The sequence below is a fragment of the Melozone crissalis genome, unplaced genomic scaffold, assembly GCF_028551555.1.
Source record: "Melozone crissalis strain CALT ecotype California unplaced genomic scaffold, PUWL_Pcris_2 ptg000038l_1, whole genome shotgun sequence".
Classification (NCBI taxonomy): Eukaryota; Metazoa; Chordata; class Aves; order Passeriformes; family Passerellidae; genus Melozone; species Melozone crissalis.
Genome location: NW_026535816.1, coordinates 8,879,873 through 8,941,251, shown reverse-complemented (window position 1 = coordinate 8,941,251; position 61,379 = coordinate 8,879,873). Strand labels below are relative to the sequence as shown.

Genomic DNA, 61,379 nt, shown 5'->3' with positions numbered 1-61,379 from the left:
CTGCAGAGCTGCAACGTCTGCCCTGTCACGGACATCTTTTGTGAAAATCCTTTCTTTAGGATTTTTCCCCCTTCTGAGAAACTGTGGCCTCAGCAACAAAATGTAAACAATGGTTATCTGCTGCTGTGGAATACAACAGGTGGATCCGTGATTGGTCTCGGGTGGATGTTTGGATTTACTGACCACTCACGGCAGAGCTGGCTCTCACTCTCTGCTGAGACACAGACTTTTGTTATTCATTCTTTTCTATTGTTAGCTTAGAATTTTTCCTTCTATTCTTTTTAGCATAGTAATAATGTAATAAATATCATAAAATAATAAATCAAGCCTTCTGAACATGAGGTCAACATTCTCGCCTCTCTCTCACCCTGAAAACGCTTGTGACCACTGTGACACTGCCCCTCTGCAGGGCTGCAACATCTGCCCCTCTGCAGGGCTAGAAAATCTGCCCCTCTACAGGGCTGGAATATTTGCCCCTCTGCAGAGCTGCTCCTCTGCACACCCTGGGCATGCAAGCACCACCAGGCAGGGGCTGCTGGTGCCCAAATCCCCCTGTTGTAAAGAAGTAAAGAAGTTGTTTCTCTGTAAGATAAAATATTCAACACATAAACTGTTTTGTTCAATTGTACCTAAAAAAGTTCTCCCTGCAAAGGCGACTCTGATATTGGTGAGGGAGAGGGGAATGATGCATCTGACTCCATTGATGTCAGAAGGCTAATTAATTACTTTATTATACTATGTTATTCTGTACATCTAAAACTGAACCTGCCAAGCACTCAACCCTGCACACAACATTCTGAATCTCCTGACTGTCACCCAACAGTCCAGATACACACTACACACACACCTGGCCCTGACAGGCCAAGGAAACAAAACACCATCACTGTGGACAAACAATCTCCATGTTGCATTCTGCTTTGGCACAAACACAGGCACAGCAAGTGATAAGAATTGTGTTTTCCCTTTCTCTGAGGTTCAGAGAATGTGAATCCCAGAAATATTCTGGGGAAGAGCTGTGCCTTGCTTTTCTTTGTGGAGAGAAATGTGGGGCTACAAGGCCCCCTTGGTTGGCCCAGCAGCATCCCTGCTCTGCCAGCCCCACAATATTCCAAGGGAAGTGTTTCCCCCTGGCTGGCTGCACTGCTCACATTTCTTTCTCTCCTTTTTGCAAGCACACTCACTCAGCTAACACCACCTTCCCCAGTTTCTCTCACTTTTCTTTCCAGTTGTTCTGCCCAGTGCTCCTCAGCATCTTAGCCTTGTCTTTCCAGGGCAAGGGGATTTTCTGTCCCCTTCCCCTGCTGCTCCTTTCTGGGGCAAATCCCATCCTCTCTGCCAGAAATGGCTTTGTCCCATTTTTTAATTAGTGGGAAGCTGTTAATCAGCCTTGCTTCCTGAGGCACACACCCACCCAGCCCCTGCCCCCCTCCAGTGTCCTGCAAGCTGCTTCTCCATGCAGATGGGCTCTCCAGAGGGGTCTGTTCTGCTCGAGGGGGAGCATCTCTGCTGCCACCACGATGTTTTCTGAAAAAGCCCTTTGCCAGGATTTTTCTCCTGAGAGGATGAGAAGCCTCAGAGGAAAAGAAAAACAATAATTATCTGCTGCTGAGGAATGCAACAGGTGCATCTTTGATTGGTCCATGTGGTTGTTTCTAATTAATGGCCAATCACAGTCCGGCTGTCTCGGACTCTCTGAGAGTCACAAGCTTTTGTTATTCATTCTTTTCTATTCCTTGCTAACCTTCTGATGAAATCCTTGCTTCTATTCTTTTAGTGTAGTTATAATATATCATTTACTTTTAATATGATATAATATATATAATAAAATAATAAATCAGCCTTGTGAAACATGGAGTCAAGATTCTCATCTCTTCCCCCATCCTGGGACCCCTGTGAGCACCACCACACTGTGCCCTGCCCTGGTCTGGTCTGTCTCTGGGGCAGGTTTGGGTGCTGGGCTTGGCTGTGCAGCAAACCTGAGCCCACCCTGGGCTCCCCTGCAAGAGAGGAGTTTGAGAAACAAACAGAGGGAAGCAGAACGGAGAGAATGAGACCAGTGATGGTGTGATCAGCAGTTAATTATCCACAGGGATTTTTGAACAGGTAATACTGATGCCTCAGGGTTCAGCTTTTATATTTTTCACATTCTGTGCTGCTTTAGTGTGTGGGTCTGAGCTTCACATTCAGGGATGGTGAGCTCTGTGCACAGAGCAGGGAGACAAAACAATTCCTGCTCCAGCCGGGCACCAAGGACAAATGATCCCAATCTCAGCCCCAGAGCACAAACACCGTGGGCTGCAGAGAGAAAAACAAGCAGGGTGGGACTGCCTGGGCTAAAGCTGGAATGGGACAATGAACTGCAAGGTGCAAATGGAGCAGAACTGATCCCAGGGAGAGAGCCCGGGAGCGCTCGTGCATTTTGGGGCCATTTTGGGTCATCTTGGGTGCAGCCCTGGCTGGGCTCTGGTGCTGCCCAAGGTGGATGCATGGAGGAGATGCTTTGAATCAATCCCTGCTTTGTTCTGTAGCTCTGTCCAGCCCCTGCTCTGGGGCAGCCTGCACAAGGGATCACTGCCAGCTCTCACATTTTTCCCCAGTCCCCAGCCAGGGTCTGAAACTCGGATTCCTGTGTGAACCCACCTGTCCCACAGTTTTGGGCTGGAGTGTCTGTGGGAAGGGACACACACAGCCCTGGCCCCTGGCTGGGCTGCATCCAGGACTTCAAAGATGTCACATTTGCTTGCCAGGCCAAAAAAAAAAAAAGAAGTCTGGAGCCCATATTTTCCAACATTTCAAGTCTGCAGTGTACTTGAGAAGTCTGAAGTCTTTGACAGGGTTTCATACTTGCAGAGGGGGATTTTATTTTGAACATCCTTTAAATACTTTGTGGGTAGGAGTATTCCCAGTTTTGGAGTGGTGCATGTATTCTGATAAATAAAATCATCCTACAGTGTGGACCTTTGCATTGGCAATCAATTCAGCTTCATCAGTGACTCACACAGCCTGCCACACAGGCTTTGTTCAGACATTTAATGAAAGGTTACATTTATATCACCAAATATTTACATTGTAGATATTTTAGCATCAATGGACACATATTTTGCAATATGTAATTTATTAAAGAATAAGAGTTTTGCATCCTGTGATGTGCTGCAGTCTTCATAAGTGTGTCTCAAACCTCAAAAGCTTTTGGCACCATCATATATTGCTCATTTCAAAAGACAGAAAACTGTAATAGTTTTCTGTTAATAGTTGAAAGAAACACTTTTCCTAATCAAGTTAGCGTTTATTCAAACCCTAACTTCCCAACCCAAATGATGTGATTTGCCCAAATTCTCCTATCAGGTACACTTTTTATTCCCAGAATAGCTGTAAGGAATAGCTCTGTGTTTGCAGCCTTGCAGACCAAGCTGGCCAAGAAGAGAGGTTGGTGTGCCTGCCATGTGAGGAGAAGAGGCAGAGTTCTGTCTCTGCAGCCTAAACTTTGTATTTGAATGACTTGAATACAAATAAATTCAAATAAAACTCAAATACAAAGTCTTGTAATTTCCTAGTTACTGCTCACAGCAATCAGAGCTTTGGCAGAAGATCTTTTCTGTTTGTGCTTGGTTTTTAAATATCCCTGTTCAGCAGAGTTCCACAAGAACACATTGCAAAACACTGCAGAACCCTAAAGGGAAATATTTTAGTGACTTTTAATGGGACCCAGAAATGCTTAGGGGCAGGAAAACCCCTCCTGGGTAATGGCAGAAAGCTCTGGGTGCAATGGATGGCACACAAAGAGCTCAGCCTGCTGGTAAAACAGAACCAGCCACACTCAGAGCAGCAGCAAAACCTGGTGGGAGAGCAGAGCCAGAGGCCAGGGGAAGGCTGCAGCACCCTGGGGACACGGCAGGGTTCTCATCCCTGCTGGTGCCCGTGGCTGAAGGCACCTCAGACACATCCCTGGGAATCCACACCAAACACATCCCTGGGAATCAAACCGAACATATCCCTGGGAATCCAAACCAAACACATCCCTGGGAATCAAACCGAACATATCCCTGGGAATCCACACCAAACACATCCCTGGGAATCCACACCAAAAACATCCATGGAATTCCAAACCAAACACATCCCTGGGAATCACACCAAACACATCCCTGGGAATCCACACCAAACACATCCCTGGGAATCAAACCTAAAATATCCCTGGGAATCCAAACCAAACACATCCCTGGGAATCAAACCGAACATATCCCTGGGAATCCACACCAAACACATCCCTGGGAATCCAAAAAAAACCCCACATCCATGTGAACTCAAACCAAACATATCCATGAAAATCCAAACCAAACACATCCATGAAAACCAAAACCAAAACCCCTACATCCATTAGAATCCAAAACAAACACATCCCTGTGAATCCAAACCAAACACATCCATGTGGATTTAAAAAAAAACCCCATCCATGTGAATTCAAACCAAACACATCCATGAAATTCCAAACCAAAAATGCCTATGAAAATCCAAAAAAACCCCCACATCCATGAAAATCCAAACCAAACACATACCTGAGAATCCAAACCAACCATATCCATGAAATTCCAAACCAAAAATGCCTATGAAAATCCAAAAAAAACCCCACATCCATGAAAATCCAAACCAAACACATACCTGAGAATCCAAACCAACCATATCCATGAAATTCCAAACCAAAAATGCCTATGAAAATCCAAAAAAAACCCCACATCCATGAAAATCCAAACCAAACACATACCTGAGAATCCAAACCAAGCATATCCATGAAATTCCAAACCAAATACATCCCTGAAAATCCAAACCATATTCATGTGAATCCAAACCAAACACATCCCTGTGAATCCAAACCAAATTAATCCCTGAGATTCCAAACCAAACACATCCATGAAAATAAAAAAAAACCCCACATCTGTGTGAATTAAAACCAAACACATTCCTGTGAATCCAAACCAAACACATCCCTGAGAATCCAAACCGAACACATCCATGAAAATCTAAACCAAGCACATCCCTGGGAATTCAAACTCCTCTGCCAGCCTTCATCCCAAGTTTCTCCTGATTCTGTCCAGCATGGCTTTTGCTAGGCTTATTCTCTATTGATTTATTGAGTGCTCTTTAATCCTCCAACTAAATTCAGGAGACACTGTGCTTTTCAAAGGCAGAATTAGGCTCTGTGATTAAGGAAAAATTGTCCTATTTAAAGGAGAGAAAAACAAGAGCTGCAAGAATGAATATTTGCGGAGGTCTCTGGGCTTGCAGCTTTGTTCTGCAGTGCCCCAACTTACTGCAGAGGTGGTCATTTCACTGATGTAAATTCCACCATGGTTACAGCCCTGCTCCATACCTGATCCATACTTTATCAGAGAAACTGCACCAATTCTTGGAAACCATAGGCATCTGTTGAGTTGGGAAGCACAGAACAGTGTCGTGTTTCCTAAGGGGAATTTATGGGGTGACCATTGCATGGGTAGTGGATTGCAGACCCCCACAGGCTACAGGAACCCTTTATTTCAGGATCTCTTCCCATTGACATACTGCCTTGGCAGTTCAAGCAAGGCAGCCCATCCACTGTTTTCAGTGACAGGCAGGGCTAATTAGCTGCTGTAACTATTGTTTGCACTGCTTTTATCTTCATTGTTCCTCTCACTTGGCATGCAGGCAACAATTACCAAGCCGTGGGGACATGCAGAGTTATGCCTGGAATCTCAGGTTTAATTGGAGAGGGCACAGACAGGAGCAGCACTGCTGACTGCAGACGTCTGCCTGAGATGTTTGCCAAGGGATTTCATGTTTGCCTGCCTCTGCCCTGTGCCCCACACTGTGACAGCTGGCAGGAAGGGCTGGGTGCTCCCTGAGACCACTGAAATACACGCCTGACCCTCAGGGGCCCCATGCAGACTGCCCTATGGAGACTGCTGTCTTTTTGGGAATCTACAGCCATGCATGTTTAAGGGAACACAGCCTTAAACTGATGCTTTCCTTCCATCAGTCTCTTCCAATGTAGGAGCCTGAATGAGAGATGTGGGACTCCAGGGGCTCTCCAAAATGCAGTTTATTGTATCCAAGGTGTTCCAGCAGTCCAGGGTGCTGGGTGACAGAGCTGTGCCCACAGCTGTCAGCTCCAGCTGCAGGCAGGCCTGGAGACCCTTTGGTTTTGGTTACAATGCATTATATACTTTTCTTTAGGTTACAATGCATTATACACTTTAGGTTACAATGCATTATACACTTTTCTTTGCTGAGCATCTTCATACAGTAGAACCAATCTATACCTTAACTTTTATATATAACCTGTCATAACTACTGTAATTACCATATTCATGTTACTATTCTCCAATCATTCAAAGTTAGTACATTACAGTTTAAGCTAGACGTTGTTTTTCAGCTTTCTTGCAGTGGAAAATTCTGCGACCTTTTTTCTACTTGCAGCATTTGCTGACTTGTTTGCCTGTGCTGTCTTTCTGCTTGGTAAAAACATCTTCTTGTTTGGGGTGGGTTCATCCTTTGCTCTAAGCCATAAAAACCCCTTCTAACTCACAGATCCTTTGCCTCCTTGGTTATCCAGTAAGACTGGCTCAGCAATTCTTTTCCTCTATATCAAAACTTGCTTCCATCTCTATTCCTTCTTCATATTCTACATTTAAAAATCTTTCTGCTAAGCACACATATCTGTGAGACTTTCTCATCAAACTTTCATCCGTCCCAACATTCCAAGCCCTTGCCCTATTTTCCCCTGGGAAGGCAAAGCTGCTTTGCACACCTGGTTTGGCACACCAGGTGATGAATTTCTGTTTTCACTAGACAGCTTTGTTTGCAGCAAGGCTCCTGAAAACAGGGGCATGGCTCATTCCTCCTGCAGGGCTGGGCTGCCAGGCTGGAGCACAGGGCCATGCCCCTATGTGCTGTCCCGCAGGGAGCCACCAAGGAGCTGTGTGACACCTTCCAGTGACACAGCAGGGCTGCTCTGCCCCCTCTCCAGCCCTGAGAGCTCTGAGCAGAGCCCAGCAGAGTGCACAGCAGCCAGGAGGGACGGGCATGCCTGAACTCATACCCCTGACAGGGCAGTGAGTGATGCACAGCAAGGAGGGGCAGCTCACAGGGAAAGAGAACAAGAGAAAATGGCCGCTCTGAACAGCTCAGCTGCAGCTGGGTGAGGCTTTCTCTGGACCCTTCAGGCACGTCCAAGACTCATTTACTCAAAGCCAAGGGAAGAGTGGTCACAAGCTGGGAGGTGATTTCACCTTGTGTGACACAGCCACGTGTCCCCTCATTGCTGCAGCCCAGCCCAGGCAATCCCCTGTCAGCAGAGATCTGCACATCCCTTTGGCTCTACCCTCAGGAGCAGGAGCTCCCACCAGGCCAAAAAAAAAAAGTCTTAATTTACAAGGTGATGTAGTGATTTGATTTTTTTAATAAATACTTGTGTTGCTGAAGCTGTTCTTGCTCACCGCATGGCCTGCATCACACAGGGATATCAAGGACAGACATTTTGCTTAGCCCAAGAATAAAGCAAACCAGAGGGACTAATAAAAACAAAAAAGCTGCACAGTTTGAGTTTCTTGTAGCTAAACAGGACTTTAGATATGCATTTGTGGCTGAATGGCCAAGGTGGGGATGTCCAGGGGAAGCAGCAGTACGTCACCTGCTCTTTGCTCTCAACAAAGCTGCTAGATTTGTTCTTTTTCTATTTCCCAAAGCTTTTTTAGGTATGTCCTTCCATTCAGTTTTACAGCTGTTCCAATCAGAGCATACATCTGGAAGAGAAAGGGCCTCACTGGGCAGTAAATGGTGACACTGGCAGCACTATTTTTGTAACAGAAACATGGTCCCACATATTTCATATTGTCTTGAAATAACACATTCCCAAGGTTGGAGTCCAAATATAGTGGAACTTCAATGAAGGACCATGTTGTGGTTAGAGAAAAAATGAGTCTGAATGGTCTTTAAAGGTCAGAGAATACTGTAACTGGAAACCTTCTCAAGATAATTTAAAACCCTGGAAGGAATTTAAAACCCTGGAAGTTGAAGGAATATTTAGTCCACCAGGTACCTGTACCCCTGTTTAGACTCTGAGCAGTTTTAAAGGCTGTTATAATTAACATAACACAGGAGGAGCAGGCAGCTTGGTTTACACACATCCACTGCAGTTTGAACTTCACAGGCTTTAAGCCACTGCAGATTTTTTTACTAAAAGGGCAGGAAGGGACAGGATAAGGAAAGGATTCTTCTAGCAAAGGGAAACATTCTCAGAGTGTAGACTCACGAGACGCCGTTTGTGGAAGCGCCAACAGGAGGATATCTCCTCCTTGCGAGCCGTCCCTTGGCTGGCCCAGGCAGGACACGGGATTTAGGCAAGAAGCCTCACAGCCAAATCCTCCTCTCTGCATGAGCAGCCTGGCAGCTGTTGCTCAGAGGAGCTCTCCAGTGAGGCAGGGGAGGGCTCCGGGCTGCAGGGCAGCCCCTGCTCCTCCCAGGCACTGCAAATCCTGGGAACTCTGCAGAGCAGGGGTGCAGCAGCACTGGGCTGGCTGCAGTCCTGGGGGCTCAGCATCCCAGCCTGAGCAGCAGAGACACTCCAGCAGCACCAGGAGTGATTTCAGACCTAGATAAACACAGCTCTACGTGCGGGACTGCAGCCTGGAGGATGGAGCAGGTCACAGGCAGGTTCTACAGGCTGCACAGCAAAGCAAAACCTGCAACTCTGTGCCACTGCATCAGTAGAGACAAAGAGCAGTTTGTCTCCAAGTGCTTTCTGCCACTGTCTAACAGGATTTAAAAGAGTTGAAAGACCTACCAGAAGCATTTTAAATTCCACAGGTGAGCCCAGATCTTGTGTGGAAAAGCAGGATCACTTGTGCTCTCTCCAGTCCATCTCCCACAGGCATCAAAATAAAGCTATCAGCCTAAATTCTCTGGTTTATAGCAACACCACAGTCTCTGAGTACTCAAAATGGCAGCAAGTTTTTTTAAAAAAACAAACTCTACGTATTAAAAAAGTTCAGGGGAAAAAAAAAATCTCCTCCTCTTCCAAAACACCACCTACAGACACTCCCTGACTTTAAAATTCCAATTCCTTCACAAGGTCAGACATCAGTTCTCTTTATATTTACTCAAAACAAGTGCATCAATTACTTTTCCATTTTAATTGACCTGCCAGAAGGTGTCTCCTCAATGAGGACCTAATTAGGGGAAGGAGCCTGCGGAAGCCATGTATTAGATCCACTTGGGACACACTGAAATAAACATCCTCCCCCTCTCATTACACTTCAGTGTAGCCTTCTCTTCAAAAACCTTTTACTGCTTTCTATTATTTTTTTGCTGAGTAATTTTAAAGTCTAGCTATGGATCTTTTTTTTTTTTTTTTTTCTTTTAATTCTCCAGGTGAGAAAAGCCATGGGATTTCCTTTGTTTTCCCCTTTTCCAGAGCTAGGACTCAGTAGAGTAGCTGGCTGGATGGTTAGCACAGCACCTGTACCTTCCTGTGCAGCTCAAATCTGCATTTTGAGTGTGTGCATTCCATTCCCTGGGCACCCATGTCATACCATCAACACAGATTTAACTGCTGAAGCAAAAGGCAGCTCTGCTCATCCACATCCCAAAGGCTGCAGCATCCATGGGAGGGTGGCAATAAAAAAGCAGTGTGCACACAGGTGTGTTTAATATCAGTGACCATCTGCAGAAGAATCATTTCCTCAGTTTTTGTGAGATATTGCTGGTACTGGACTCCTGAAAAATCTGCAGCAATAGGTTTTTGGGGAGAGTCTGGATTTGTGCTCCCCCCCACCCCCCTCCTTAAGTTATATGCAAGTTTCCTACTCATCGTGAGGATTTATTGATTATTAAAGGTCTGTGGGATAACTAAATGTACAGGCTCGGCAGTTGTAGTAGAGATTATTTTAGAAATGCTAACAAGGTGTTAAATCCAAGGAATCCCACTCCTAATACTCTGTAGGGTCATAAATCAGTGCAGGGGATATAAATATAAATTTAAAAATAAACATTTAAAAATCAGATACATGACTGTAGCTATTGAGTTTATGTGTCACTTATCCCTTAGCTACTAAGGGTAGAAACTCCCACCCCCTTATGCTCTTTATTTTATACTTGAGTAAAACCATATATATGTCATTCATGGGCTTTTAGTTCATGAGGACTTTTGTGCTGGAATTAAATGGAAATGCATCATCCTGCAAGCATCCCCAGCTTTCATGTGAAGTAAATTCTTGCTATCCCTCCCCTCCCAATGCTAACTATGAAACAGGGGGCTACCTGCCCTCCGAGTGAGATTTTATTGCTAAAATAGAGTAAAAATTGTTTTAAAACAAAGAACACACATATTTATAGTAAAACTCAAGTTTGTTTTACAATTAGAGAAAAGTCACATGGTCCCCCAAAAAACCCCATTTTATATATATATATATATATATGTATTTCGAAAATATATTTAAAAACATAAAAAACTCTAGTTAAACATATATTATGTTAATCAGTACACTTAAATATAGCTCAATTATATTTACAATATGACGCAGTTGCTTTTAAATTTTAATGCCAATTTCAGTATTTTCCCAAAAAACCATAAAATTATATAAATATACAATAAATATTTATGTTACACAAGATGAATAATAGAGAACAAGGCCACAGACATGAACTTACAGTTGCAAGAGTCCTTTAACACAGCACTAGGCCTGCTGACATGCATGGAATACTTCTGTCACCAACAGACCACAGCAAGAGTTAATGAAGTTTAATCAAGAGTTTAATGAACTGATGTGAAGGAAAACCAACCCTCCCCTCTCTGTCTCTGTGTTAACTGAAACTGCCCAGCCTGTGAGCATGGATGCTTAATGTCAGAGCTATGGGGCTGCAGGTTAATTGCCAATATCAATAATATCAATATATCAACCACTACTGCAGGTTAATTGCCAATATCAATAATATCAATTATTGATCAGTTACTGAGCACAGAGCTGGCATGTTCTGGTGAATATCGTTCTGGTGTAGGTGCCAGGCAGAGTTCTACAGGTTAATTGCCAATAGCAGTATCAATAATACCAATAATATCAATTATTGATCAGTTATTGGGCACAGAGCCGGCATGTTCTCAATCCCATCTCTACAATCTCTGCATCACTCTGGTGCACAGCCCTCTGGGCCCCCAGCTCCACAGGATGTCCTTCATCCCTCTGGAGCCACCATCCCACTCCTCTCATTCTGCCACACCTGCACTACCCTCACTGTGCCAGCTGAGCATTTACAAGTAAAGGATATACCCACAGCTAACTCTGGGAAGGAAGGAGCTTTATTTCTAGCATGATTTGGGCATTAACACTTCTCTCTTGGAAGTCTCTTTGAACTGGCAGTTATTTGATTCCTGTATGTGAATTAGACTCCTGTCAGATCCAAGCTATCTCTTGCAGTCTAGCTGAGTGACTTGTTTGTTATTCCCACATCAGCACCATCCTTTCCTTTCCAGCAGCCAGCCCTTGTTTTGAGAGGAGCTACCATCAGAGCACCTCTCTGCTGCTGAGAGCAGCTCCTGAGTCATGTTGCCTTTACTCAATGCAAACCACAACACACACACAGGTGTGCCCCGGGGGGTTGAAATGCTCAGGTGGAAGGTGGACCTGCCCATGATAAAAATGATCTTTAAGGTCTCTTCCAACACAAAACAGTCTTTGATACTATCATTTAATTTTCATGAAGAGTATCTGAGATGAAGTTTTGAGAATTTCAATAAGGTTTCAGGTTTTTTTTTTTATTTTTTTTCTGTGTGGGAAATGCCCATCAGCAGTCAATGGGAAAGGCTGAAGTTTGAAGCTCAGGTGGGTCACACAACCTTCTCTTCTCACTCACAGTCTGGCCACTGGCACTTGGACAGGCCGTTACCCTCAGGAAGGGGCTGCCCTTCTACCCAAAGCAGAAGTAATTACTGATGTGAAGTGTCTGTTAGCTTCCAGCATGGGCTTCTACCAGTGATGACACAAAATCAGTTTTAAATATGCTCTTCAAAGAGCATTACTGGGGCAAACATATTTCTGTAAGCTTTGCCCAGTCAGAGTTTTAATAAACACAGATTCTACAGCACTCAGAACCAGATTATATTTTGCAGTATTCTCCTACTTGTTCAGCTATTTTTTATCTCCAGGAACTACAAATATAGCCTGAGCCTCCAGTGAGCTTTCTAAGGAGCTATTTCAGCGCTCAGCCCACTGTGGCCAGTGTGCTGTGCATAGCTCAGCCTCACAGCCTGCCTTTCTAGCAGCACTTCTGTCAGCAGAGGGGGAGCACAGAGCGAGCACAGCCCTCAGACCTAAGCCACCTAAGCCAGCTCCTCCAGCACTTGCTCCTGATTTGCTTCCAGAGTGGATTTTTAGTGGCAGTATTTGTTTCACAAGGTAAGCCTGCTGGCAGAGGTGGAGCCACACGAACACAACGCCAATTGCTTTCTGCTGGAAGCAGCTCCTCTCTGTCCCATTCCCAAGCTGGTTTCCAGGCTCCTTCAGGCACAGATGCCCCAGAGTTTGCCCACCTGCTCTGCAGGGCTGGGGCTGCTGGCCTGCTCTGCAGGGGAAGGACACCCACGCACATGGCCAAGCTCTTGCTCTCTAACAGAATGCACATTCAGTGATGACTGCAACTGGGACAGCCTCAGCCAGCCCAAAGCACTGTTATTTGTTCCCAAACTGGCTGAGCTATAAAATCCCACAACCAGCCTGATTTCAGACCCTCATCCTCTTTTCTAGACCCTTTTTCTAGTGACACTCTCACCGTGCTTCACCAAGACATTTGATCCAAGCACAGTCTTTTATTATAGGAAAATAATTGCTCTGAACACTATAGAATATTCTTTATATGACAAGCTCCAGTTCTATGGTAAGTGAAATACTTTAAGATCACAACCAATGTCCCTCCAGAGGGAGAAAAAGGGAAAAAAAATTTCTCAAACACAAGCAAACATGGTATAAGCAAATGCATGTCTCAAAAGGCTGAAAATTGAAAAAGAAAGACAAAAAAAAACCCCAACAACAACAAACCACCCCCCCCACAACCAAAAAAAGCATGTTGCCATACAGTTAAATAAGTGTTGTCTTTAAGCCTGAAGTTCAACAATGTGAAGTGGAACATCACCATTCTTTTTCAGTTGCCTCTTTTTATTATTTTTTTGTCAGTAGTTGGACTGCTATTGCAAACACCTTCACAACATACAAAAACCAAATTGTTTTCTAATCCAGAATAAGGTAATGATTTTTTTTTTTGTTTTTCAATCTGATGGGAGTTCAAAAGTAAAAGAGAAACAGTAAAACTATGACAACAGCACCTTGACATTGTTTTAATTTCAACGCTATCAGAAGTTAGAAGCAGTAAACATATATACTAACAGACTAAAGATACTTACTGTCTAAAATGTAAACAGAATGTTTTGGTTCAATTTATTTTGCTGAAAGAGGACAGTTTATCATTAATTCACAATTGAAGCAGCATGCAATTTTATTCTTTTTTTTAAAATTTTTTATATTTTCAATTCTTGGCAACGGCGACAAACCACAATGTTATGGAGGAATGTAATGCAGACTTTTTTGTTCGCTTTTCTTTTTTTTTTTTTAATTTTTTTTGTTTCTTTGTTTAAACTTGTGCGCAAATGACTATTGTTCCCCTTCAGGTCATGGATATGTTCAATAAATAGATTGTGTAACCACTGTACTGTATAAACTTCAGTCATACATGCAGTCCATAAAATTATTTTTTACCGAATAATTTACCCTGTTATGTATATATACAAATAGATAATTTTGTCTCAATATAATCTATACAACACGAATCCACTATCTTCCCCTTTTAATGGTCAATGTACATACACAGGAAGTGTCTATCCTTATGAAGCGCCAGCCAACTCTCTTTTTGTTATCCATGGTGAGAGCTCTCACGTAAGACTGCGTAGTTCGGCACTGCGAGTTCCAGTGCCTCTTGTCTATGCCCCTGCAGCCCTCCTTTGTGTACCCCTTGGGGTTGCATTTGGTCTCGTAGAAGTATTGCTTCAGCTGGCCTTTGGGCACGGGCACTTTCTCCAGCACGGTGACGGTGGCCCCGGACATGTCCACCGCAGTCTTTTTCTCGGCGGCCGTCACCCACTCGCTGGTGCTGTCGCAGACGCTCAGCTCCCCGCGGCGCGCGGGGTCCGAGTGGCGCCGCACGCGCATCGACATGTTGGCGGCATCCAGGTAGTTTTTGTACTCCTCCAGCAAGAACAGCAGCGGCGGTTCCAAAGGCACTTGGCTGCTCAGCATCACTCGGGATGTGTACAAGTCTGCATCCTTGTTTCCCTCGCCGGGCTGGATGTCCTGCTCCTCGTCCAGGAGCTCCTCTATGACGTGCTCAAAGGTGTCTGCCAACGATGTCAGCGCCCTGGAACCGGCACTGGGCCCGTTTATGCTCTCCAGAGTCCCGTGGGTCCGGAGGCCTGGGTAAGCCAAGCTGCCTTGTCCTCTTAGACTGGCTTCTTTCATTGGGGCAGCTTTCATGCAAGTGAAGTATGAGATAACCATAGTAAAGAAAAGGATGGTCATCACTCTTCTCACTTGGTGGAACTGTAAAAAGCAAGAAAAACAAATTAACTTACGAGGTTTGGAGTAATAAAAACTCACATGACTGTGCATTTTCTACAGAGGTGCTCTGCACACAATTGCAACTCATTACCAGTGATAAAGCATACTCTTGTTAAAGAGTGTTCTTTAAATTAGAGTTTCAAAAAAAGCACAGGCTGCAGCACAGGCAACATTGATCCCAGCAACTCGGTTCTTATAGGCTAAAATCACTCAGTGCAAGTATTAGATTAGATACTACACAGACTCCTTATTTATTGACCAATTACACCTATTCCAAGTAACAGCAAAAGCAGAACTGCTCTTTAGCAATACAGCATTTCAGCAATAAAAGACAGCTCCACAGCTGTGAGGGGCAAGACTTGCGTTTCAAGTGCAAATGTAAATACTTCATTTTGAGGATCTCTCTAAGGCAGAAAATAGCTCATCATTCTGCCCACAAAAACAAATAAACAAACAACTGAGCAGCACCAGGATAAAGCAATCTTCAAAACACAGGAAGAAGCCATACAATTGTCAATTTCTCATCTAAACGTAGAAGGTGTACATATACATAAATACAGAACAAGAAAATGGCCTGGGGCAGTAAACTTGAGCAGGACAGATGCTTGCATCATGTGAACGGCACGGAAAGGGCGTGCTGGAACACAGAGCTGGGAAGAGCTACACTGAAGTGACAGCAGCAGAACCACTGCCCTGTGCTTCTCCAGGACCCCACAGCACCTGTTCTCAGGTGGGCAAAACATTTATTTACACCTACTTAGAGTCCAGAGGCCATCATGAAACCCAGCACCACCAGCCCTACTGCCATGCTGAAATCCAGCAGTTGGCCTGCTTCTCTCACATTCTGCCCCCAAATCTGGCATGTGTTATGGGTTTATGTGCATGCTTATCTCTGTCCTCACTGGGAGGGGAGGGGTAGCACCAGAGAGGAGTGCTGGTCAGGCAATTCCTCACCAGGCTTGGAGTTAGCACAGCTCACTCCTGTCAGGACTCCCAGCCGCAGAGAGCTCACATGAACTCCTCCCCAAGTGCTTTGCTAAGGCTGCTCAGGTAGAAATTATTTCCTCCTCAAGGGCAGAGTAGATGCTGTAAGTCCTGTTAAAAGAACCACCCCCAAACTCTGCAGTGACAGAGAGCTATGCCTTCTGTCTGATCCCCAGCACTACTACAACATCTATCACACCAGTTGTTATTTTTTCCCTTCCAATCCCTCTTCTCACCAGTTCTGTTTGCTAGAAAGCAGCAGCATTGTTCACATTTTTGAAAAAGCAGCCAATGCATGTTTCAGAGCTTTTGAACTTCATTTGGAAGTACCTCATACTTGGCAACACACATTGGAGTAAATGCTATTTCTGTTTGCCAACAGGGTGCTATGTAAAAAGACTTTATCTCCAGTAAATGTACTGTGGGAAATGAGTACTTTTATGACTTAACATGGAAAGGCAATTTATCATAAAACATACAAATAAAATGAAATGTGCACTAGAAAGACAATGCCCAAAATGTACTTAATGAAGGCAGGGTGGGAAGTGTTCAGGTTTATGCCCATGCCCCCCTCATCTCCAGACTCCCACTAAACAAGACTTTGGCCAAGAATCCTTTCTAACCCCGCACAACTCTTCCTTCATCCCTCCATCCCTCTTCCTGTTTAATAGTGTTGTTGTGGCATAGATTTATTAAGATTAAACAAATCTGACATCTGTGACTCAGAGGAACATAGTGTTTGCTCTAACCATGCAGAACATTAACATTTTGCAGTTTTTTCCCTGTTGGAATTTTTAAAACATTCTACAGAGAGTGTCAGATTTCTTCCTCAAAGGGGAGGAAAAGAGGCATTACAGAGGTGATTTACAAAAAAAAGGGAAAAGATTGCTAGTCTTCCTTTACCAAATGAGAGACAAAACAACTCTTCTTGTCTTGAAGATGGGTGGCTCAGCTAACATACAAATGCAGAGCCAGTGGAACAGAAAAATAATATTTATACACTCTCTCTTCAGAGAATTGTTTAATATAAAACCTAAAATGAAAAGAACCCCAAACACTCACATCACACTCTGTGGCCACCAGAGCAATGAACAGAAAGCAGATCTCCTGGCTCCTAACCAAGTTCCTGTTCTTTTTATGGAAGCAGTGCCCAGAGGTCCTGGCCAGTTCCTGACTCTGTGGGACAGAGTCTCTCTGGGCATGTGGGGCACAAGGGGCGCCAAACAAGCACAGGGCAGGGAGACGTTTGCCCCATCAGGTGAGGACACCAGCTGGAGCTGCTCTGTGCTTTTCAAGCTACACAGGTGAACAAAGGAGAGAAGAACCCTAGACCAGGTCACATCCTTCACCACTGTCTGTTCACCTTGCACAGGGAGAGAACAGAACAGAGGCTGGGCAGCTTCACTCACAAGTTGCAAGAAATTGTGTACAACTAGACTCTGAAAAGCAACAATTTTTAGACAGGCATTACCCACATAACATGCTGATGATACAGTGCTTAAAAGCCAATCCTCTTCCTCCCATTTAAAACTGTAGAAGAGCATGTCACAGTAAGCTTTAGCAGCACAGATAAAGGAATATTGCCAGCAAGAAACCACAGATCAAACATCTACTGCTCTGCAAGTGAGCCCCAGACTAAGCTGAACTCCAGAAGCAGGATGTAAAAACATTCTTCTCTCTATCTTGACAGCGACTTGAGCACTATACAGAGTCCTTATCTTTGGCAGCAAAATTATATCAAGTGATTTAATACAAGGGCGTAGTGTTTTACCACCTGGGAAATATCTTCATTTTAGAGACCATAGCAATTCATATTAGCAGCTTATAAAAATCAACTAGTCTAACATGCTGTAGCAGAATAAGGTATCTTATGTCACAGACAGAATCCCACAACCTTTCAGCTATTGTTGAACTGACACACAAAAGCATATATGCTGGTTTTACCTGGCTTGATTTTTTTGATGAGGAGGGAATAAGCCAGCCACAGAAGTGACTTTTTTAAAATACCTTTTAAGTTTTGAGCCTATTTTGCCCTTCAAGTATTTCTTCCCAATCCTTACCTCAACTCATGAGCCCCTTTGGGTTTTCTTTCCCCATTCTCTGCTCAACTATAGCAGGGGAGAATGGCTGAAGAGTTTTTCCCTGGGTGCCTGGCATTTAGCCAGCATCAAAGCACAACAGCATGGTTAATCTCTTTCTCAATGAGGCAGGACTAATATCCCAATGTAGCACCAATAAGGTCACTGGAACACTTTGGATAGCAGCTTCCAGTCCTTTTCCTCTCTGTTCTCCAGCCACCAAACCTTCACTATAGTGCAAAGATTAAAGATATTGCCTGTTCTGTTAGCTTAAGTGTCTTGTGAACCCCAAACATTTTGTGCACATCCTTCTGATTATGAGCCAGTCACTGTGCCACCCCGTGTGGAAGGGGAACTGAGCTGGGAACATGGGAGAAAACTATTTTCCTATTTTCCCAGCCTGCTACTACCAAGAGAGGTATTGATCCTTTCTGTGCTGGGCACAGCCAGCAGGGAGAGGCCTTGCATGGAGATGCCCCAGCATTTCTGTGTACATCCATCCCTGAGGCTCTGCTGGCAGACTGAGCCACTATTCCTCACAGAGGCTCACCACTGGAGCAGCCAGGCTGATAATGCACGTTCTGAGGGCATCAACACCTCTGCATGCCAGACTAACAGTGCAGCCATGGCTACTTGTAGTAGGATGTGCACCCACAAACACACAATAAAAAAAAAAATCACCGATGTTACAACATCACTCGTTTTCCTTCCCTTCTCAGGTGTAGGAGGTTCAGGTCTCTACACCACACCTTCTAGAAACAACGAGTAAAGGCTGCAAGGCTGCAACCCTTGTGCACTCCTCTTCAGCCACACCTCTGGGCATCAAAGATTGCAGACCTCTCTAGGAGAGGAGATCTTGGTCCAGCTGTTGTCCCAGGTGCTGAACACCCACTAACATGTACAACATAGATACACAGCAGCCTCCCTGAGAGCCTTAGGGTGCTCCCTTGGGACATGAGGTGTGTCCATCAGAAATCTCACCTGAGACCAGCTTTGGGAACACTGTCCATTCTCATGGCCTCAAGAATGTCCCCTCTGCTTTCACACAGCACAGTGGAGCTGGAGCAATGAAAAGAGGTCACCCACTGGAGTGGATCTCAGGAAGATGTGACCTACTTCACAGCCCAATAAAGTCCAACAGTTACAGCTAGAGTAAGGACATGGAATTGCGGCAGGCATCTCCACTAATGGGAAGCAGGCTCATTAAATGAAGGTCATGTCAATTAGCTACAGCTACTTTACATATGCAGTCAAATACCTTGCTGTACTATTTATTTCAGTATTTGTATTTAATGAAGATTCATCAGTTAATTATTTCATTAATTTTAGGTCTTTTAAGCAAAAATCCAGCAGCTTAACAGGTTATATTTCCAGCAGAGGGACCTAAGGAATAGCTGTGACCATGTACTTGCTTTCCTGCATCCCAGTATGTGCCATGTGAGTTGAAATAACTTCCAGTAGTGAGTAGATTCATGCTTTAATCTCCAGAAAGGAGTGCGTGAAAGAAGATAAAATTAGCAGCAAGTGACATTCGTTTTGTGCCTTGCCATTTTCTAAGATCTTTACACAAAAGTTCAATTTACTAAACCCTACTGAATGCCACAGGCATGAGTTCCTGCTTTATGCATCATTACCAGAGTGTGTGAACGAATATCAAAATAGGATGCATGTCAGCACATGATTTGCAAAGACTAAATGTACTGAGAACAAACAGTATTAACCTTTATCACATGCATAACTGGATGTCTGACACACTCTACTCATCCTCAAGGCTATTTATGCAGCAAAGTATATAATTACATTTTATTACTGCAAATAAAGCACCCACCCCCCAATACATATACATGCACACCCATATCCAATTTGTATTCATCTAAGTTGGTGCTTCTTGTCAGGAAGAATAAACCTATTTTATTTTTATTCTCATGTTGGCTTTCCCTGAGGTAATGAAATCTACTTAGTCTTAATGCCAGAGATAGCAGACACTATGAAGTGTTTTGAAGTCCAAGATAAACAGCAAGCAAATTTACAAGTACTGTTGACTTTAACTAGAACTTTTAGCATGAGAAATTGACTTTCTTCTTATGTTGCTAAATATTGTCTGTGGTACAGCTTCTGAGAGCAAAGAAACTCAAGCAATGTCTATATTGGCTCTGCAAAGGCATGCATCTGTCTAAAGGAACACAAGGCATTTTTTGTGGGGTTCCAAGGTTTTATTGGACTCTCTCCCCAGTACATACAGGAATCAGCTTCTGACAACCAGAGGTGAAAAAGCACCCAAAGAAAATAATGGCAAAATAATAATGCCATGACATCACAGTCCTGATCCTTCACAGAGCCACATATCAGAGTTTCCTACAGACTTTGCTCATACCTTCCTAGACACTCAAACAGACCTCAAACACTCACTGAGCGAGAATTCAGCTGCTTTAGTGAGTGCAGAGCAGATTCATTGCAAACACACTTAACTGAATTTAAATTGGCTAAGTGCAGGACTGCAAGGTGTTCCCAGCAGGATCTCTGCTGGACACACTCAGACTCAGTCTGCCCGTACCAGTAAACAGGCAGGAGGAGTTTTGACAGTGTGCACAAGTGAAGGAACAGACCAGGTCCACAGATGGTAGCACACATTTTCAGAGAGACATCTTTAGAAGAGATGTGCACTCTTTTAAAGTTGTGACAATGGGAACTGATGATTGATCCAGTGACACACTTACTGCCTTTGCAGCTGTTCGTGCAGCATACCACACTCAGGGCACTCAAACCACAGAAGTTGTAATTCCAGCTGTACTCAAAGAAACTCAGCTCCCAAAGGAGCCTCTGTGTGTGCCACCATTCCCATCAAACACAATGTGTTTCACCACAACATTTTTTTGCCAAAATTTCACGTTTAAATCCCAAGGTATTCACTGAAATGTCCTCCACAAATAAAAGCACTACCAACAGGTTTATTTCTGCTTTTCAGAGTACCATGGGTAGAGTAACATGCTGCACTTCTATCCCTGTGTCACAAACACTGTACAGTAGGGATGATACTCTAAGCCCAAAACTTGTGCATTAGCAAATTCCAATTTCAAAAGTGACTTCAGAAATCTGCATTTATCTCTTTAGAGTATCCATCAAGGTATGTTCATGCCATTACTGTGGTCATTCAGAAGCAACATGAAAGCAATCTCTGTGAAAGGAAGGTTCACCTATGGAATAGGGTACATACTCTCCATCATAAGACCAATCCATAAGTAATTCCTCCATGCCAAGATAATTACAGCTCTCTGAAATAATTTGCTTCAATAGCCACTAGAGCTTTATAAAATGCTAATTCAACCTGTGCGCAAAAGAGCATTAAGGCAGAACCTCAGATCTCTGAGCAGCATCTGTAGTTTGTCTTCTGTTTCACTAGGGCTCTTTGGTATGAAACACTGCAGTGAATCACCACAGGACTAAGCTATTCTGCCAAGTACACACATGAAGCTCACAGAGGAGTCAAGGATAATTGGCACCCAGAAGCAGGAACAGAATGGATCATGTTGTGCAATCTAGCACAAGTTGGATCCCTTGAACAGTGACATGTGCCCAGCACCCTGGAACAAGCCAGGAGTTCCTGCACCAGTTGAGCTTGGATCTCAGAGTGCCTACAAACTATTGAACAGCATGTGAAGCATCCCACACAGGCACCAGTTCTGCTGCAAGTGGCAGCTTCCTAGGACCTACAGAACATTAGGCACCCAACAGGAACATAAGTGAAGATTTGCCAAGGAAAAGAATGGTTAAAAAGCATGATGATGATCAGATGGAGCAGTTACCAGTGGTTTGGGTAGGCAGTGCTTTCACCAGGGTGAGGAGAGGAGGGCAAGGGCTATTCCTGCTTGTTGCAAGGCTCTTACCTTTGGAGAGACCCTGACTGTGTGTGGCACTGCTGTGAGACAATGCCTCGCTTTTAGCCATAGCCAGTATTTGAAATGCAGCTGTGCATTGTGATGTGCAGGAACAGAAACCAGAACTGCTTGTTGTGAGAGCCCTGGCAGGTATTAACAGTCCTCCTGCATTTGCTAGTGGAGTTTCAGTCATCTTTTGGCTGTCTGCCCTTGTGTGTGGATTTTTCTTGACACATGCTCAGTCCAGCTGTCAGCAGAGGATCTCCATAGAAATAATTTCCCTACACAGGGCAAGGAAGAAAAGCTTACTCTGAGGTAACAAAGCACTTCCTGGGAGTATTCAAGTCCAAAACTACATGGAGCAGAACCACAGCAGAAGCAGGAATCTGTAGGTTTGCAGATTTCACCTCAATCAATGCTAACAGGATTTGTGTAAGGGTATAAGGATTTGCTTATTGGGAATCCACTACACTGGGCAGCCAGCCCTGCATTTGTCTTGCTGTGACAACAGCTTTATCTTTGAAGATAACACTACTGGAAAATTATGTCACTATGTTAACATAACTGTACTGAAAACACTTTGGCAAAAAGTGCTCTTTCACCAATGATATTTTACAATGACAATACAGCTTCCCACAGATTTCAAAGCATTATAGTTTTCAGCTTTTTTTTCCCCCTCACCTTCTAAGTGCTTTCATGTTGAAACAAGACTTTTGCACTTCCTACGGCTGGTACTCTATCCCTAATCTGTTTTAAAAATCTGGGGTCAGATTCAGCAGAGGGATACACAGGGTCACGTTGTATAACCAGCATGCCAGCACCTCAGAGTGACCCAAACAACCTCTTCTGCTCCTCCATCCTTGGGCAAACACCAGTGTACAGGCTTATGGACTTAGAGCACTGTATTTTCCCTTTCATTTCACAAGCTCCACGGAGGGAAAGGGTTTGGAATCCCTAGAAGGAGTAAGGAGGGTACATCTGGCAAAGATGCAAGGGTTTGAAAACAGTCTTCATTAGTTGTACTGCTCAAGGTACAAACAATTAATGGAACATAAAGAAAAAAGCCCCTCCCTGCAATCTTACAGGAAAAATTAATTTATCCAACTCCTGCATTCTCCCAGCTGTATAATGGTGTAATTTCTTTCACCAAGGAGTGTTACACTGTGATTTCAGTGAATTACACAGACATTGGAACCTTCTCTTTCCTAATTAAAAATGAGGTTACATGCTTCCTGACTTTTCATACTTGCCACCAAATATAACAGATTGTGGCATCATGGAGAATTATATCCACAAAAATTATGGAAGCTCCTTGAAGCAGTAAGTTCCAGTGGACCCAGTTCTAGTGGACATGACCCTGCCTGGTATAAATCCACAGTGTTTCATTCATAGATTTATATCACTTGCAAAGGTGACCAGTATTTATGTGGTCTGAAAATCAGATGGGGTCACAACCTAAACTACAGCTAACAGCTGTATCAGAACAAAATGTGACAGGTTCCAGCAAAGCAGCTTCCTCAGGACTCCTGAGGGTAATACAGTTTAAAAAGAAAGGAAAAACCCTTTCTAGGTGTGCAGGCTAGCTCTTCTCTCACTGATATAAGCACATAAACAGCCTGGACATGTCTATAAAGAGAAGTATGCAAAATCCAGCCCAACACCACTTAATGTTCCTCACTTGGGTGTCCCATTTCATGCACAACCTCCCACTGAAGAAAGTGGCTTTGCTGCCAGCAAAGCACTGTTCTCACTGTAAGAGCCCTTAAGCTCCAAAGGGTAGGTTTGTATATGAGATTTCAGTCTTTAAATAAACACGTCTCTAGAAAAACTTCAATACCTGTCCCTTCATGTAAGCAGATCCCACTATGCTGCAGGGAAGGACAGCTTCTCTTCTAATAGCTGGGGGTGGGGGAGGAAAGAGAAAGTTAAAGCAAGAAACATTAAATTACACAATTAGTCTTGGAAAGAGCTGAGTTGTCTCCCTCTCCCAAACATCTCCACAACATAACAGAATAGCTGTAGAAGTCACCATCCTATTCAAAATCAAAAGCAAAAATGTCACACCAGAGATAATTAGTAGTTGCAGAGAGGAAAAGAGGTTGCCAAAGCTAAGAAATCTGGTACTTAAGCTGTTGTGACTCCCAATTGTACAACACTTTTTGGAGAACGTGCTATCAAAGCCTCCAAAGTGCTTTGCAAACACTGAATCCCAACATCCTTAGGTGAGAAGGAACCGCATCAGAAATGGTGTTTTCCCTCTGGGGGCCCAAAGCCCACAGGTATTTTAAACATTTTACCCCAGACTGCAGCAAGTCACTGCTGAACCAGGGGAGAACAGGGGAGCTCTTGCTCCAAACCCCTCAATTCAACCACTACACAAAGCTGCTTTTACCATGTGTACCACAGGCATATTTTGCTAATCTCTCCATGGCAATTTAGATGCCTGACACAGAAAGATGCTGATTAAAACCTGAGGGGTATTACTTTGAATACACATGCTAGCTCACTTCCATCTGTGTCATTATTAGTTCCTGACTGTAGGTTAACTATAGGGCATGTTGTCACGAGCCTAAGGTGGGGTGGCAGAAACTCCTGCTATTGCCATATGGCTTTTTGTTTCTGCTTGCATTTTTCAGCTTCTAGCCTCATGCTTCCAATTTGTGGGCTCAAGCACTACACAACAAAGAGCAATAAGGAAAACAAAGCCAGTGTTAAAACACAAATATCCTTCACCATTAAAACCTCTAAGTTAGATTTGAAATGCAACACAAGTTCCTATTTCATCCAGACCAGAGACTGCTTTTACCTGCAGCAAACTTGTTATGAAATTTGGGGAAGATCAATTCCCATAAAGAAGTACTACTGCACAAGCAGGTATTTACCAGCCCTACAAACACAAACCAGGCAGCTTTGCAAGTACCAAGGGTCATCCTTAATTTAGATAAAATGGAGAACAGCAAGGCCATGCCTACTTGTAACATGGGTAGCAGCGCCATCAAAGCAATAAAAGGAAAAAAGATGACTGAGTTCCAGTTATCTTCATTCCTAGTGCACATCCACAGATCCAGCTTTATGTTAAAATGCCAATGGCTCAATGCTGTCCTTAAAAACACTACGGGTCGTGTTTTGACGTCCGCCTGATCATGACAAATTACAAAATATGCAGAATATCAGCAGTTCCCCTGCAGCCATTTTCTAGTGAGCACAATTTGAATACTAAAAGGTCTGTCTGGTGGTGCTTTGCAACTGAAGACTTGCTCTAAAGTGTTTAATTCAAAGTAGACATGGAAGTTTTTTATTGTGTTTTCTAGGTCTCACTGCATACCTGTCCTTCCATTAGCTAAAGGGAGAAAAATGATTTATAGTATTTCCAAGCAAAAGAGTCTGTAAATTTTGTAACAGTTACAGGAATCAGAGCAGGTTAAAAATATGCAAACGTTACCAAGTTGGACAAAATTGATTAACAACTAGGTGATATGACTTCATGCTTGAAGTTCATGGACTTCAAGATGTTGCCTACAGGTTTGTCACTCTCAAAGGCAGACTTCTTGGAGGCTTAGACTTCTAACTAACTTATTCTTAAACATTATTTTTGACTTTTTTTTTTAATGGAGGCACATTGATTTCACGCATTCTTTTGCAACAGCCTTGTTCATTGGTCAGTGCTTCTACTTTTGCAGTTACAATGGCAAAAAAGTTTTGCACAGGGGACAGTAGAAATTTGTCATTAGTGCAAAATCAAGAGAGACAAAGGACTAAAATGAGTCTTTCAAGGAAGGCAGCTTCATTCCTTGATTTAAATTCATGTGCCAATCATTAGCCTTTAAGGGGAAAGCTCATTTCCAGACATCTCTTGCTAGTCAAAAACACTCTATGTCTGTGGAAGATGTAAAGAAGCACCTGGTTCTTCTCTTTGCACCATTCCATTGGCATCCATTTGCCAATGCCGCACCAGTAAATACTCTGGGGCTGTGACATGTGAAACATCCTTCTCTGCCTCCCATAAAACAAAAACAATCCTCCACCAGTCTACAAGACACAAGCTGATAACAACAACAACAAAATCTTGACATAAACGGTAACATTCATATCTGAAAAAGCAAAAATGCAGAAATTCAGATGTGTTTATTTCTAGTTGTGGTTCAACCCATCATAAAGCTAAAGGGTGGCCATGGTTTTCAGAAGGACATTCATAGTTCACCACGGTTTCCTGGCACAGGTTCTGGTTAAATCACTCTTGCCAGCTCCAACTTGTTATTGAATTTGCTTCCTCCTCACACTGCCTTTCTCAGTACAAATTCTATCAAACAGTATTTCTCTCTCAGCACTTACAGCTCAGTCAAACTGGATTATCAACTCAGAAGGAATGTAAATAGCAAGAGAAGATCCAAGTCTTAATGGAGGCAGCCAGCAGGCAGAATTACCTAGAAATACTTCAAAACAAGTCCTGTCACTCGTCCCAACAGCATCCACACGCTTCTGTGTTGGAAACACAGTGGAGCCACAACAACACCAAAGAAGGCTTCAGCCACCTGCTCTTTGTTGCTCCTCAGTACAACCTTTTATACTCTTGATCTTGCATGGATTCCACTTGAGTGCTCCTTTGGGTGACTGCTCACTGCACCCCTGGGCACCCCATGGCTCACTGCTGTCAGTGCTGCTCACCTGTCCTGCACAGCTGTACCCACGGGGAATCAGCCACAGCCCCACTCCCAGTCACCACAAACTTTGTGCCCACAACACTTCTGTGCTACACTGAGAGCTGTGACTAAGGGGAGAGGTTGGCTTTACTAACCCAGCTTTTCAACAAAAATTAGATTTCTTTTCTTCTCAGTGTATCACGTACTGAATCTCTACAAAAGCACCATGGCCAGTGTAAAGATGGATAAACTAAACCACACGGATGCTAGATGTTGCACCAAGCTTAAAAAGTGAATGACTGAGGAATCCAGAGATCAGAACCTTTAATTTCTTGGTCAAGATGAAACAGCATTTCTCCAGGAGCAGTTTAAAAAAAAAAAACAGGGTTTAGATCACATTAGATAAGGCACAATACGCACACCAGATTAAGCTTAACTCATTTTTAAAAGATATGTAGTAAAGGATTCTGGGTTGAGTCTTTTACATGCTGAATTAATAAACAGCATAGAACAGCATTTTGCTCAAGGTTTTGCCTAGTTCCATTTTTTTTCCAGATTCCTCCTGCATTCATGCAAAGCTTACTTGCAACTCAGCGCATATACCAGAAAGGTTGAGGCTGATGTGGAACTCCAGCAAGCCAAGAACAGTTTTTCAAACTCCAGTTTGCTATTACAACTCTCACGCACCCTGATATGGGATAAGCAGTTTGCAGTTGCCTCCTGACTTGTGGCAAATATCCCTGCATCACCGTTTCCCACAGGGGAATTCTGTTCCCTCAGAAGTTTTGAATTAAGCTCTTACCCCAAACCCACTGACAGACTTCAAATATCTTAAGAAATGTAAAAAACCATCACCTGGGAAGTAACACAGTACATGCAATTAATGAGCAGGTCACATTTTCGGGGCTCTGTGAGATGATTTTATCAGCTCCAGGTTTAATTATGTTGGTTTGCTTATTCGAGAAGGCATTTGATAGCTGAGAGCTAGCAGTTAGAAAAGCTCCAAAACATACTGTGTCTCTAAGAGTCAAACAGAAATAACTGAACATGGGATTAGGAGTTCAGAGGGTAAAAAAGGCTCATTGTTTCCCTCTGTAATCAGGAAACAAATTAAGTAGGGAACACTGCTTTTCTCTCAAATGCAGAGGAAAAAACTGCTATAGCAGTTTGACGTACAAAACAAAAAAACAAGGAGCAGATACTAGTGTATTCCATGCTGTTAGATTTGAGATAGTAATAAATAGCTACATATTCAACTTAACTTTGATACTTAACTTTTAGATTGAGAAAATTCTCAATCTAGTGAAAGCAGTCTAAAGGCTGCTGAGCTCATACATTTGGGGAAATCACTTTTTAGCTATTCCAGTCCCCAACAAGTAGACTTCAAAGATGGGATAGGGAACAAACCAACCTTCAAATGAACTCAAATCCTTAAATCCTAATTCTACACTGCATATTATTGGTGTAAGCTTTACAAAAGCTATGGAGCCTCAGCAGCAGCTGCTCTGAACCCTTATAAATTTGACTTGCAAATACTTCTTTAGGTGCAGTCTAAATTAAATCAGCAAATGCTTTACTGAAAGTGATGCTTCTTTGCTTACCTACCTAAGCCACACAAGGAAGACTGAACAAAAGTTACCTGCATCACTAGAACAGGATTCACAGGTAATCATCAACTACAGGGCTAAAAAGGTCTGCAGTCATGCACTAAATCTATACTGTGGAGCAAGGGCTGGGATTATTAACTCATTTTCAAGGTGCAGGCTCCCTTGCCAGAGGCAGCCCGAGCACCCTGTGTGGTTCGTGCATCTCTAGGTGGCAGCAGCTGCTCAGATTTTGAGATACTGTAAGATGCTTATCTCAAATTCAGTAACCAGTATCCTTCCATCCTCCTAGAACTGCCTTTCCCAACGTGAAATGTGACCCCCTCCCCCATTTCTTCATAATTTATAGTAGTCTGTAGCTGAGTCACAAGGATTTCTGCATTTTCCTAACCAAGTACACAAGAAAAGAACTGAACTGCCAAAGGATTGAGGTAATTTATAGCGTAAAGCATTGAGAGCTTCTAGTCGATCAAAGGACTCAGAGAAACAAATATAAGAACAATCGTGCCTTCTGTTCTCTACAAATGCCACGGCCAGAAATAACTGTCCTAATTAACTGGTTTCAGAAAAAGACTTCTCTGAAAAATATAATATTCTTACCAAGGAAAGTATACAACTGCTACAGCCTTATGGCAGTTGTCAGCAGGGCATGAAAAATCACTAAATGAAGTTTCCTTTTGCTTCCTCTGGTTGTGCTTGGTACTCATCTTTAGACAGCTGGATCTATTCATGGTGCCTAAATGATGCTGTGAGGGGATATTGCAGTACCCCTGGTACCAGTGTCACCAAGAATTACAATCACATCAGGCACTACCAGCCCAGCCAACCTCTGTTCACTGGTTATAAAGGGAAGACATTGCACCTGAGATGAGGTTGGCTTTTTAAAAATTTTGGTACGACTGTTGCCTGGTCAGTCATGCCCACGGCATTTCCAGTACTCCAGACAGTTCTGTACTCACTGTTGTTGTTGGGTGTAGCAGCTGAACTCCACCATTCCACAGCTTCCTGGCTGTGAGCGCCTCAATGCTGGGAAGGAGAAGAGGCTGAGGCTAACCCTACACATCACCTACACTTCACACATAAGACTGTTTGCCCTGCTCCACATGGACAACTCCTGCCAACAGTGCTCCTCCCTGGACTGCTCAGCACCTGGAATTGGTAACATGCAAGTTTAAGGTGCCACGGCAGAGTTGCACAGCAAAATCTGTTATTTATTGTTAGTATTACAAGAGCATTGGTGAGCTCTTGCTGGGTACCAGAAAGAGCAGACAGGCAAGACTACCTCTGTCTCAAAGAGCCTGCAGCCAAAGGTAAGAGTGGACGGTAGATGGATAAGGAAACAAAGTAGGTAAGATTTGTGAGCTGACAGACAGGGGCACAGCCTACCAGCCCCATCCCAACTCAGGGACCAAGCAGCTCACCCAGTGCTGCTTCCTAATGGGCTATCCCAGCATCCAAGGGCTGCCACAGAGCCTTCCCTGGTGGAACTGAAGGCAGTGGGTTGTTGGTTAACAGTTCACTTCAGCAACACACAAAACCAGCTTAGCTTCAGTGCCTTTAAAAGCTTCCTTTTAAAGGGTGTTTACAACTAAGGATTACCAAGGATGCCAGTGTATGAACTGATTTAAGAAATGATTGAGAGTTTCCCAATTCAGCTATTTAGAAGAAACCTAGTGCTCACAACACACGCTTGAAAACAGGTCAAGACAAGTTGGCAATTAACCGATTAAAAGCACATATTCTTCTCTAGTGGAGCCTCCAACAATTCACACAATGCCTCATGTGAGATTTCCAGTGTAGGCACGGGGCACATTCTTAGAAGAACTTTTCAGCCTTTTATACAAACCAGGAAGGCAGGTATGATAAATACCTTTTTTTTTTTTTTTTTAATAGGACCATACTTATTGCACAAGTCACTCACTGGAGTGACTTGTTTCTCCTCTTCATGCAGTGCTTACCCATAGGAGGGTTGAGAGGGTCTCCTTATTCCAAGATTCTTGTGACCTGCTTTTATACATGCATTCCCTGAGAGAATTCTTATCTGAGCAAAATGTGCAGCTTCTGTGTTTTCCTTACAGCAACAGCAGAGTAAGAGTTGCACAAATGCTTCAGCTACAGCAAGGACTTTTTAAGTGCAGCCACTTTCAGCTCAGCACTATCATGTATACAAAGCTTTTAAGCAAAAGCACAGAACCTTATTTTCCCCTATATTTTTTCACATATTAACGAGCCTTTAAAAACCTTCGCATCTGTGCACTACATTCTGTAGTATCCCAGCATACTGCAGTACTTCCCGAGCACTACTGTTACAACATAATGCCTTGCTGCTTAACAGCTTGAAGTTACAATTTTTTTCAGTTTAGTCCTGCTCTGTCCAAGATAAAAGTCCTTTCCCATCTTCCTCCACCATTATATCTGGATTTATTCAGATGAAATGCTCTTCATCTTTCTGACCTGGTTTACCCTGATTTCACAGCCACGTAACAACAGGATCTACCCTGCAGTTCCGGAAAGCATAGAGCACTTGCCGCACGAACAGAAGGCACACTGCTTACAAATGGGTTTTCCCAGACAAGGTTCAGTGAAGCTGAACATTAGTGGTAGTACTACAGCAGAAAATAGATATGTTCGAGTTGAAGCAGAGGTGCTGCTTTGCTCTGAGACCCAGGTGAGGGACAGCACTCATTCCTGCAGAACATCACCGCCTGTCTTCTCCCTTCCCCGGCTCTGTTTACACAGGCAGTGCCCTGGAACTCTGCTCACAGGAAGCCGCAGCATCCCCCGGCAGCTGCTGCCTCCTCTCACACGCCAAACTACGGGATCCGCAGCGAGCCTGACGCCAAGAGCATCCCCTCTGCTGACGTCCTTCCATCCCCACACCAACCCTGCAGCTCTCACCCGAGGGCTGGCCGGCAGCAGCCAGCTTTGTAAGCAGAGCCCACGACTGACACAAACACGCTACCCAACACAAAAGAGCAGGCAAGATGATGATCTTCTTACTTAGGACAGCCACTCGTGTTAACAGAGCAAAGTCCTCACTTTTGTGACCAAAAAGCCTTTAAAAACTTGGTGCTGTGAAAGTTCCTCCTGCCCACAAGCAGGCGGCTCATTATCCAGCCCTTTGCTCGTATCTACAGACAACCAAGGAAATTCATTTTATCTATTTATCACCATGAATTAAAGATTACAGAAATACTGGCTGAAGAAAAATGTATTGCCAGGATAGATTCTTTGCATTCATTAGAACTGTGTTACTAGAAACATAAATAAGTAATGACTATTGATCTTGCATAACCTCAGAAGAGCAAACTACAATAAACTGAGAGGAAAAGGACACATCTTAACTGGAATGTACAAACCAAAACACCAACAGCACCTCTTAAAAACAACCAGGCAAAGCAAGCGTGGCCCACAGCTGTGACACCTCACGCTTTTAATCCTAGGGGGAAAAAAAGAATAAATCTATGGGACAGCCCAAGGTTCCCAAAGTATTAACTAAACCTCTTCCGAACAAATTTACCATTTAAGCCCAGGGTTTTTTCCCGGGTGCGGGCGTGTCTGACCCCGATACGAATCCACAGCCGGTGGGTCGAGGCCAGTCGCCGCTCCTTGCCGAGCCCCGACACCTCGGGCCGCTCCGTGCGCTGCCCTGCCTTGCCTGGGCTGCCGGGGCACCGGGGCTGCCCGCGGTGCTGCACCGGGACGGCCGGAGGAGCGGGCACCCGCGGCACCAGCTCCGGGAGACGGTGCCGGGCATGCTTCGCATTCCAGCGACGGTCCAGCTTCAACAAGTGCATCGCGCCCCTCCCTGACGGCGCCCGGCCCTCCCCGCACCCCGGCTGCTCCGCGCCGCCCGCCCCACAGCCGGGCCCCGCAGCCGCGCCCCGCCGCCGCTGCTGCCGCCCCACGGCCGGGCCTCGCCGCTCCCCCGTCACGGCCCCGCCGCTGCCCCGTCACCGCCGGGCCCCGCCGCCGCCGCGCTCGGAGGGAGGAGGCCGGGCCGCCGCCCCGCCGCGCGCCCGCCGCCAGGGGGCGCGCCCCGCCGCCCGAGGGGCCCCGCCGCGCCCCGCGCTGGGCGCCCGCCGCCGTCGGGGAAGCGCCGCCGGGCCCCGCGCTCCGCCGGCCCCGCGCCGCCAGCACCGCGCTCCCGCTCCCGCCCGCCCCGGCAAAAGCCCCGCCGGGCACCGGCAGCACCGACAGGTGCGGGAACAAAGGGGCGCGGGGCGCGCCGGCCCTCGCCCGCCCTTACCGCTCCCCGACGCCCCTCGCCGGCCGGCGCCCGCCCGGCTCCGCGGCCGCCCGCACCCCCTGCCCCCGGCCCCTTAAGTTTCCCGGCGGGGCGCCGCGTACCTTGTCGTCCACACAAAGCCTGTCCGGGTCCCCTCCGGGAAGTCACATCCTCTCCCGGGCGCCCAGTCCCACCGACCGCCTCCCGCCGCCTCGACAACACAGGCGGCGTCTCAAGTGTCTCATCAAAGCTTTATGAGGGGCGGGAGGGCAGCGCGGCCGGATCCCACACTCCCGCCGCTCCGCCGGAGCCTCCCGGCCCAGCCCCGCCGCCTTCTCCTCGCCGAGCGGATTCGCCCCCGGCCGGCGGCTGCGGCGGCCGTAGGCACCGCGCTGCCCCGCTCCGAGTCTCCGCACCGCCTCCCGGCCCCGCCACCGCCACCGCCCCCGCCCCGCCCGCCCGGCCCCGCTCCGCTCCGCTCCCCCGGCGCTTCCCGAGCGGGGAGCGGGGCGGGGGGGGGTGCCGGTCCGCCCGCGGCGGGATATTGGTTTACTCCGCCGGGTATTAAGCAAGCCCAATCCATTTAAATATCGCTCCCGCGCTGACCTCTCCGTAGTCCGCCTATTAAGAATGCAATCAAGATAATAACAGGCATTGCTTATTAATGAGCGCCCCAGGTAACGTTACACCGGTGACTTTCTGCAGGCGCCCAGCGAGAGCTCAGTCCCGGCGGTCCCGAGGCGGCTCTGCCCAGCCCGGCACCCGGATGGGACCGGCACCGACAGCGGGGCCGCCCGTCGCACCAGCGCCCGCCGGCGGAGCCGCAGCCGAGCGCGGAGCCCGGGGGTGCCGAGCGGAACGGGCGGCTCGGCTCGGCTCTGCCCGGCTGCCCGCCCGCCCGCGGGGAACGTCCTGTACCCCCTGACAAAAATCTGTTTGGCCATGTCCTCCTCCTCCTCCCGCGTGTGCAGCGAGCACAGTGAATTATTGATAGTGGAAATTGAATGGCGGAGGCAATAATGGTATCCCCTGATTGACCGGCTCCATTTGATCTCGGTAAAGACAGAGGGATGGCACGCTCCGGGCTGGGCTGGGCTGGGCTGGCCGCGGCCAGCGGGAGAGCACGCGTGTGCCGCCGGCTGGAGCGAACCGAGCCGAGCCGTGCGAGAGGAGCCGGCTTCACCCCCTGCCTGGCATGGGCTCCGGCAGCCTCGCCTCTTCCCTTCCCTCTTCCCTCACAGGCAAAATTGGAAACAGCTGATTTTCAGGAGAAGCTAGCACAACTCTTTCACGAACTGGTTAAAACAACGTATTTTTTCCACGCCTCAAACCCTGACTGCCATCTAATTTGCAATTAATGCCAAGGGGCCATTCACTCCACGCACTTGTGAAAATTTATTTATCCTAGGAGAAATGTGTGCAATTCATTGCTGCCCTCAGACAGTCTGATTGCCTGTGAGCTTTTGGTATGAAACACCTGCATTTATCAGTAAAGAAAATAACCCAGGTGTTTGAAATTCGAGTACACCTAAGGCCTTCCATATAAATCAGCTTTTAATATATATTAAAGGAAAGATTCCTGGTGGTTAATAACCTTTGCAGCTTTAAGAACTTAAAAAAAATCATGCTTGACTACCACATCACCATCCTCCTTGCACTTGGGGGTTTGGTTTCGCGTGTTTGAACTAAAAATGTCAGCGAGCGTGAAGACAGTTCTACCTCTTTTTGTCTTAGTGTTTTCCAGTCCAAATCTATCCAATTTATGAGAAAGGAGACATTTTCAAAGCCTTCACTAACAGCCTGGGCCTGAGGAATCACGTCCAGCCCTTGCTGGCTGATGGAGAGTCACTAATCCAGGTAGCTCTTCAGGCCAAGTCCTGCTCTGCTATTTCTGTGTTATTCAAATTCTGCCACTGGCGATACATCAACCACTCCTTTCCCCAGTATAAGCTTACAACTCCCAGCAACAATGCCGGGTGGATCTTCCAGAGGCGTTTCAAACCCGTGGTTGTACCTGGAATCTGCAAAGTTAATGTGTGCATTTTATTTTTCTGTTTTAGCCTTTACTCCACAGCACCGTTTAACTTTCCAGGTGTGACTGTGTTAGTGTGGGTACCTGATTTCACCAAGGCAGCCCGCTTTCAGCAGCCCTTTTGCACAGCCACAGAACAGCACAGTTCCAATATTCCGTGTTTATAAGGTGGTGAGTGCAAGTATTTGGATGATCTAGCAGACAAGTTAAACAGCAGCAGGAGAGGATACTTTGAGCTGTAATGTAATACATTGCACACTTGTTATTCCTGGAGGAAAGGCTCTTCTGCTAGGACACCAGGCATGCAGATGAGCAGCAGCAAATATCGTGCTTTACAAACACTGCTGGCTTTTTCTCAGGTGTGAAGGAGAAGGGATATACTCTGAAAAAAATCTGCTTGCAATCAGATTTTTTTTGTTTTTTTTTTAGATTTTGGAAAGGAAGCATGTTACAGACAGCCTGACAAGTGCTCACTCTGTGGGAAGCGCCTTCAGCTCAGCTCTGCTGAGAACATGAGGACCATTAATTCCATGCAACCATGAAATTCCCACTTTTCTCTGCTACAAACGTGTTGCCTTTTGCATCAGTGTAGAGATTTTCCCAGGGAAGAGGTGTGGTCAGAGGAGCTGCTGTTTCTTGCTGGTGTAATCAGCCCTTGGAGCATTATTACCAGCCAGTGCTTGATTACTCACAAAATGAAAAATAGCGTAAATAATGACTTGTTTGGATTTTTACTGCACATGCAAGCTAGGTTCCATATTGTTAAATCAGACCCTGACTTCCAAGAGAATTTTTATGAATGAACCCCCAAAAACTGTGTCTTCAAGGTATCAGTTTGTGAAGCAACTGATAGTCCTGGGGACATGGAGACTGCTCTGGTTGGAGCTCCACTCCTTAGTCCATAAAATGCACTATAAATTTGGAGGTTACATGAACCATCCCCTTTGGGATTTGTGGGATACATAGGATGCAAAGGTCAGGCATCCTGATGTTTTCTGGGTAGACCCAAAAGGAGTTCTCTCTTGTTGTTTCTCCCATTTGGATTGTACAGATGTCACATGTAAGAGGCTCTTGGAAAGAAAGTCACACCACAATTGCATGGGGATGAAAAGGGCAGGCAGATCCTATTCTGGTGGTTTCAGATAATTCAGTGTATCAAGCCTCTTAGTATGCCCACTTTAAGCATTCACCTTGGAACCAAGTGTTTTTTCTATTCATGACTAATTAAAATAATTTTTTGCATACACAAATACTACTTTGCCGTTTTCCAAAGAGCAGCAGGAAAAGAGTATGAGTTGTCAATCAATAAAATGTTGATTTATCCCTGAAGTAATATTGCTTGCAGGAGAGTAAGACCATTGCTTTTTGCTGAATTCAATTTAAACTGTAGCATAGGCACTAATGATGCTGTAGATACTATAAAGAAGGAAGCAGAAGCACGCACACCTGGTTTCTGTCTCAGCGGAGGTTTATGCATTATAATGATTGATGTATGAGGTCCAAATTTACTGATAAACTAATTATATGATAAAGTAGTTTGTGGGGCTCTTAAATTCCCCCATTGCAATTGTAGGAGAAGCAATAAAAAAGTCAATATTTGAAAAGAGTAACATTCATAAAAGATACATAATTAGACAAAAGGCAGTGGGTGATTGAGTCTCCCCTCCCCCAGACTGTCTTTACACTCCCCATTTTATTCACGTAGGATCTTGGCCTGTTTTTGAATGAGAAAAAGGTCAAGAAGCTGTAATTTGGAATTCTTCTCACTTGGCTGTCAGGAAATATAAACTAATCCTGATTACAAAAAGGACAATGCTATTGATGTACTCGGGTTTTGATGCTACAGGGTTTTTTTTCTGTTTAAAATTTTAATTGGCTGAAGTAATTCCTTCTATCATTACAAGCATTTTATATTTGATTATATTTATTCATGTTTCCTAGTTACCTTTATTTGCTATTTTTTTCACATTAAAGAGATGGAAAATTCATGGAAATAAACTTTTCCCACTCCAGCAATGCTAAGAATTGCAGCGGATTATATACACAAGTTATATACACAGCCAGGGTTGCAGACATGGTGCATTTGTAGGATGACAGGGCTATGATGCTGCTCTGCAATGATTCAGTGGCTGCAGCACACACAAGAGAGCCCCTAGTGCCCCACACCAACGTCAGTGCCCTGGAAAAACTTCAGCATCTTTGAGGACCAAAGCCAAATTCTGTGTAACTTTGTAAAATCTTTGTATTTTAGAGGCTTTGACTGAGAGATGAAGAGACAAAGATTGTGGGGGTGACTTCCCCTTGCATTCAGGGGTTGGCCAAGCTGTGGGCACAGCCCCTGCCAGCCCTCAGTGTTGTGTCAATGGCCTGGAGCTGCTGGCTCTTGGGTCTCACCAGCCCAAGGTTTACATTGGTTCAGCCCACAGAGCTGCTGCTGTTCTGCTCTGCAAGCAGCTTGCTGGCTGACCAGAACAGACCCTTACAGTGCCTTAAGTAGTGCAGGGTAGCTGGCTCTTAATTTCAAGCATAATTTCACCTTCAGTGAACAGCAGTTCTTGAGAGGCCTCATTTTAGCAGGGAAAGTATTAAGTGAAACAGCAAGGATGGGAATACAAACCCAAAGATCTTAGACATGGTTTGGTGGCTGCATGTACACACGATAAAGCAGGAAAAGCTACTCTTTGAATCGCAGGCACCAAAACCACAACATTTTTCCTGGAGAAAATACCACTTAATAGCTCAGAATTGTCACCCTGCAGCTACAGCAAAAGTGATTTTAAAACTCTAACCAATAATTAAAATAATTGTTTTCTTCTCATGTCTGCTAAAGGTATGCCAGCTTTCCATCCCATGGCAGGATCTGTACCCTGAATCTTGTCCCATGCCTTCTAATCAGGGATTTCAGCACAATTTATGTGCATGAAACCATTTCTCTGACAGAGTTCTGTGGTAGGTGCAGATTAGCCTTTTGCAAACAAGGAAATGCATGTGTCTATCACACATCCATCTATTAAGCTGCTCATGAACATACTTGTTGGTGAGCATGCCAGGTCCGGGTTTGTTCCTCGCCACTGCTCATGTAGCTGTTTCTGCTCTGGCATGAAGTGTTGTGGAAATAGAACGTGTGATATGTGGCAATACCACCTGCAGTGACGTGCACACACACCCCAAACCCTCCCTATCCGAACCTCTGGGCTTTTCTTTTGGGGTTTTGCATGATCTCCATGCTCTGCTGGGACAGAGGGACCCCTAAAGCCCACGTGAAGGGCTGAGGGAAGCCAGGAGGATAACTCACCCTTCCTTCTTTCACCTCTCCCATGGCCAGGCTTGCCCCACACTCTGGAGTGCAGGGCAGCTACTGAGGATGATGGCACAGAAAAACAAAAAGTGAGAACAAGAAAAAAAAAAAAGTAAGGAGAGAATGAATCCAACCCCGCAGAAACATTAAAAGTTTGGTTTGTCATTTCCTGATGCTCTGACATTCACTAAAGCTGGCAATTCATCTCCTGAGTGTCTCTGCCTTACTGCTGTTGTTTTGGAAGCATTAAACACCCACTACCTGAGCAAAGAGGAAAGTGTCTGGGCTGTGCCCAGGAGTATCAGTGCGCCAGGTGTCTGGCGTGCAGTGCCTGAGCCTCCTGCCAACAGCCCAGCCAAGGCTCCAGCCCAGCAGACAGAAAAGAGGGCATGGGACAAGAACAACAAAAATGCACACTCTGAGGGAGCAGCAGACATGGGAAGGGAGAAGAAAATCCCCTCTTCCCCAAAGAGGTTGTGTGTGATTCCTTGGGATGGTGGAAACCTGAGCCAGGTGTGGAAAGGTTAGATGGCTAGAGATGCACTCCTGTGACGAATCAGGCCATTGGAGCTCTAGGATTAAAGGAGATCAGAAAACTGGTGCTGCACTTGTGGGTGAAAGGTGTTGGGATTGACTCTTCTCTCCTTTCCCCTAAGTATTCAGTGGGTTTCAGTTAGATGCAATATAGTGGATTATTTTTAATATTTAAAGGGATCAGATTCCAAGGGCTTTATAAACTTAGCCAGGCATCTTATCAGAGCAGGTTTATGTCTTAGCAAACCCTGCTCAGTGCATAACTTCAGAGAGCTTATTTTGAGTGTGTGCTAAAAATAAGCAAGCCCCAAAATCCCAAGTCCACAGCCCTACGAATGCCCTTTTGCAGCTTATTCCTATTGAAGCCACAACGATCTCCTCTGGCATCAAGCTCTGCCTTGGCCAGGTGCAGCAGCTCAGCGATACTGCCCGAGGGTTATGGGCGATAAGGGATCTGCAAGCAGCTGGGGAGGGGAGGGAAGGTGCAGGCGGAGCTTGGCACCAGGGCCAGGGGCTGTCCCGGGGTGCCCACCACCCACGGGGTGCCACTCTGCCAGGGGCTGGCAGGAGGGATCCTCCTTGGGTACACAGAAATCCTTGGGAATGCAAAGCATGTGTAAACATTAAATAGTTCTGCTGGCTCTCCTGCCCTTCAGGACTTTCAGATTAACATATTTTATGCTGCACTTAGATGGTTGTCTTCCTCCTTCCGAAGGGGTTAAGCTACTTTGGCTCCGTCCTTTTTCAAAGCAGAGCCACACCAATGCTTTAAACAACCTGATATGTTTAAAGATAAATTCAGGATATTTTTTCTTTAAATAGCTTATTGAGCTATTTCACCTAAGAAACAAAACATAAGAGTTCAAAACATTTTCCATGTTACATTTTCTATGTTAACCACCTAAAGCACTAAAGAGAGAAGTGTCTCCAAAACAGTAGATATTTTTGTTAATTGCAAACTAAAATTATCAATGCAGCAACAGGCATTAAAGAGAGTCCTCAAAATGAAGCTCAGACCCCATTAGGTTCTCCTCCTCCAGTCACTGTGACTTGTGGCTCAAGAAACAGGTGCTGGATTAGTCACATCAAAGCAAAAGTTTCCCTTGACTGAAACATTTCATTTGTGTGGTGTAATTTCTGCATGTTGAATACTTGGGATTGTTATTCCTTGGGTAATTTAATGGCTGGGAGCACACTGTGTGTTGCCTTCCCCTCTGGAGATCAATGTGTCTGCCCAGGAATTCTCATTTGTCCAAGTGAAAGGAATGGTCTGCTCTTCCATGGCAGAGGGGTGCTGCTCACCCACTCCTCAGGGCGTGCTAATACACAAAAAAGGCAACAAAGAAGGTGCAGTCCTCACTTCCTCTGTCCTCCCACTACAGCACCCAGCTCCAAGGAGCAGGAATTGCACCGGGGCTCTTATTAACTCTGCACTGGCCAGGTGAAATTGTTTCACTGACTTGCATGGCAGAATTGCTTTAAATAGTGCCAGTACAGCTGGGGTTTTGGTACTACTATTAAAACACAAATTTCCTCCTCACTAGCACAGCATGGGAGTAGCTGGATGCATGGCTGGTTCTCTCTCTACAGCATGTGATGTGCTCAGACCATCATTTCCAGATGCAGAGAGAGGGGAACAAAGCCCAGGTGGATGTATGGCTACTTGGGAATTCACAAATCCTGAAATACCGACCCACAAAATCAATACAAATTTTAAGCTATTTTAAAATAACTTTCCTCACATTCCACACCATTTCTCAAATGGGGAAACACATTGATTTCTCTGCCCAGCCTGCTCAAGGTCAGGATGGCTTTTGAGGGGTGGGCACACCCAGCAGTGGAGACAGGGCCACCACCACAAACGTCATTTGAATATAATCTGAAGCAATCCTGCATTCTGATGCTCAAAGGCTCTGTATTTTTAGTATTTTAGGTCCTGTTGGATATCAAAGACTCAAAGAATACCCAAGTAAAATTTACCCCTGGCTTTGGCAAGACATTTAGTGGGGCCTTGGTGGTTCAGGACTTGTGCCATTAGAGTATAAACTCATAAACAACATAATATACATTTATTTTCTGGACAATGTTTATTTTTCACATAGTTTATACATCTGGAAGGTAAATGCTTACATGGGAGTGTTTTAAACACCTCTTTGTATTTCATTAGCTGGCTGTTTAATCTGCTATAATTTATTGCAAATTGCAGTTGTACTATATGGCCTCATGGTGCCTTTACTTATTTGAACATAAACACCACTGAAGTCAGCAGGAATGCAAAGTTTTTAAATCAGAAGGGAGCCAAATGCTAGGTTTCCAGCAAGGACTTTGCACCAAGGCATTAAACCCCTTATTTTAGACTTTTGTTATGTTTCAGTTTGATGCTTTCCCCTGCTATGCACTCCAAGCAGAATCATTTTCCCTTCCAGGCATGTATAGCTCCTTCCCCTTTGGTTTCTTAATTTGGGTTAGATCCCGTAATATGAAAAATATACTCAGATATTGCACCTAGAGCACATTGATGAGACCTAAAGAGCTCTTCTGTGAAGGGAATTAAGATCAAAAAGAATGTGGAATTTAAATATTCAACATTTCTTCTTGGATATGAAACAGAAAAATTGTTTTGATGCAAAAGTTCTTGTGACAGAATACGTTACTTAGACTCTGAGACCATATTAGGATAAAATGCCTTTTTTATATAGGAATTGCACTCCTTCATATGGAAATTATGACATTTTGTCTATTGCCTCTTACTACAAATGTTTAAAGGATCTGTTGAAAATATTCTTTTAAGAAGTTGTATCAAGATAAAAGAAAGTAAATAAGAGCCAGTACAATTTTCAGGCTTCTTTCTGATTAGTTTCTTGATTTAGACCCCATTTGCTGCCAGAAAATTGCACCAGCTACCTGAGCTGGGGAAGCATGTAGCTGACACCACAGTTCACTTTGCAGTTGGGGTTTGCTGTGCTTTTGCCAGACCCTCACCCTGGCAGAAAAGGAACATTAATTACATAAATTAATGTTAATTCCATGAACTGACAGGCTTACAGAGACCCAGGAAAAAGGGCTCAGCCTGAGTGCTGACACAAATGAAAGACAAGCAGATGAAATACCCATTCTCATGGTCTGGCTAACTGCTGCTGGACCTTCATCTACATTTAGCTGATGGAATTTTAACTGACCACTCATCTTTCCTAACACCCCACGAAAAGCATGGACTGGGAGGGCGGTGGGCACCTTCCCCCAGCAAGGCTTCAAGCAAAGGGGGCAGGACACTTGCAGATGGCTGAGGGATTGCCAGATTGCCTGTTGGGAAGGCAAAGGAAAGGGAAGAGCCTTCACCCTGTGCTCTTCCACACCAGGCAAGACTCAGTGCTGTTCCTTTTCCATCCAAGCACTGCTCCCCCAGTGTGGGAGGGCTCCAGCCAGGACTCCAGCACTTTCCACCACTTCTGCTTGCCCTTCCCACACCTCCTTGCTGGCAGAGCCCCATGGGGGTGCCAGGAGCCCTGCAGGAAGGATCTGAGGCCAGTGAGAGCCCCAGGCAGCTGCCAGGGTCCCTGGAGACTCAGGAGCTGAGCAGGAACACAGCTTTGGTCCTGCCCTGCTGCTCTTGGACAAGCTGATGCATCCAAAGAAAATAATTTGGAAAGGTCCATCATGGGATGCATCACACCCATCAGCCATTTCAGAGACTTTCTCTGTCAGGAGACTCTGAATTTGCACTCCACATCCTTTCTCCTGGCCTGAAGGCCTCACATCAGTCTGAATTTCTTCCCTCTTTGTCCCTACAGAAAATGAATAGGAAATTCTGGCCACTCCAAATGAACTTCCTGGGTTTGTTTTTTTTTTTTAGGGACTTAGCCTTCTTGTCAGATGTTTTGGCTTCCTTAAAATCTGGGAGCCAGCAGAATTTTCTTAAGGGAGTGCTGCAGAAATACTTTGATGGGAAAGTAGATGACAAAAATAACCATTAGGTGCCAAAGGCAGTGGACTGGGAATTAAAAGCTCTTCTGAAGTCAGAGACATTTGTGTCTTTAAAAGAGCTCAGAAAAAGAGGTGAGAAAAGCTATGAGCATGGCTGGACAGCTGACTGAGTCCAGGTGAAGGATTTGGGAGAGGAAAACAACAGGTGGTGGGCAGGAAGGGCCAGAGAATCAGATCTGCCTGGGGAATAGCCTGTGGATAGAGTGACTGGTGCAGGAGCAAACACAGAAAGAAAAGAGGTGAAACTAGGATTAAACTTTACCTCCTGCTACAACAAAGATCTTCGTGAAAGACTTATGCACAGCAACTAAACCCCTCAAAAACTAAAACTAGGGAAAAATCCTAGAATGCAGTACTTGTTCCCTCAGAAGAGGATGAGAACAAAACCTGTGACAGAGGTTATTCATGTCACTTTTAAAAAGTGTTCAAAAACAGTGATCAATGATGAGCATGCTGCAAGCACTTAAAATGTCTCAGTAAACAAACCAAATCTGGGGCACAAAAAGCCATTAATATGGAAAATACTGTAAAATTCATTCTCTGAGGATGACCAATAGACACAGTAGGTTTTTTTCCCTCTTTGATGCAATAAGTTTTCAGCAATATAGTAAAGGCTATCACACTTCAGGCTACAGCAAGGGATTGGTACAGTAGCAAAAGACATTTGAGATGTATCAGCATCCACTGGAAAATTTCAAACCTAGAATTTAGCCTCATTTAAAAACTGCTAAATCTTTCTGTTTTCTTGGTCAATACTATATTATCAGCTATCTGTTCACAAAATTCAGCCAAATACTCTCTCAGATGGTTTTATAGACTTTTGGCAGGCGTGAGTGAACATGTATTTTACAGAGCAAACCAACACATGAGCAGCTCCAGCCTCTTGACCTCTGCTCATGTCTCTTGCTTCATCTCATTCTCAGTAGAGTTGGTTGGGTTTCAAAAGGCATTTGCTATCAGAAAACAGCTGCCTTTTTTCCCCTTTCCCTTGGTAGCCACCTGTTTACCTGAAATCCATTAAATCCATTGTCTTTTCATGATATTGTTTGGGTTTGAATCTGAATATTTTATCAAATGTCATTGTCAGATTATTGAGGATAGCTTTAGAGAGAAGCACTGAAAGCCTCTTTGAATACTCTGTTAAACAATAGAGAACTCAGTTTGTGCTGAAAAAATACTGGAAAAAAAAATTAATTTTGAAATGTCAAATATTTTCCCAGCTCTGTCTGCCTTGACAATGTGTGGCCTTTTCTTATTCCTGAGAGGAAATCTGAATGGGAGCTAAGTGACAGATGCAGAACTGCTTGTGGGCCACCATACAACCTCCTCCTCCTGCTGCTGTTTCAAGGGGTGAAACACGTAAAAGGATAAAGAAACCTGAATGCAGGATCAGGACTGACGTCAATATTTTGACATTTCCATGGCTGTACAGGTTTAGTGGCTCTAATATTAGAATAATACACTGCAAGAGGCAGCATGTGAAGCTATACTGCTATGCCTTAACTTGAGCAGTAACCATCTAAACAGCCTCCATCGTTCTCTTCCCATTCTCAAATGTTTCTTAAAAACATATCCTTCAGATAAAAGGCTGTGAGCTTTGTGGTTGGGTTTTGCTCTGGTTTAAATTGGTGGCATATTTCCCCTCACTCAGTGCTCAGGGTGGGGCTTGGTCCCACCTCTGCACGGACAAATGGAGGTGGAGGGGCTGGGAGGATCTGCCACGCAGCACACGAGCTGCACAGGAGCTTGGGTTTGCTGTGGCTCATCCAAGGAACCAACCTGGCTGCTCCTCCCTGCTGTGTGCCTCTGGGGAGCACAAACACACACAGAGAAAGGCAGCCCCCTTTCACAGACACTGCCTATGTGCCACTTCTACTCTTGCCAAACAGATGAGAGAAAAGTTTATCCTGAAGCCTTCCCACTGCCAGGGTCCCTTCCACCTCAGCATGCCTCACCCATTTTTTTTAACTGCTTCAATTTGCAGCTTACCATTTGTTATAATAATGGAGTCTAGTGAGAAGCTTTTGGCCCCATAAACTTTGGACATAATTTTAACTGTGTCAGCTTTAAAAAGTCAGTATCTGCCTCATCAAAGGGCAATCATGTCCAATGTGGGTGTCTCTGTCAATTGTGTTCTGAACTGCAGCAATAATCCAACCAAACCGTGCAAAGATCTTTTCTACACCCACATTTCTTAATTATCATCATGAGACTGAGGTAGCTGAGACCAGATCTATAATGTTTTCTGGATGTCAAAATGCCCACACACCTTCTGTAATCCCTGTGCTACCAGCCCCCTTTCATATTGCTTTTAGCTGGTCCATCTAATTATCTACTACCATAACTTTTTACTGCATTATTCCCAAATCCCACAAAGGCTCTGTTTAACAAAGAAGAAACAACTGGTCTGATGAGACCTCCTTAACTGAACAATCCTTTTAACATTTTAGTGGATGATAAACCCCTCTTCACCCCTTTCAGAAATGAACCATTTTTCTTACAGTCAGGGAAGACCTAGGCCCTTAAAAGTCTCTGCATACATTGCATCCATAAACAATGCAATTTCTTGGGAGTTTTGGGGTCTATTGTCCATTTGGAGAATAAATAACTTCGTTATTTTCACATGTGCTACAGTCAATAAGCAGCTGGAATGGGAAAGTAGCAAAAATGTTATGACTTAATGAACACGTTGCAAAATCATTCTTGCCAAATGTCAAAATAAATTGGAGGCCAGAGTGCATGGTTTATGCTTGTTAAATTGGGGGTTTGTGTGCTATTTTGAGAAGGAAAAAAAAAACCAAAAACAAGACAGGCCACACTATGCAAAAGCAGAGGGAACAGAAAGTGTACACTTGGCCACTCATGGCAAGAGCTTGGCCTACTGCAGTCCCTGCGCCAGTGCTCCCCACAAGAGCCAACACAGCAGGAAACCCCTCCCTGACAGCACAGCTGGCTCTGGGGCACTGCCCTGGCCCCCAGGCTCTGCCCCAGGCCCCACAGCCCAGCTGGGACCACATCCCTTCCCTCTGGAAGCACCAGTGCCAGGGTGAAGATGCCTCACACCCACCAGCCACTTCAGAGACTTCTTCCAACGAGGGACTGTAAATTTGCACTCTGCATGAGAAACATGAAGCTCAAATGCCAGCAGGGATAACGTGGCTGGAAGCAGATGTGCTCCTGCTGGAGACTCCTGTGCCATGTCTGGTCATTGCCACCGATGCCACTCCTGGCACAGACATGCTGAGAAGAGCAGGTTGTGCCTACATTGCAGAGAGTTTTCTGTTTGTCCAAGCAATGAGCGGCTTCAAAGGTCTAAGTTTAGAAATACCTACACAGCTGAGGACCTGATCCTTTCAACACCAAAGCATGTCACAGCTATTTTCCCTTTGAGATTGCCTCAGGAAAAGACCAATTAGGATTACATGATAAGTAAAATTATTCCCATACTTACATGGTTGGGAAAATAGGTCTCTCCAACTGCATATTCAAAAGGAGATCAAAGCAACATTGTTCTTTTGCAGCTAGATTTTGACTTATTTATGTTTTTCCCCGTTATGGTGCCTGTTCCAGCAGCACCAAGAGGCCACAGACGTGTGCTTCTTACTTCCCCTCTACATCTAGTAATGGGAGTGCCATGAAAGTGCCTCTATTTCTGGCTGCCTGCATGAAAATGTGTGGATACATATATGTGGCTTTCACTTATTTTACTTCACGACACAAGGAGGGAGGGAAAATCTTTTTCATACACCTACATCTATCACAAAGCAACTAAGAATAGAAGCAATATTGAGACAGATGGAAATGTTAATGGTGACAGCTCACAAGCAAGAATCACACATTTGTGAAATAATGAAATGGGTGGGCAGTTGTTATATGAACTCCATGTCAGTCGGTATGTTTTCCTGGCTATCATTTTGCAGAAGTATGTCTCAGAGATATTTTCAGTTCATGGGAGAAGCCTGTCCCCTACCCTACACCTTGCTGCTGGCACGTGGGTGTAGGAATTCACCAAAGGTGGCGAGCAGCTTGCCAGTGACCCTGTCCATCACGTGCCCTGGAGGCTGCAGGATGCTCCCTGACATCCCCCTGCCAGGGCACTTCACTACTCCCAGCAATGTGGTGGGAGAGATGCAGAAAGGAAGGGTAAAAATATTTGGAAAACCAAACATGAGAGAAATATGGGATACCCACACTTGTTCCAAAATCTTACTTCCAGGCATACAATTATTACCTTTTCATTGACATTTCTTCTGCCCATCTTCTGCAGTCCTTATTGTGAGCTGGACTTGCTGACCACAAATGAAAACAAGCATTACAAAACCAGCCCTGCACTTCTCCACTCTTCCTTTCTAGCTCTCCATGCCCCAAAAGCCATCAAATCCATTTTAAGGACCACTTTGACAAGCCTGCTTTTGCCAGCCCCAGTTTCTTAGCCCCAGTCTAATGTTAGCTCAAAGGGGAGGGAGCCGTGAAAGTGTCTTTTCAGACATCTTTTACCTTGCATTACCTGTCTCATTCACGAGGTCTGGGGAATCTACTGATTTTCAACAACTTTGATAGGTACTGTTTCTTGCAGATGCTGTTTACTGCACTTGACGTTACTATTTTTTGCCAGAGGAATGAACTAGTTCTCCTGAAATCTTAGGGATGCTCTCTTTGTTTGCGTAGCTGATTAAAAAAAATAAAAATTCTAGCAGCTACATCTTCAAGTGCTTAGTGGTGATTTACTACAATGATTCATGGTAAGACTTACAGCTCCGAGGAAAATCTGTCCCTCGGGATTTATCCACCTTTCCAGAATTTCTCATGGCAGGGCAACCATATGCCACTGTATTTAGGAAGCAACTTATGGTTACTGATTGGCAGCCAGTCGGCATTTTCTTAGTGCATTTCTAAGAGCTCAACAGCATTAATGTGATAAAGAAAGGAGAAAAAAAAAAAAAGGACTCCCTGTACAAAGCCAAATGTATGCACCCAGCCACCTCAGATTAATGAAATGCTAGACATTAATCCACTGGCATACATGCCTGTGAATGCTGGCCACTAAAAATAAATAGTGAGAAATATCAGACTGTTTGAAACAGGAAATTGTTGAGCAATCCTAAAAATCAAAAGGTTATCCAAATGGTGAGCTGCTGAGAATGGCAAACTTGCATAGAGACACGGCCTGTGTCAAACACCATATATTATAAAAACCATCTTGTGCTGAGCACAGACACCTGACAGACACCAAACCACTGAAGCCAACACTTGTGGTACCAGGTAAAAGAAAACCTTAAAAAAAGGCAAAAAAAGACTGCCACACCAAAACTTTGGAGGATGAAGACATAGTCCAAGGACATTGGCCATTTTACAGTACCATAACTGTAAGAGATGAAAGGTGGTGATGAACCACCACCAAAGCAGTGACAGCTCCTGGAGAAACAGGAGATACTAAAATCAATAAAGCTACTTGCAGATGAAGGTATGAGTCACCAGGATGGGACCAAAACCGGCCCGTGTCATTTGTTAGCAGCCGTCCATCCCAGGCCTCTCTGCAGAGAATGATTAGAATTCCAGAGAAACATGGCAACAGAGGCAGAAAGGGAAATGCTGGAGTTTTGTAAGAGCTGGCAAGAAAGTAATGAATGCAAACTTAAAATACAGGAAGATACACAAAATTATGCATGGAGTGGAAAATTCACTTAACTAGAAGCTCCTTGACAACCTCCTAGATAACAGAAAAAAAATTATTTTGGGAAGTGGGTAGATTTTTCGTAGGGCTCATCAACCTCTAGTTCAGAGTGGATGTGTTGAAATATTGGCTCTACCACATTACTTTTCCCTAAGTGAAAAAAGGTCAGAGGACGTTTCATTATGAATTTAATGAGACCAATACTGCAAATCATGAGTGCTTGAGTGTCACCCAGCCTCCTGCCGAAGGATGCTGCTGAGACCTGCCTCCTACGACACCCTGACAGGTATCCCCAGCAAACGCGAGTTCTCCAGGTGGAAATGGAAAAATCCACGGAGGGATGCTGCCGCTCCCTCCTCCGGCCGGCCCGGCGGGTGTAAAGGGGGACGGCGCTAAGCCAAGGCCGCCGGTAGCGCATCTCCCGGCAGGCGTGCGGCTGCTCCCCGTTACCGGCCGGAGCCCGGGGCGGACACGGCCGCAGCACAGGCGGCAGATGCCCGACTTTATCCGGAGCGAGCCCCGTCCTGCGCCGCCTCCATTTTGGCATTTTGGCAGCGCCGTGCCCGGTGCGGCTCCGGTGCCGCCGTCCAGGGACCGGGGCCGCGGGGCGGAGGGGGCGGCGGAGGGCCGGTATCCCCGGCGCCCCCGTCCCATCCCATCCCATCCCTGGGCACCGCGCCCCGCTTCCGCAGCACGGAGCTCCCGGGGGGAGGCGGTCGCTGTGGCAACCGCGCTGGGGAGGGCGGGGGGACCCGGGGGACGCCGGCGGGGGCGGCCCGGCCCGGCCCGGCGGGCGCGGTGCCTGCGCGGCGTCTCCGCCCTGCTGCGCGCCGGGGCGGGCCGGCCTCCATCCATCCATCCTTCCCTCCTTCCTGCCTTCCCTCCCGCCTGCCGGGGGCTTCCCTGCCCGGCGGCGCTACGTGCGAGCCGAGCGGGAGGGAGCACGGCGGGAGGCGGGGGCGCGGGGCCGGGATCCGCCCTCGCTCCGCAGCGGGGCCGGCGCGGGGCGCTGCCGCAGGGACGGCGCGGGGGGCTCGCAGGGAGGGGGCTCCCCGCGGCCGGGATTCCCCGGGGCGGTGTGCGCCGAGCGGGCGCGGCGGGGCTCCGGGCGGGCTCTGCTCCCCCGGCGGAGCGGGGATGGGGGCGATGCTCAGGCTCCGTGCGGAGCCCGAGACCCCCTGAGCCTGTCTACCTGCGAGCGCTGCTGCCGCCGCCGCGGCTCCGCCAAACTGCTGACTTTCCAGAGCTTATTTTTAGCCCGGAGACTAAATATTATTAGCTACATTTCTACGTAGGAAGAATCGGAAGCGCGGGGAGGGGTGGGGGGAGGCACTAGAGATAGGGAGGGAGATGAGCAGAAAGCTTATCCGAATGATCTCCAGTTGGGGGGGCTGCGTTTGGGTTTCAGCCTTGCCAAACGCGCGCGCACACACATCATTAATTATAGCAAAGTAGATGCGGATATTGGATCATCAGCAATACATGCACGGCTCTCCCTTCGAGCCGTAGGTTGCGTACACGGAGGGGTCAGCTAATCTCCGTGTAGGTAAAGATCAGCTGCGTCCCTTTATCTGTGAAAGATCAGTCCTGCACAGTGCCAGCTAGAGCTCAGCTGCATCTCTTTAGCTATGCAAAATCAACTTGCATCCTTAGCCAGGGAAAAAAAAAATCCGTCGCATCTGCTTCTTTTGGTTGCATCTCTGCCCAAAGCATGCACACACAGAGGAGATTCCCAGGTTAAATCAGGCGCAACTTAAGTTAACTCGTAGTTAAATCTCATCCAGCTTTTCCTTCCTTCCTCCTCTAGCCCTCACACACACCAAGCAGCCAGCAAGGTAACAAAACTAGGCGAAGAGCAGGCACCCATCCCCGCACCACAGAGAGGGAGAGGCAGGAGCCAGAGGGGCCGCCGGGGGTATCCCCCCTGTGCTTACCTTGGTTACAGCTAACACCACGAGCAGTGGCTAGATCGCGGAGATAAATACTGGCATTTCCCAAAGTTGACACCGTCAAACCAACCCCCGGAGCTTGCAAGACTCTTTTTTTTTTTTTTTTTTTTTTTATATCCCTCCTCTCTTGTTCCTATTCCAGTCCGCACCGCTAGGAATTCAACTTCGCCCAGCTCCAGCTGGGGCGAGAGGGCGGCGGGAGGGGAGGGAGGGGAGGAGAGGGGAGTGGAAGCAGCACCGGGGCTCGGCGGGGGAGGGCAGCCGGCACCCGGCGCCCGCCGGGTCGCGGAGCACTGCGGAGCCGGCCCCGCCGCCGCTGTCCAGGGTGCTGCCGGTGCCGCCGCCGGTGCCGCCGCCTCCCCGCGCCGCTCCCCGCCCCCTCCGGGGCAGCCCCGAGCCCCCGGCCCCCCCGGTGCCCGCCGAGGGACGGGCGGCAGAGCGCCCGGCCGCCGCAAGCTGCAAGTTTGTGGCTCAGACGCGCCGTTTGCATCGCAGCCCTAAATCAAAGAGCGCCGCAATTAAAGTTACACCGTCTAAAGCACAATTCTGCCGGCCTCCGCGGGTTACGCTCTTTGGCGTATTAAGTACTAGAAAGCCGAGCCCGTGATATCAGATCCTGTCGTTAAGCAGCATCTCGAGCTCTTTTGGTGTAGTTGTTTTGTTCCTCTCTCTCCGGGTATTAAAAATAAGCTTTTTTTTTGTAGGTACTCACCATTGTTTCTTTGCTGTCCTGGAGACAGAAGTGGTTTAAAATCCAGTCTCTCCAACAGATGCTGGAAGGTAATGTGTCTTGTTTGAAGTCATCATGTGAGAACTTCTGCTTTCCTCAGTGGATCGCCCACCACTTGGTGTGACTTATGAATCTAATAACCCTTTGCAATATCCGCAAGCTTAAACTCTCCACCACCTTGGTGCCTACAGAAGACAGAAAGCAACTGGCAGGGAGTTTTAAAAACCTATAGATTTACGCAAACGCCTTAGCTCAGAGTCACGTTTCCCTCCGAGTTCTTGCGTGATCTTAATGAATGAGAGGGGTTACCAACCAATACAGTATAAAACATGATCGCAGCCGCCTCCCAGGAAACCGGAGCGGGACACCAAGTTCCCGAGCGCAGTCCTGGCCGACCGGGCTCGCTGCGCTGCGCGCCCTGACTCCCACCGCCCTCCTTCCACCTCCCGGGGCCGCGCACGGCCAGCCGGCTCTGCGGATTTACGCTCGGGACAGGTAAGTCGGCGTTTGGGGGGCTGTTTGCTCGTTTGTTCGTTTGAGTGGCACGTTCACCGCGCTCTCACGGGAAGTGCTCCAGGGACTTGTTGCATACTAGGTCCTGCCACAAGAGGAGCGTGGCACAGTTGCCAAGACGAGTTCCTTTCCGAAACCCCTGCCTTTCCCGAGTTGCAACTTCCCGCACGCCTCTCCTCCCCCTCCTCCCTCCGCCCTCGCCGGGAGGCGCATCCCGGGGGCGGGATGCTCGGCCGGCCGGCTCCGAGCCCCTGCCGCGGCCGAGGCACAGCTCGGGAGGGGAGGGCAGCGCATCATCCCCGGCTCCTGCCTTTGCTCTCCCCCCTTCCCCCCAGCAGCGCCCCGGCTCCGCCCGTGATTTCTCTGGCCAAGCCAATTCCGGTCTGCCTGCGCGGCGAGAACGCCCGCACACCTGGGCGCCGCTGCAGCCCCTTTCCCCGAGAGGGGCGGCCGAGCCCCAGGGTCACTCCTGCCCAGGCTCACGAGTCCCCATCCCCATCTTGTCTTGGCATCTGGGGTTTATTCCCCGCGGCTGCCCCGCCTCCCCGGCTCCGAGAGCCCCGCGGGAGCGGTGCGGGAAGGGCTGTGGGAGGTGGTGGGGAGGGTTCCTGCGCTTCCAAGGCGAATTGCAGTCAACTGAACCTGGACTTGCCAAAGTTTATGGGCGCTGCCTCTCATAAGGAAAAAAAGAGACCAAGACCGAGGAGCTCCTCGTCCGCTCCCGTTCTCTCCTGACTGAGTGCTGGAATTACACCGACGGGTCATTTCTCTCCCAAGCGCCCGTTCCTCCCGTCCCCCAGCCCCAGGTACCTCCGCCTGGGAGCCAAAGCAAGCAGCCTCTTCCATGACAACCATCTATGTTGATCCATGCAATAACCAGCAGATGCTGCCCTAAGACTGGTACAGCTGGTACTTTCGTGCCTCGGCTGTCCTGGGCACAAGGTGTTAGAAGAAAAGTCAAAGTGGCATCCGGCAAAGCTGCCCTGAGGAGAGGCACGGCAGCCCCTCAGTGCATCGCACCCTGCCCGTGTGCCATGTGCAGGCAGAGCCTGCTGCTGCTGCTGGTGTAACCCTGCACCCGGCACATCACCCTGCCGCTGACACCCGGTGTCACTTGAGACACCTCCTCAAGGGCTGAGCCCCAGGCAGGAAGCTGAAGTTTCCCCCCGACAGTTGGAAGTACCCATAGCAAGTGTTAATACTGGTCAGGAACACCAGTTTTAAGTGGCATTAAAATTGAAAAAATCCCCCAAACCTAAGTGTTTCAACAAGTGGTAAGACTGCAATGAGTTCAGCTTTCTCCCACATTCTTCTAAGCAATTTGCTCCTGCCTCTTCCTTGGGGGAATAAAATAATTTGGTAGTATCTGCTTTGGGTAGTAAGTTGCACAATTCATGTTTTGACTACATAAACACATATCTAAATCTTGAAGGTTTTTGACCCTGTGGAGTCCTCAGTGTTTTATAGAGAGAACTTCACAAAGTTATCATTTAAAACATATTTCTACATACTTATTTTAGAGCCAAGAAACATAGTCTTTGATTGAGAAAGCAATTCCCTCTGTAGCACTTGTAAGAAAGCACTTTGCAGCGCTGTTCCTCCCCTACTCCTCATTTCACTTACTTCTAGGTATCCTCATTTTCTGATGAAGGTCTCAGTTGTTAAGAGATGCCCAGGAGGAACCTTTGGGGGGTCGTAGTATCATATTGATGTAATAAAATTAAATTTACAGCAAAAAAAATCCTTCCACAAAGCTTCCCCCTGAGGTCCAGAGCAGGAAGTAGCCTGGTGTCATTTCAGCCCTGTGCAGATGCATTTTCTACAGGAGACTGATGGGGTTTGCCAGCAGTGATGAGGCAGGGAGAACTTGTGTTTGCTGGGGATACCACGTGGGACAGAGCCACAAGCAAAGTCACTTTTTTGGACAGCTAACTAGGAGAGCTCCTGGTCAGTATTCCTGCTGAAGGACAGGACTCCACCCACCTCCCTGGGGATAGGGGACAACTGATAACACCAACACCACATCTCATTCTCAATAGACCAAATTAAGCAGGTGTTTGCTGAAGGGATTGCTTTAGATAGTGTCAGTGTAATCAATGAAATAAACTGGGCTGCAATCAAGGGAATGGTACAAAAGTCTATGGAAAAACAAAAGGTCATTGGTAGGGTAATAGGGGGTGCTATATGGAGAATGGGAATTGCCTGGCAGAAGATGAGTAGGAGGAGGCAGTATGAAACAATCAGAGTTCTTTCCTTATAGTGGCACTCACAGGTGAGAGAACAGCCCAGGACATTCTGCTGGGCCAGAGCTGAAGTTGAGACACCAGCCATAAAAAATCACTGGATCTGAGTTGGTGTGGAGGGCTTTTTTCCTTAGTACAATAGAGGGGCACAAGTGAGTCAAAGTTACTCACCTGACAAGTCATACACTTCAGTAAAAGCTGGAGCAGTGAGCAGAGCGTAGCCCATTATTTCAAACTAATAATCAGGTGGTCTGTTTCCAGGCTGTTGAAATAGAATAGCTGCTAGCATTTGCCAGAATGACACGGCACAGCATTGGCTGCATGCAGGTAGTTCATACATATAAGGCAATGTACATCTCTTGTTCCAAGTCTGTTTATCTTGGAATCACATTGTTACCAGATGAAGTATACAGCTGCAGGACCTGCCTTCAGTGGGCACTACTCCTACGTAAATAGTGACAAAACTGTTTAGCAGATGAGGCCTAATTAAATGGGAATCAGCCATACCTTTTCCTTCTCTTAGACAAAACAAAGTGAAGAATCCTGCAGGAGCATTGCTAGAAAGTCACAGTGCCTTGAATCAACTTGTGAAGCATCCCAAAATCCTAAGCAAGCTGCAAATGCTCTTTCCCTGCCTTAAAACACCTTAGAAAATGATGAGCTGTTACTGGTTGGCTTTTTCATATAGTTGAAAGACTACCAAAATACGTGGACAACTAAGCTAACTAGGTGCTAAGCACCTAAGTGCTAAGGTGCTGAAAGACACCTTCCATTCATTATGTACAGCTGCTCCCTCAGGGACCACTGAAAACCTGCCTCAGCCACCAACATTAGCAATCTGAGCAGAATCAGAGGAGATAGCTGTCAACTTCACAGAGATGCTTCTGAAATAAGAGCTGCGTGACATCATCGCTGGTGTGAAACGGGGCTGCCAGCTTCTCTCCATGCCAAAAATCTAATGGTGTGTTTGCAAGAAAGGTCCCCCAGGGTTATGGTGTGCTAGTTCTGCTGGTAACCTCCTGCTTCTCCAACAGGCGGATTTGGCACCTGCCCTGCTACTGCCTGGAGGGTAAATACCAGCCTCCCAGTAGGTATTTAGGGTAGCCTCCCATCAAGTGTTGATTTTCTGTGCCTGATTTCCTCCTCCTGCAGATTATCCTGCTCTGATGTTTCCATCTTTCCCCTGATCTTCGCGCTGCAAGTGTTAGCAGTCTTTCACTCTGCCTCCTCCCTCCCTAGAAGTTTTCCTTTCTTTCTGAGCCTACTTGTCTTCAAAGTGCGTATATTCCATGCTGGTAACATGCAGATGAGCATCGTAGTCATGATCCCACTCAGATACTAAACAAGCCTCCCACCAATGCCTTGTCCTCCTTTAGAGTGCTGGAACATTTCAGCTTGCTTTCAGTCTCCTGCAAGCAGCAGGAAATCCTCTGGAGCAGACAGGCAGCAGCACACGTGCTCGCTGTGGTTGTACCTCCGAGGAGGGCTCGGCACCGACTCCTCTCCAAGTGTCTGCGGGGAAGGGAGGCTGAGATCCCCACAGGAATCCCACAGAGCCTGGGCTCCAACCCTCCTCAGCCCACAAGAGAAGGGCTTCAGTGTCACCATCAACGGGAGGTACCCTGCACGTTTTTTAACATCACAAACTGCGCCGAGCTCACATTCACATTTGGTAAGAGAGGAGAGCTCAGTGTGCTTAAGGAAAGTCAGCCCTGCTACAAGCCAGGATAAATCAGGGTTTCCATCATCCACAGTGTCTGAAGCAAATACCCTGGGACAGATGCCTTGGCCAGCATTCCTGACCTGTGCAGGCAGCAGCACAGGTTACAGAGGCAGGACATGCATCAGGGCTGTCAGCTTTGAGCCAGCCACCAATCCTGGGGAAATCCTCTGTCCTGCACTTTCAGCTGTCCATAGGTGCATCCCTCTCACAGGGGAGTGGGACTGTAGCAGGACTTCAAGGACAAGTCTGAGAGTTTTGCTTCAATTAATTATTTGCCATCAGCTTATAGCAAAAAAGCACTGTTGTAGAAAAGTTTTGCCTAAACTATTTCTGTCATTTATGGAAAAGGTGTGTTTCAGGAAACCTTCTAGAATTAAAGTTTTGTTTTTCTCAAACTACCACACATGCAAACGTAGTTCAGTACTTGCATGGCACTCATTTAGGTTAGCTGGAAAAGACAGGAGATTAGATAAATGTAATGGAAACTATTGGCCCATGTAAGTTCTCCTGCCTGACCTGAGCAAAATGAGACACCGGGTATCTCTTACGAGAAGAAAACCAGAGATAGGGAGAGAAATCAGAACCTGGAGAAAAAGAAACATGACAGCTGTAATCTGTTACTATTGCAACCTGATTATAGGATTCATTGACAAGGTGGGGGACCCTTTCTTTTGGCATTAAAGTCTACACTTGCTTCATGTAACCACAAGAAAAACATCTCCAGGCATCAACCTTTAAAAGAGATTCTTTCTTCAACCTTCTTTAAAGAGAAAACATACAGCATGACTATGAACAAAATAAGCTACGCCCCTGCCTCATCATATTTTTAAATGCTGGTACATGCAGACCTGAGTTAGTAAAGAAAACCAGCACTCACAGTACAGATTTACAACCACAGGGGATTAGCCTTAATTGTACTTACAGGTGAAAAGTAAACAGATATCTTAATTCTCCTCCAAAGTTAATGTTTTATAAGGAAACTACCTTCCAAACCACATGAATCCACTTCTCCCCAGTCAAATCCCCTCTCAGCTTCCATGGGAGCTCGCAGTCACAGCTTGGTGTTTGAGCATGGCAGAAACCTGTTATTGTGGAGAACAAAACATCTGCGGGAGGAATTACACCCTGAGTTAGGAAGAGCAGGAGGAGCTGGGTGCCTGTCATATGAGGGTTATTAAGGGGTGCTGGCAGGCTCTGAGTAAGAGTGACCCTTGGCTTTGTCCCTGCACTCACCTGATGAACTCTTTCAAACAGAACTGCGTTCTCTGCAAGGCCCTGTGTGGCAGAGGAAGAGGGTGAGATGGCAACTGAAGAAGAGAGGAACAGGCAATAGTGTAATGGGGCAAAAATGCTGAAGGAAAGTAGAAATACAAAGAAGAAAAAGTAGAAATACAGATAAACTCTTACACGGCTACTGCTGAACCGGGGGTATTTAATAAAATAATAACCTCCATCCAGGCTCTTGCAACAAGTTAGCTAAAAACACCTCCCCTACCAGTTAGGTATGAAACTGTCCCATCTATTTTTATCCTGGAATTTTCAGACTAAAATGACAAATTCTCCCCTGAGATAGTATTCACAACAACCAGGAAAGAGTGCTAATGTTGACCTAAATAAATAAAGCTGCTCCTATGTAAGAATTCCTGCAAGGATCCTTTAAAACAAGATACTTTGAAAACATTTGCTGCAAAATGCGTATGAAACCCTGGGGGACAAACAGCCTGCCAGACACTATGGTCTCACTATCCCAGTTTCCAAACTAGGCTGAGAGCTTTACAAATGCACTCCAAGAGAACAGGGGTGTTAGAGCAAGGCTTCTGATGCCAAAGCATAGGGTCCTGGTATTCCTTCCAGTTAGGGCACAAATAAATTTTCAAAGAAAAAAGTGTTATTTTTGTGGAGTTGTACACATATTTTTGAGCCAAGGCGCACATGAAGTTTAACAATGCCTCATGACAATTTGCATGATGCTTTCTGTCTCAGGTGGTGCTGTCTCAATTTTTTGATAGGATCATTCATTACTGCGTAAGAGTGCAGTTACACTCAAACCAAACAGCTCTCTCCAGATCCATTCTTTGTACAGATGAATTAGGTGTGTTGTCCTTATTCAATCAGAAGCTGTAGAGCTGAGATCTATTTCCAAAACCAAGCTTCACAAAGGCAGGGCCAAGTCTAGATGAAAATTTTGTTTAGGAGGTTTGTTTGGGATTTTGTGGTAAACTCACCAAATGCAGCAGTGTTAGAAGTTGTTGGTAAAAATATTATTGCTACTCCTACTTTGTATCTGCATCAGTTTTCTCATCTCTTCATGTCTTCAAACATGTCTTTTCCTTTGCAGCCCAGATCCTGCTGCAGCATCCCTTCCTCTGCTCTGCCTGATAACCTGTCAAAAAGGGGGGCTATAAGGAAAATCTCCACTGTGCAGCAATTAGCAAATCTTCTGTTCCAGCAGAGATTAAAAAAACTCAGACTTTTTTCCCCAAGACCTGAGCAGTTTACCCACAATAATAATGCCGGTCAAGATCTGGCAGTCCCAACACTTTTTTCTAAGAAATTTATAATGACTATTCTCTTGTGCCTGCTGAGTGTATTACTTTGACACCGGGAAAAGATCCATGCAAAGATATTTGCATCATAATAACAAGGATATGCCATATCATTCAAGACCTGAAACTAGAATGGCCAGAAGGGGCCATTATTTTCCCTTCGTGCCCCTTGTAATGCCACCCTTTTACCTTCAAGATATTTTGCATGGGCTGTAGGAGTCAGAGCCTTTCCTAACTGCAGTGCACATGTGGAGACTTGGGATGCACAGATGTCATCATGAATTAATCCACTTCAGCCAAAAAAGGCCTTTTTACCTTTCACACCTCCACTGGAATTGAACCAGATACAACCTGTACATTTTCTCTTCCACTTTCTTCTCTGATATGCTCTCCTGCTCTAACTACTCCTCATAGGAGCTGAAATAACCTTTGTTTGTGACTTGGGGAACTTTATTGAATATACATAGAAGTGTTCCTAATGCTGAACAGCACACAGATTGCATGATTACTTTTAGTGTCTCTTATTGAAATGAAAATATTTTAATAACTGGAAAGATTCTTCAGTGAACCATGCTGGATCTATGCAATTTATAGCATATTTAAATGTTTTTACATTGCACCCGAGATTGAATTCCAATATTTCTCTTTTGTCTCTCTGTGCATTTTAATACACTTCTGGGAACACTTACCTTTTATGACTAAACCAATATTTTCTAAGGTAAAGTGGTGATTTCTGCTTAAGTGCAACCATATGTGTCTTAAGGCACGGGCTTTTGGTTCTAAGTAACTGGTTAATGTTAAGCATCTCTCACCATGAAAATGTCACAAACTACCATATACCAGCTTGCTCAAAGAAACCAAGATAAAACACAGAAGAGCAGAGCTTCTATAGTTAAGGATAAATACTTTGAGGCACGACTAAAAAATGAAACTTTTTTTTTCAATTAAAGTGGTATAACGACAGCGTTATCAAGTCTGCTTGATTTTGTGAGCCTGTCTCTCTTGGTATGAATTAGATAACATCCCATTTTAGTTTACCAATCTGATAACTGGTGGGTAACAACATCACTGAACATAATTGCACAAAACTATGCATATAACTTATTCTTGAATCTGTACATCATATATCCCTCATCAGTAGCTGCATCGCATCTGATTATTTTGTTTCGCTGCAAATCTCTCAGAAACCTGAATAAGCCTTTCCAGCTTTGAGGGACATTTTTGTGTCCATTTTCCAAAAAGACAAACTGAGGCAGAGAGCATTTGAGCTGCCAGTAAATGACTCTGATAGTGCAGCTTGGTCCCTGAGCAGTTTACCCACAATAATAATGCCGGTCAAGATCTGGCAGTCCCAACACTTTTTTCTAAGAAATTTATAATGACTCTTCTCCTGTGCCTGCTGAGTGTATTACTTTGACACTGGGAAAAGATCCATGCAAAGATATTTGCATCATAATATCAAGGATATGCCATATCATTCACAGCAAAACACTGGCAAGGAGGAATTGTGAATATGGGGGTAAAATTACTTGAGTTTTCTGAAGCATGCATAAATTAGAAGAAAAAGTAGAGGACTTGGGCAAACAGTGAGAAATAGCAATCAGATTTTCCATCTCCTATGCCTTCTCAGGATATCTACCCTAAATGTTAAGAGTCACCTGTGGGTCACAACATATTTCTTGTGCATTTACTGCATGGTCTGCACCTCAGGGTAGTGAATTAGGAAGTTTTGTGGAAGAACTGTGAAGTCATAGAGCAGAATCCTGGAATTGTTTGGGTTGAGAAAGACCTTTAGGGTCACTGAGTCCAGCACTGCCAAGCCCACCACTAAACCAAGTCCCCAAGTGTGCCATCTTTTAAACACCTCCAAGGCTGCTAACAAAACCACCTCACTGGCCAGCCTGTTCCAATCCATGAACAAAGGTTTCCATGAAAAAGTTTTTCCTAAAATCCAATCTAAACCTCCTCTGGCCCGGAATTTAACACATAATTTGATGCATGGCCTCACCAGTGCCAGGTGCAGGGGGACAATCAGCTCCTGCTCCCACCCTGTTTCTGACACAGGCCAGGATGCCATTGGTCTTTGTGCCCACCTGGGCACAGCTGGCTCATGCTCAGCTGCTCCTGGCCAGCACATCCAGCTCCTTTGCCACTCTACCCCAGCCTGCAGCACTGCAATGGGTTCTTGTGATCCAGGGACAAGACTTGGCATCTGGCCACACTGAGCACTCCACTGACCTGGGCCCATGGATCCAGCCTGTCCAGGTCCCTCTGCAGAGCCTTCAACAGTCCCATCCAACTTCGGATTGGCTGCAAACTCACTGAGGATGCCCTTGATCCCCTTGTCCAGATCATTGATAAGGACATTAAATAAAGACATGAAGCAGAACTGGCCCTGGGGAAGCTGACCTGTGCCCAGCTGCCAGCTGGGTGTAACTTCACTCACCACTCACCATTTATCACGTGGAACTCACCATCCCTCCCTGGGCTCAGCTGCCCACTCAGCCTTTACCAAGCCCAGAATACACCCATGCAGGCCACGAGCAGGCAGCTCCTCCAGGTGTCAAACACTTTGCTGAGGTCCAGCTGAACAGTACCTGCAGCTTTTCCCTAATCCACTGCATGGGACACCTTGTCACACAGGCATGGCCTGGGAGGTCATGGACACAGGAGCTGACAGTGCTCCTCACCCTCTGCCTTCCCTCCATCTGTAGCTGGGGGTCCTCCTGAGCCCTGCCCTGCCCCAGAACCATTTGGGCACAGGGCTCACCCTGCAGAGCCTGGGGGGCACAGGGCTCACCCCCAGAGCCATTTGGGCACAGGCCTCACCCCCAGAGCCATTTGGGCACAGGGCTCACCCTGCAGAGCCATTTGGGTACAGGGCTCACCCTGCAGAGCCATTTGGGCACAGGGCTCACCCTGCAGAGCTTGGAGCCAGGTGCTGCTGTGCTGGGTGGCACTGGCAGGCAGCCTCACCTGGGGAACCCTGCAGTGCTGGGGGGCCTCCCTGGCACAGCAGGCACCCCGTGCTGTGCCACCAGGCTGCTGTCTTCAGCCAGGCTCTTTTGCAATCAGCACAGGGTCACAGCACAGGCCTGAAGAGCACATCATGCATGCCAACATTTTCTGATCTCTTATAGGTGAATCATTTTTGGGCAGCCTGCCCTCTGTGAGGAGGAGAAGGCAACCCCGATACCAGCATGGAAGGAAGATGGGCAGATTCAGATAAGTACAATAAATGTCACTCCAGATTATCTGTTGGGATAACAAGATGTCTATCATTATTAATAATCTGTGTAAGTGCAGTTATGTGAGACCAAAATGAAACCTGGCCTAAGGTTTCCCTGGCTTTCAGTGGGTTTGATTCCCAGTTCCTATGAAGTTGCTGTCTCTCATAATCTCATAATTATCTTTTTTGTTGTATTTCTCATAAGTCTTTTGACATTCCTTGCTCAGGAGTAATCCCCACTAAACCTGAATCATGTGGCAATACTTGAAGGAAAACAATTGTGACTAAAACCTAGGAGATAAAGCATATGGTGGAAAACAAATGATTAATTGCAAGTAAGTAGATAAGAAGTATGTAATGGAATAATACTACCTCTCAATTACTTAATTAGGAGCATATAAATCACTGTATCTAAACATGACACCCTCCTGTACTACCAAGTCTCTCTAAAAAACCATATATTTTGGTTATTGGTCTAAAGAGCATTCTTGGAGATTAGAGCAACACAACCCAAAACAACAGCAAGATGAAAAGATTAAAAAAATTATATAATTAAATAACATAAAGAGCTTTGAATACTTTTAGATAAAAGTAAAATTTACATGCACTTGTGTGTTTCTTACATGCAGACCAAGACTGACTATAAACCAGAGTAGAAATATGGCAATTTAGAGGATAAAAATGAGACTTTAGAGAATGACTGAGAGCAATGACATGATGTAGGTTGAAATGAGCTCTCAGAAGCCTTTCCTTAGAGGAGCACCAAGGCACCACTGCCAGGACAGGTGCTGCAGTGAAACCAAGTTATTTGTGTGAGATAGGGTAAAAACCAGTCTATTTTTGTGTGAGATGGGGTAAAAAACAGTCAGGAGGACTCTCTGTCTC

At 45.9% G+C, this 61,379-nt stretch overlaps 1 protein-coding gene across 4 annotated transcripts; it reads right to left on the bottom strand.

The window, feature by feature from the left end:
- Positions 1–10,259: 10,259 nt before the first annotated feature.
- On the bottom strand, positions 10,260–50,904 carry BDNF (brain derived neurotrophic factor). Of its 4 annotated transcripts, none has more exons than XM_054283680.1 (2): positions 49,496–49,707; positions 10,260–14,612 (listed from the first exon to the last, which is right to left on the bottom strand). In XM_054283680.1, the coding sequence occupies exon 2, from the start codon at positions 14,589–14,591 to the stop codon at positions 13,851–13,853; it is 741 nt and encodes a 246-aa protein (XP_054139655.1). In that variant the 5' UTR covers positions 14,592–14,612; positions 49,496–49,707; the 3' UTR covers positions 10,260–13,850. The 4 variants fall into 4 exon arrangements, with proteins under 4 accessions (XP_054139655.1, XP_054139656.1, XP_054139654.1 ...); XM_054283681.1 differs by lacking the exon at positions 49,496–49,707 and adding an exon at positions 32,162–32,377; XM_054283679.1 differs by lacking the exon at positions 49,496–49,707 and adding an exon at positions 31,332–31,436.
- Positions 50,905–61,379: the final 10,475 nt, after the last annotated feature.